Source organism: Puma concolor, chromosome B1 (assembly GCF_028749965.1).
Source record: "Puma concolor isolate L17-30 chromosome B1, mPumCon1.1.hap2, whole genome shotgun sequence".
Classification (NCBI taxonomy): Eukaryota; Metazoa; Chordata; class Mammalia; order Carnivora; family Felidae; genus Puma; species Puma concolor.
In genome coordinates this window covers 36,241,504-36,313,592 of record NC_141670.1, presented here as the reverse complement: position 1 = coordinate 36,313,592, position 72,089 = coordinate 36,241,504, and the positions used below count along the sequence as shown (strand labels likewise).

General features: G+C 39.5%; 1 protein-coding gene and 2 long non-coding RNA genes across 3 annotated transcripts; 2 read left to right on the top strand and 1 right to left on the bottom strand.

Moving 5' to 3' along the window:
- Positions 1–13,792: 13,792 nt before the first annotated feature.
- LOC147581578 (uncharacterized) lies at positions 13,793–18,117 on the top strand. Its single transcript, XR_015250048.1, has 2 exons — positions 13,793–17,496; positions 17,740–18,117. It is a non-coding gene; the product is annotated as an uncharacterized LOC147581578 (long non-coding RNA).
- Positions 18,118–29,461: 11,344 nt separating this feature from the next.
- Positions 29,462–70,162, top strand: XPO7 (exportin 7). The gene is made up of 28 exons (XM_086703505.1): positions 29,462–29,801; positions 30,331–30,477; positions 32,522–32,615; positions 33,202–33,368; positions 34,646–34,738; positions 37,420–37,524; positions 38,905–39,070; positions 39,650–39,723; positions 41,391–41,510; positions 44,678–44,824; positions 46,001–46,173; positions 48,145–48,338; positions 49,027–49,132; positions 52,008–52,143; positions 52,657–52,730; positions 53,868–53,951; positions 54,869–54,929; positions 55,337–55,445; positions 56,421–56,527; positions 59,072–59,160; positions 59,869–59,976; positions 62,339–62,421; positions 62,647–62,861; positions 63,104–63,242; positions 65,131–65,291; positions 66,411–66,509; positions 67,177–67,304; positions 68,559–70,162. The coding sequence occupies exons 1-28, from the start codon at positions 29,781–29,783 to the stop codon at positions 68,650–68,652; spliced, it is 3,294 nt and encodes a 1,097-aa protein (XP_086559631.1). The 5' UTR covers positions 29,462–29,780; the 3' UTR covers positions 68,653–70,162.
- Positions 50,713–51,647, bottom strand: LOC147581577 (uncharacterized). The gene is made up of 2 exons (XR_015250049.1): positions 51,524–51,647; positions 50,713–50,880 (listed from the first exon to the last, which is right to left on the bottom strand). It is a non-coding gene; the product is annotated as an uncharacterized LOC147581577 (long non-coding RNA).
- Positions 70,163–72,089: the final 1,927 nt, after the last annotated feature.

Genomic DNA, 72,089 nt, shown 5'->3' with positions numbered 1-72,089 from the left:
TTCAGAGGTCTTAGAGTAGTTTATAAAGAAGAGATAAAATTTGTATTAAGTTCCCATTTTTGTTAAACTGTTTTATTACTAAAGTTTCAGAGAAAAAGGATGTGGATCATGTTTATGAATCTTTCATAACATTTTCTCAAAATTTCCTACTGTATAGTCTGTCTTAAAAGGGCAAATGGTATGTCACAAATTCCCAACATGGAATTAAATTATTTTGGTTTTAATGTAAGAGATGTTAACAACCATAAAACTAGGCATAAATTCCTCAGGGCTATCACTCTTATGCAACAATAAATGAGTCAAAAATTTGAAACAAACCACAAGATCAATTATATTCCAGTTGGCAACATAACATTTAATATGCTAAGTGATGATGTCTGTAATACTGATTGCTGTGTTCTGTGTTCTTTCTTTTTTATTGATGTAAAATTCATATAACATAAATTCACTATTTAAAAATATATAATTCACTGTTGTACAAACATGAGTAATGTGTAATTCCAAAACATTGTCCTCACCCCAAAAAGTAACCCTATACCCATTAAGAAGTTTCTATAAGTCCTCTTTTGAGTTCAGCATGCCAGTACAGCTGTGTGCCATGTAACCCAATTCTCCCACCATTTTCCTGTATTCAAGGAGTAGGAAACTTTCATTTATTCCATAACTTGACCTTTACTTTTTTTTTTTTAATTTTTTTTTTTAACGTTTATTTATTTTTGAGACAGAGAGAGACAGAGCATGAACAGGGGAGGGGCAGAGAGAGAGGGAGACACAGAATCTGAAGCAGGCTCCAGGCTCTGAGCTGTCAGCACAGAGCCCGACGCGGGGCTCGAACTCACGGACCGTGAGATCATGACCTGAGCTGAAGTCGGACGCTTAACCGACCAAGCCACCCAGGCGCCCTTGACCTTTACTTTGTAGAACACCTTGTTTACATATTAAGTCTACCTCTGCACCTTTTTAATTAGCCCTCAATTATTAAAGTATAACTGCTTGGCACTAGTCAACCCTAAGCAGGTATGTGAGCAACAAAACCATAAGACTGTACTTGGTATTAAGGTGACCAACCAAATGATTCAAAATATGCTTATATTATTTTTTTACAATATAAATAATCAATAAATAAACAGTCATAAAAATGGAAAGACATCATTATAAAATTCTTGTTGAGAACTCATGGAACACTAAGACTGTTTCTGAAATCTTGTTGAGGTCTGTGTGTACTTCATGAGAATGAGGAGCATGGGCATTTTAAATCTCTTCTGCTTTAAAATTTTTACAATAATTGCCCTGGAGCATGGAAGATATCTTTTTGGGAAAATCTCATTCCTATCTCATTTTAGATATTTGTTTACATATTCTTTTTTCCACTGGGAACATGATACTACTCCTTTTTGGAAACTTCATATTGATAATAAAGTGGAATAGCTTCATTTCTAGCTCTTTTATTCTCACTTTGTTCCTTATATATCTTTGTAACTTAAAAATAGATGGATATAGGCTTTGTCTATAGAATGTGCCCATGATTTTTAAGCAATAACTTATTTTTGGATTTTTAAGATTACTTGAGAGTAATTAATTATTTCCAACAGTTGAGTCATGGTGTTTTTTTTTTCCTTTAATGCCAAAGTTAATTGAGTCACATTCTTATAAAAGTAATTGTAATATGAACTGTGTTTAGATATATATGGATAATTTTTAAAACCTATCAGGAAAACATCAGCAAAGCAATTTTTTTTATTTATATTACCAAAAAAGATGAAAGGGTTAGTGGAACAGAGTGGAGATGAGCCCAGAGACCAAATGGTGATGTGCTTTATCAGCTGAGCTAAAGAGATTTCATTGTATTCTGAAAATCAAGGGGAAGTCACTGAAGAATTTTTAAAAATATAATTAGGAAACACTTCTCAGACTTTTTAATTTTATCTGAACTTATCTTCATGAAAGTGTTAAGAAAATCATATTTTTTAATCTACCCTGAATTTTTTCATTTAAGAAGTAATTAGTTGTCAGCCCTTTCCATAACTAAAATGCCTTTGCTTATGGAAAGGTATGTTTTGAGGTGTGAAGCTGATCTTTGCACAGCTAAAATCTAATGTATAAATCTAGCTCTTCATGGCCCAAATGTGCTATTTGAAAATTTGGCAGCAAGATTAATCAAAGGTGTTTAAATCTATTAATTCATAATGATATTTAAAAGTAATAAGGGAAATGATTGGTCATCTTCAGAGGATGATAGGAAACCAATTCATTATCTTGAAATCTTACAAGGGAAAAGAATCCAGTGTTTCCCATTTTTTCTATATTAATTGAACATGTAGGTAACCAAGTAGTAGCTGAGGAGAGAATCATTTTATAAATATATTCCAGTTAATAAATGAAAAGAAATTATAAAATTAAAGAATCACCATTTTACAGTCTCCCACCAACTGAATAGATACAGGCAGCGAGCATCAGTGGCTCCCAAGATTGCAAAAAGACCAAATTGGGCATTAAGTGTCTCCTATAGTCTTGTCAAAGAGGCAACAGGACCTGAGTGTAATCCACTTTCTGGATTCATCTGTCAATTTTTAGGTTATACTAAAACAAGAAACATGCTGAACTGCACCAAGATGAGGCAGTCAACAAAATCCAAACCTGGGGAACTCTATAGGTGAAATAGCCTGGGTCCTTCACTAGATAAATTATAGGGAAGTGAAGGACATACTGGCTCTCCTATGGGTTAAAAGAGACCTTATAAGACACCAAAATTTTTTCACCTGGGCAAAACAAAACTGCAGTGTCAAGGGAAGCATACAATAAAAAAATGTCAAGGAGGTGATTAATATAAAAGTCAGGTTACTTACAGCAAGAGTGAGAAGGTGTTATGATTGGGATGGAGCAACATAGAAAGGGCTTCTGGGGTGTTTGGCAAAATTCTATTTCTGGACTTGACTGGTGTTCACCTTATAATAATTTATTAGGTCCTGCATCACAATATTGGAGAAGATATGCAGGTAGCAAATAGTATTCTGAAGTATTTCTTGCTAAGTAAGAAAAATCAGTTTGTAAGTCCTGCTGTGTGTAAAGTGGAACAGGGTTCACCAAAGTGACGTTTTTCATTAACTACAGCAGTTGTCAAACTTCTTGGTCTCAGGACCCCTTTATACTCTTTAACGTTATTGAGGATCCCAAAGAGCTTTTGTTAACGTGATTCAATCTAGTTACAGTATTTGCTTTATCAGAAATTAAAACAAAATTTTTAGAATATGTTCATTAATTCATTTAAAATAACAATCATAACCCATTATAAACATTTTTATGAAAAAATGTTCTAAGACAAAACAAAAATTTAGTAATAGCATCATTTTGTATTTTTTTTTTAACTCTCTTTAATATCTGGTTTAATAGAGTAGAACTGGATTCTGATACTTCTGCATTCAGTCCATTACCATCCATTGTTTGGGTTGAAGTGTATGAACAAAATCCAGCCTCACACAAATATGTAGTTGGAAAAAGGAGGAATATATAGAATCCAGATAATAATGGATAGTCTTCAGGGGCGCCTGGGTGGCGCAGTCGGTTAAGCGTCCGACTTCAGCCAGGTCAAGATCTCGCGGTCCGTGAGTTCGAGCCCCGCGTCGGGCTCTGGGCTGATGGCTCAGAGCCTGGAGCCTGTTTCCGATTCTGTGTCTCCCTCTCTCTCTGCCCCTCCCCCGTTCATGCTCTGTCTCTCTCTGTCCCAAAAATAAATAAATGTTAAAAAAAAAAAATAATAATGGATAGTCTTCAATACCTCTTTGACAAGGAATGGTTTTGTGAAGGTTAGCTGCAATATGGACTCTGAAACCATATCTGAACTGTACTTATTACATGAAAACTCATTGGTATGCAGAAGTTTTTGTGCATGCTTCCTATTTGTCAGAGTATTAAAAAGATACATCCTCAAGGTTGAGATTTAATAAAAATATTTTTTCTGCTTCCTTTATCAAGGAATTCTTAAGTGAAAACTGGCCTTTCTAAAAAATAAGTATATGGCAATGAAGACTACAGTGGTTGCTAGTACACTTTGATGCCTCTGTCTTGGTTTGTGCCAAGGCACCAGTGATTTTACCCAGCACTGCCTTTGTGCCATTGGTGCACTATTGGTGCAAATGCCAATACAGTGAAAGGGGTGAATAACATCTTAGTATTATTTTGAAAATAGCTTGGATCTTAAACCTGAAAGAATCTCAGTAACTCCCAGGGGTCCATGGACCATGCTTTGAGAACCACTGAAGTAGAGAACTCCATGGTTTCTCACTAGCTGTTCTATTCAGCTTGGTTATTTTTTGAGAAGGATATGAAATAACTTCTTATATTTTTAAGGAATTGGCATACAGTGTGGCTTTCCCAGGCTTGTCACAAATTAAGAACTTGATCGTTTATGGAAGTTCCTTTTGGGTGTCATCAAATAAAATATTTAAGGCTGTAGTGTTAGTATGCTATAGTGATTGACAATGTATTTCAAAATACTCTGTTTCACACCATCTGAGGCTCCTTCTATGGATTGCTTTAACAATACATCTCTCTCACAAGTGTTTGTTGCTCTACTTTGTTTAAAGAAATAAGATTTCTATTTCCTGTTTCTTCCCTTCTGTTTTCCCTAGTGAGGGTGGGACTAGAGATGAAATTTCTCATTTTCTCCCCAAATATCATACATTTAAAAGACATTCTGGGGCGCCTGGGTGGCGCAGTCGGTTAAGCATCCGACTTCAGCCAGGTCACGATCTCACCGTCTGTGAGTTCGAGCCCCGCGTCGGGCTCTGGGCTGATGGCTCAGAGCCTGGAGCCTGTTTCCGATTCTGTGTCTCCCTCTCTCTCTGCCCCTCCCCCGTTCATGCTCTGTCTCTCTCTGTCCCAAAAATAAATAAACGTTGAAAAAAAAAAAATTTAAAAGACATTCTGCTGTAGGAAAGCAGTTATTTATTGATTGATTGCTGTTTGTTCAATACTGTGTTAAATGTCACGGTCCCAGACCCTAAACAGCTTTTGAGGAATGCAGGGAGCACTCAGCATCACTCTGTTGTATTGGTACAGTTTATCACTGCGCTAGATTAGAGGGATTCTGTGTCACCCTTCAAATGTAAGGTATATTTATGTGTGGATATGGGAACAAATCACCCATTTGTGTTATTAATTTAGGAAGACAAAGTCTAAAACTAAATACAGTAAGTTCCTGTTAGTGTAAGAACATATTTTCTGTGTGTAGAAACAGGTGTTTGTAGGGGCGCCTGGGTGGCGCAGTCGGTTAAGCATCCGACTTCAGCCAGGTCACGATCTCGCGGTCCGTGAGTTCGAGCCCTGCGTCGGGCTCTGGGCTGATGGCTCAGAGCCTGGAGCCTGTTTCCGATTCTGTGTCTCCCTCTTTCTCTGCCCCTCCCCTGTTCATGCTCTGTCTCTCTCTGTCCCAAAAATAAATAAACGTTGAAAAAAAAAATTAAAAAAAAAAAAAGAAACAGGTGTTTGTGTCTGTGGGCACACACACATAGCTATGCAGGTATAAAGAAAAGTTCAGTGAAGATAAAAACAACTTTTACAGTGGTTGACGCTAGAAGAAGAAACAAAGGATTAGGGTAGAGGGAAGATACTCTTTTAAAATCCTTTTTTACTGTATGAATTTTTAAATCACATGCATAGAATTCTTTTAAAATAGTTTTAAAATAGCAAAAAAAATGTCATGGGAAGATAATTTATAAACTCATTAAATAGTAAGGCAAAAAAATAGTAAGGCAGCATATAAAGTGTAAAAATGTGTGTTGCTGAGTTCAAAGTTGTACTAAAGAGCTCAGTTTGATCTGAATATTCAAAAAGGCTTCATGAAAGATTTAAGATGAGTTGATAAGGCTAGTAGAAAAGGGAAATGCTGTAGACAGAATGTGTCTGGATGTCAGCAGAGCATTTGATAATATCTCTCAGAACATTGTCATAGACCTTAGATAATTGGCTGAAATGTGAAATTTAATACAGTTTCAGATATTTGTTGAATCTTTGAGTTGAATAACTAGTTGCATGACCATAACAAAGAGTGCTAATTAATGGACCATTGATAGCTAGGTACCAGGCCTGTCTTAAGGTTCAGGGCTCTGACCATGGGCCTATCGTGTTTAATATTTTTACCAGTAACTTAGTTAAGGACATTCAGTGTGCATTTATTGAATACCTCCTAGGTTCAAAAATCAAAAGTAATTAAGGGGCTGCTGGGTGGCTCAGTTGGTTAAGCGTTGTACTCTTAATCTCAGCTCAGGTCTTGATCTCAGTCAGGGTCCTGAGTTCAGGCCCCACATTGGGCTCCACTCTGGGCATGAAGCCTACTTTAAAAAAAAACAAAAACAAAAAAGTAATTAAGATAGTTCCTATTTTTTAATCTGAAGGGGTAATAAAATGATCATGTAAACAAATAACTGCTGGAATATAAATTTAATAGGCTGTTTATATACAGGGTGAAGGGATGTATTGTTTGATAATAAGAACTAGAAAGATCTCAGTATATTGACTAGAAAAATTCTCCAAATCTAACAAGATAAAATTTTATACAAGTAAATGTAATTTATTTATACAAATTTATACAAACATTTCTACAAATAAATGTTTCTATATCTACATGTAGATATAGAAAAACTACATGGGTATAACTTGGGAGCGATCTAGCATAACATGTTTGGGGGGAAAAACAGGACTTCTGAAATTTCTAGCAGAATGGCAGGGTACATTACTTAACATTCTTCTACACGACACTCAAAAATGCTTAGTAAAATGTTAAAATAATTCTTTTTAAATACATAGTATTTACTTACTTTACATACTTACACCAAAAAAGTAAGGAAAATCCCTTGGGAGCAAAAATGAGTAGGAAGATAGTGTGCCCTTTCCTGTTGTATGGCAAACTAATTTTTCTGAAGTACCCTGTCACTATCACATAAGTAGATCTGTTAGAATTTGAATAAGCATTAACAGGCTTCCAAGGAGTAAGGGGAATCTCCCAAGTCCCCCCAGCCCTATTAATTAATTTTGATGAACCCACTCAAACTGGAGTGTTGGGAGTGAGTGTTGATGTGAAAGTCACTCTAGAGTCAAATGCCAAAACCAAACAACTCTTCCTACTGCAAAATGAAGAAACTAACACTGAAATTTCTGCGTTAAATCCAGGACCCTAGGAAACAGCTAGAGTTGTTAGCAGTCCCTGGCCACTACTAGCAGAAACAAGGAAACATAGGTACTCAAAATTTCCATAGATTTACATCGACCAATTATGAATTTATATTATCCCACACACAGAAAAGTCCCCTGTAAGTAAGCTTGAGCAGAAACTAGAAGCAGCAGTTTTTGATTACTCTGTCCTCCCCTCCCTACCCCTAGATACTTCACAGATACTGCAAATCATCAGACAGAAAATTAAAACAAACTACATATGAAATACTTAACAAAGCAATAAATTTTTTTGAGTTTATCTATTTTGGGAAAGGGAGAGAGTGTGCGCACATGAGTTGGGGAGGAGCAGAGATAGAGGGAAAGAATCCCAAGCAAGCTCCGTGCTGTCAGTGCACAGCAACATGGGGCTTGATCCCTTGAACTATGAGATTATGACCTGAGCCAAAACCCAAGAGTCAGACGCTTAACCAGCTGAGCCACCCAGGCACCCCTGAAGTAATGAAATTTTTTTTTTTAATGTTTATTTATTTTGAGAGGAAAGGGTGCGTGCAGGCTCCAGCAGGGGAGGGGCACAGGGGGAGAGAGAGAATTCCAAGCAGGCTCCACACTGTCAGCACAGAGCCCAACATGGGGCTTGATCCCACAAACCATGCGATAATGACCTGAGCCAAAATCAAGAGTCAGATCCTTAACCGACTCAGCCACTCAGGTGCCTCAACAAAGTAATGAATTTTTTTTTAATGAAGCAAAGAGTGATCATCAAAAATGACAAGATGTATTTGACAAAAAAATCAAGTAGAGTATAAGTTTAAACATGTAACCGTTGACATTTTAAACCCAGTGAATAGATTAGTATATTAGACACAGTGAGGAAGAGAGAGAACTGGAAGATCTGAAGGTATTATTCAGAAAACAGCACAGGGAGACAAGTACCGGAAAAATATGAACGGTTAAGGGACATGGAGGACAGAATATCTAATATCTACAAGGAGAGAATGGAAGAGAGACATCTCAACTGCAACCAGGAAGCCAAAAGATAGTACAGAGAGAAATAAATGTCACCTTAGAATTGTATCCCCAAGAAAAGAATCTTTCAAGAATGAAGGTGTGGTCAGTCATGTTTAGATAAACAGAAACTGAGTTTACCATCAGTAAGTCTTTACTTTAAAAACTTCTACAAAGGACCATTAAGAAAGAAAATATACGGGGCGCCTGGGTGGCGCAGTCGGTTAAGCGTCTGACTTCAGCCAGGTCACGATCTCGCGGTCCGTGAGTTCGAGCCCCCGCATCAGGCTCTGGGCTGATGGCTCGGAGCCTGGAGCCTGTTTCCGATTCTGTGTCTCCCTCTCTCTCTGCCCCTCCCCCATTCATGCTCGGTCTCTCTCTGTCCCAAAAATAAATTTAAAAAAAGTTGAAAAAAAAATTAAAAAAAAAAAAAAGAAAGAAAGAAAATATACGATAAGAAGAATTTGTTTATGTGAGAAGTAAAGGTCAGCAAAGAAATTGGTAAATATAAGTAAATCTGTACAAGCATATGAAATGATAGTAATCTAATTTTTAGGACTAAAAAGACAAAACCAAAATAATGAACAATAATAAATATAGAAGAGAACTGATCATAGTTCGTGTTCTAAGGCAGTGTGTTATTCAGGAGGAGGGATGAATTATTGCCTAACTTTGGACTTTTTAAGAGTGAGATAACTGGTATTGAGAAAAATAGATTTCAGAAACTAGCAAAACAAAAAAAAAAAATTAATCCAAAAAAAAGGAAAGAAAAAGCAGAAAAGTAGGACAAAATAAAGTCGAAAGGAAGAATGAATCCAGGGTACATTAGTAGTCACAAGTACTAAGTAATCTCAGTTAAAATCTGATTGTTCGAGTGGATTAAAAGTTATAAGGGGGCCTTGGGTGGCTCAGTCAGTTAAGTGTGTAACTCTTGGTTTTGGCTCAGGTCGTGGTCTCAGGGTTTGTGCGTTGGAGCCCTGCACTGGGCTCTGTGCTGACAGTGTGGAGCCTGCTTAGGATTCTCTCTCTCCCTCTCTCTGCCCCTTCCCTGCTGACTCAGTCTCTCTCAAGATAAACATTTTTAAAATAATAGTAATATAAAGAAGTAAAGCTTGACCACCACTCCCACAACATACTTCCAATGGCTTTTAGATCTAAAAGTGAAAGTAAAAGAAACAAAACTTTTAAAAAAAATAGTATAAAAGAATAGGTTTGTGATCTTAGCATAGGAAAAGATTTGTTAAACAGGGCAAGCAAAATATTAACCATAAAGGAAAATAATGATAAAATGGGCTGTATTAAGAACTTCTCTTGATCAAAGACACCATCAACAGTAAATCTACAAAGTAGCAGGAGAAACTTGTAACAATAACTGGTTAAAAAAAAAAGCCATTGGAAATCAAAAAGTCACTAAATAACAAGATTCAGCTCCTGTACTTGTACGCACCTAATGAAATAGCTTCAGAACATATAAAGTAAAAACTAATAAAAGTATAGGGCAAAATTCTAAATCTATTATCATAGTAAAAAGTCACTCAGTCATTGATAGGGCAAGAAGCCAAAAAGAATAAAGCTACAGAAGATATGAGCACAAGTTAACAGGTTGGATTTGATGGACATACACAAACACATTTTTCTCAAGCACACATGGAATATCTGCAGAAATGAACAAGAATCGGGGCACCTGGCTGGCTCAGTCCATAGAGCATGGGCCTCTTGATCTCAGGATTGTGAGTTTGAGCCTCACACTGGGTGTAGATTACTTTAAAATAAAATCTTTAAAAAATAAGAAGAAGAAAAAGAAAAAGAAATGAACGAGCATAAAACTGGAGTGGTAAGCAGGCCCTGTAAGCCCAGAAGAATGAGCATGATGGATGTGAAAACCAGAGACCAGGGGTTTGTTTCGAATAGTGAAAATAGTTTTAGAATAAGTAGATTTCAAGTCAGATTTGTTTACCAACTTTGTAATTGCACTCACCCTAATATATTGATCTAAAATTGAAATCAAGAGGCCCCTGACTGGCTCAGTTGGAAGAGTATACAACTCTTGATTTCAGGGTTGTGAGTTCAAGCCCCACATTGGGTGTAGAGATTACTTCAAAATAAATAAAAATTTAAAAAAATAAAATTGAAACCCAGCCCTTAATTAGAAACAGAACACCAATTTCAAAGTGCTCTTTGAAGGTTTTGTTTTGTTTTGTTTTGTTTTTTGAAGGCATTTTAAAGTATTATTTTTATATACTGGGTTGAACCACATAAAACTGCCATTTTTCCAGGAATGATTTGGCATTTTCACATGGCTCAGGCTAATACAAGGTGAGGAAATGAGCTTTTCTGGGTTTGTTTTGGGTTTTTTTTATTCATCTCTTCCAGAAAAAAATGAGTATTTGTAAGCCAGAATTCAACATCCTATCAAAAGCATCTGTGCCAAAATCTTCCTGAATTTTAATATTTTATATTTCAGAAGATGTCTCAGGCTCTGGTAATGACATGTTCTCAGACTGGAAGGATATGGTGGGATTATTTAAAAGAAAACATCTGACTCCTCCAGGGATCCTTTAAAAAGCCAGTACCCTAGAGAGTATAGGTACTGAATGTGTGATCTCATATGTAATTGTTTGAGTCATCACAAGGAAATAACCTGGGCCTGGGGACTTCTGGCAACAATAGCAAATGAAGGGTCCTGAGATAGGAACAGGGTTCCAAAAGTTCCCACAATTCAAAATAATTCTCCCAAGTTTTGCTAATCTCTGTGTTCCAAACTCAAGGTGCCCCCTGCTTCTGATTTCTATTTAACTGTTGAATTACACTTTTCAGAAAATCTCATACATTGACACACTAGTTCCAGAAATTAACATTCTAAGCAAAATGAGTATGTTATTCTCACTCTGTGAAGTTTAATTTCCACATTTATAATTAAGTGGAAGACTTTTCTTCCTTATGTAACACAGGCTTTCCTGGCTTAACCAACTTTTGTTCTTGGGGATTTAGTTGTTGCTCCAGTAATTATAAAAGGCTGACCCGGACATTATCCTTAGGTCATTGCCTGTCATTGCCTTTCTCCAAAGCCTACATATTGAATAACATGAAACTGACAAACAACTATGACATTCTTGCTGTATGCTGTACTTATGAAAGTTATATTTGCGCATTCATTATGCCAAAGTAGTTACAGACAGGTTTGGCGTTTGCGATTTAATTGGTTAAAAGCAATGTGATGGGGACAGGGACAGGGATGGGGGAAGCAGTGTGGTATAAAAAGTAGTGTTAACTGTGGCTTTAAAGGCTTCAGGACTTCCTTTCCCCCTGTGACAGCTAAGGTGTCTCAGCTGCTGCTCTTAACTCTGCCAGGAGTCCCATAAAGCTTATTCATGCCAAGGGCAGGGTTCTTTAAAAGCTTTCCACCTCAGTCTTTGAGTCTCACTGTCATTTATTGTTTAGTCCTAAACTTTACTGAGCACTGTTGATTATTTTTGGTAGGGAAATGCAGACAGAACTTTCATTTATTACAGTTTGGAAAGTCTTAACTTTCTGAAAATGTACAGTTAAGGAGCACTTTGCTTTAAACCTAATTACCAAAGTAGGAACAGAGATTTAAGTTCCAGAAGGTAATTTTAAGGTCATTCTTACTGGGATTTAAGTTTGGCTTGGCTTGGTTTAGAATTTAAACAAACAAACAAAAAGCATACATATTAGATGGGTTTGCTTTTTGCCTTTTGCTTATTAACTCCTAAAATATTTCTGTTTCCTGTTGGGCTGACTGGATTCAAAGTCATTTCACATCCTTAGAAGTAGTTTCTTTAATCTCATTTGTTTCACAGGCTCTTATGGACATTTTCAAAGAAACACTTACCTTGAGATTTAATTAGCATTAGTACCATTCTGTGAAGAAATATTTCATGTTCCTAAACTACAGGAGTTGATTTTTGTTCTTCTAAAAGGAAGAGTAAACTGTTCTCCCCATCAAATAAGAAATGTTGGTGAGGTTATGTTGAGAGGCTTAGGTTACATCATGTCTGTTTCTGGGATTACTACTGTTTTTAATTTCAGCTGCTAGATTGTCAGCTTGGTTTCAGGTTATCTTTACCAGCCTACAAATGTTACATGGACTTTCTTTGGAAGTATCTTGCAATAGGCCCTTGTTAATTTCCAAAAACAAAAAAACACAGCATTTGTTGGATGAATTATGCATGCTTACAGTATATACATACATATTCCTATTTCTTTTTTGGTAACCTTTAAATTAACTCATGTAAAGTTTATATTTGCCTTTACTTTTAAAAAAATGAGAATAACTACCAACAGGATTTTAATATCCTAACTTTGTATAGAAAATGAGACATGTATAAGTACATAGCACAAGGATTAACACACATTTGATAGGTACCCAGCCAAGGGATAGTGTTTCCCTTTTGAGGTCCTCATGTGTGTTGTCTTATCCATAGGGAATCCTTATTAGGAGTTGTGAGTAGATGTGCTTACCTCGTTGGTTAACTCACTTTCTAAACATTTGGATCATTTTTTCACGTCTCTATGAAGCCCACCTTAACTACCCTACTGAACTCTGTAACCTTGCACCTCTTATACCTCCATCCCATGTATACTCTCTTCATCCTCCTTTCCTTGCTTCATTTTTTTCCATAGTATTTATCACCTTCTAACATACCCTATAGTTAATGTATTACGTTTATTATGATTTGTCTTTCCTCACTGTAGTGTCACCTCCAAGAGTGCAGAGGTCTTTGTTCACTGATGTATCTCAGGCATTTAGAATAGTGCTTGGCCCATAGCAGGCACTCACATATTTGTCACTGAATGAATGGAGCCTGTTTTCTCTGTGATCAAATAGAGGTATCAAGTTGGGGAACTTCCCCTATCACATAAATAGTCCTAAAGCAGAGCTGCCCATGAAACCTCCAGTTAAAACCCTCCTTTCCTGACTTTCAAATTCAGTGTTCTTTTCTTTAGTCTGCCATTCTGCTCATGTAGTTAAAATATTGGTGCAGTCCTCCAGCATTTGATCACATTTGGAAAAGCCAGTAGCCATATAGATGTGTTATCAACTGTTTTGTTTCTGTCTCCAGCTACTCCTAATGGTTTTTCAGAGCTTCGTGTTCTCATCCCAGTATTTTTGGAAAATTACTTTTGAAGAGTATTTATGGTATTTATGGTACTGGAACTTACATTAAGATCTTATGTTAATTATGAGTATATAAAGTGTACAGTTAACTGTGAGTCCTGTGTTGACTGTGAAAGAGAAGATCCTGATGCTGTTTGAACAATGAGAATCCTTAAAGGTGACAGACACAACAATCAAGATAGGAGTGACTGGCAATAACCCAACCCATTCTTAACAAATTTAAATAGAAATTGTTCAGTATCATCCCCCCAGTGTTAGAGTTCCTCCTCGGTATTAGTAACCTGTTTAGCAAATGTCACTTGTCTTCTTTTCTAGGATATCAAATGCCTTTCGCCCGCCTATTTCTTTTGAGAATTTAGCTCAGAAAACACATACCAATTTAGGATGTCAGAGGTGGTAAAATACCACTAGTTGTTTCCTGCAACAAGTTTGTGATGAAGACATCAGGGCTGTCCAAAAATAAGTTTATTGGTATGTTGCACACATTACTTTTTTTTTTAGTTGCACATTTTGTTGTTTACATGTGACAAATCCGTGAAAATTCACAATAACCTTGGTTGTTCAGGTGAAGCGAGTATTGTTTTGGTTTTTTAAAAACTGAGACAAATGGGTGATTAAGCTGCAGAAATTTACAGAGAAAATATTTTCAGTTGTTGAAATGTACCAGAATTGTATTCAGAATTTTGAAAGGAGGACAGAAAATGCTATAGAAAATAGAAGACCCATAAGACAAACCAAGATATATTTTGCTGATCTTTTCTATATGTATATAATATTTTGGTGGTAGGGGGTAATAAAGGAAAGTAAGTGTGCACACAAGTGGGGCAGGGGCAGAGAGGGAGAATCCCAAGCAGGCACTGATAGTGCAGTGCCCCGATGCAGGGCTCAAACTCACAAACCATGAGATCATGACCTGAGCCGAAGTCAGCCACTTAACTGACTGAGCCACCCTAGGCGCCCCACAGTAAGTGATTTTAAGTGAGCATTCCTTTGAAATGATCTTATAAATCTAACTTTTAAAGAGTTTTCCTACATAGATCCTCTAGCAGAGAATATTTTTTTACAGATAGGTACAGTATGGATTCTAATTTAGATCTGTAGAGGGGTGCCTGACTGGCACAGTTGGTAGAGCATGTGACTCTTGATATAGGGGTCATGAGTCTGAGCCCCATGTTGAATATAGAGCTTACCTAAAAAAAATATTTTTAGGGGCACCTGGTTGGCTTAGTATGTTGAGCATCCAACTCTTGATTTCAACTCAGCTCATGATCCCAGTGTCATGGAACTGAGCCCCACATCAGGCTCTACACTGAGTTTAGAACCTGCTTAAGATTCTCTCCCTCCCTCTCCCTCTCCCTCTCCCTCTCCCTCTCCCTCTCCCTCTCCCTCTGCCCTTCTCCCCAGCTCTCTCGCTAAAAAAAATAATAAAAAATTTAAAAATTTTTTAATTAATAAATTAGTTTAGAGCTGTCAACTACATTGTCGTTGAACATGAATAGTGGTGTTATAATGTCTGTGTATTAAACTAGAGAATTTTAACCATTTTATTGCTCTGTCAGATGAAGAGGGTGAAAGCTAGGATATAAAATGTCATGTTTTATTACAGAACATTGGTTAGTAAACCAGACAATATTAAAATAAAATTTGAGGAGGGAAAGTAGCACTTTTTAAACTGTCAAATTAGATTTATTTTTAATAGACTGTATATTTTAACATACTTTGTAGAGTATTTTTAGGTTTACAGAACAATTGAGGGGAAAGTGGTTCCCACATACCTTCTTATCCTTTCCTACACAGTTTATCTTATTAACATCTTGCATTACGATTGATGAGCCAGTACTGATACATAATGATTAAAGTCCACTGTGTTGTACATTCTGTAGGTTTTCACAAACATACAGTGACATGCATCCATCATTACTGTATCATACAGGGTAGTTTTGCACTCTAATAATTCCCTGGGCTCCCCGTATTCTTCGTCCCTCTCTACCCCCCAAACTCTTGGCTGCCACTGCTCTTTTTACTGTTTCTATAGTTTTGCCTTTTTCTGAATGTCATCTACTTGGAATGGTACAGATGTAGCCCTTTCAGATTGGCTTCTTTCACATAGTAATATGCATTTAGGTTCTTCCATGTCTTTTTGTAGCATGAAAGCTCATTTCTTTTTATCCCTGAATAATGTTCTACTGTCTAGATGTACCACAGTTTATTTATCCTTTCACCTATTGAAGGACATCTCAGTTGCTTCCAAGTGTTGGCACTTCTCACGTACAGGTTTTTGTGTAGACATAAGTATTCAACTCCTTTGGGTAAATACCAAGGAGTGCAATTTCTGGATTGTATGGTAAGAGTATGTTTAGTATTATAGGAAACTGCCAAACTTTCTTCCAAAGAGGCTGTACCATTTTGCATTCCCACCAGCAATGAACGCGAGTTCCCATTGCTCTACATGAACGCGAGTTCCCATTGCTCTACATCCTTGCCAGCATTTGGGGTTTTCAGTGGTTTGGATTTTAGCACTCTAATAGATATGTAGCAGTTTGTCATTGTTGTTTTAATTTGCATTTCCCTGATAACATATAATGTGGAGCATCGTTTCATATGCTTATTTGCCATCTGTATATCTTCTTGGTGAGGTATCTGTTCAGGTCTTTTGCCAAATTTTTAATTGGGCTGTTATTGTCAAGTTTTAAGAATTCTTTGTATATTTTGGATACCAGTCTTCTCAGATATATGTTTTGCAAAGATACTTCCCAGTCTGTTTCATTCTTTTAAGCAAAATAGATTCTGTCTGTAAATGCAGTTCCTCTTAGCCATGGAAATTCTAAAAACTAGCAATATAAAAAGAAGGGGGAAAGCCATAAGACTCCTGAAGTTCCCTGAATACCAAGCCAGTCACATTTATTTGGATAGCCTGTTAAGAAAACTAAGTGTAAATGCTTTAATCTAAAATCACTTTTTATTTAGTCATTGTAATGTTTTACAGTAAACAAATAAAGTTTGGTGACCTGGTGGCCTAAGATATTTGGTGATTCTGTGTTTGATCCCTTTCTTTGCTTTATTATATACAATTCAGCGTTGTTTTTTTTTAATAAGTTTATTTAGAGAGAGAGCGGGCAGAGGAGCAGAGAGAATTCCAAGTTTTTATAAGTTTATTTAGAGAGCAGGGGAAGGAGCAGCAGAGAGAGAGAATTACAAGTTTTTGTAAGTTTATTTAGAGAGAGCAGGGGGAGGGACAGAGAGAGTGAATTCCAAGCAGGCTCCACACTGTCAGCACGGAGCCTGACTCAGGGCTCAAATGCACAAACTGTGAGATCTTGACCTGAGTTGCAATCAAGAGACACTTAACTGACTGAGCCACCAGGTGCCCCTACCATCAGTGTTTAAATGGCACTTTTAATATTTTTTTTTATTTTTATGTTTTGTTTTTTACTTATTTTTTTAGTAGGCTGTATCCAACATGGGTCTTGAACTCACAACCCCAAGATCAAGAGTCATATATTCTACCTACAGAGCCAGCCAGGCACCCCACTTTTAATATTTTTAAATGATTCTGTACAAAATATTCCCAGTACTCTAAAGTTTGAATCTTATACCAAATTGATATTAAGAACACAAAACTAGAGGCACCTGGGTGGCTCAATTGGCTGAGATCTGACGTCAGTTCAGGTCATGATCTTGCAGTTCATTGGTTAGAGCCCCATGTCAGGCTCACTGCTGTCAGCTTATCGGTGCAAAGTCCACTTCAGATCCTCTGTTCCTCTCTTTCTGCCCCTCCCCTATCCTCTCGTGCTCTCTCTTTCTCTCAAAAAATAAATAAAACATTTTTAAAAAGAACACAAAACTAAAATAATAAATGTACACTGGCCAAACAGCATGCTTCTATAGTATAACTTAATAAAGAACTCAAAAACAAATCACTCTTGGAAACCAGGACTAAATAAAGTGAAATTCTGTACAACTTTCATAGTTTGGCTCCTTTAACCAACAGGCTATCTTGTTTGAACATGCTTGCTATATGGTAAAAATCATTATTAAATTTATAAGGAAAAAATCTGATGATATCAGGAGACATTATTATTCCAACTTAAATTGTTAGAGACGTGGTTTAACACTCTGAACAAGAGTACTGAACTATTATAGGATTGTTCTCCCTGTGTAGATGTGCTCTTAAAAATGAGGTTTTAGGGGCGCCTGGGTGGCGCAGTCGGTTGGGCGTCCGACTTCAGCCAGGTCACGATCTCGCGGTCCGTGAGTTCGAGCCCCGCGTCAGGCTCTGGGCTGATGGCTCGGAGCCTGGAGCCTGTTTCCAATTCTGTGTCTCCCTCTCTCTCTGCCCCTCCCCCGTTCATGCTCTGTCTCTCTCTGTCTCAAAAATAAAAATAAAAAACGTTGAAAAAAAAATTTTTAAAAAAAAAAATGAGGTTTTAGGGGCGCCTAGGTGGTTCGGTCGGTTGAGCATCTGACTCTTGATGTTGGCTCAGGTCATGATCCCAGGGTCACGGGATCAAGGCCCATATCAGGCTCCATACCAAGTGTGGAGCCTGCTTGGGATTCTCTATCCCTCCCTCTAACTCTCCCCCCCTCAGGCTCTCTCTCTCTAAAATTAAAAAAAAAAAAAAAGGGGGTGTTTGGGTGGCTCAATCGGTTAAGCATCTGACTCTTGATTTCAGCTCAGGTCATGATCTCACGATTTGGGGGTTTGAGCCCTGCATCAGGCTCTGCGTTGTCAGTATGGAGCCTGCTTGGGGTTTTCTCTCTCTCACTCTCTCTCTGCCCCTCCCCTGGCTCTCTCTCTCTCTCTCAAAATAAATAAACTTTAAAAAAAATTTTTTTTTTTTTAATGAGGTTTGAGAGGTGCCTGGTTGGCAACTCTTGATCTAGGGGGTTGTGTGTTCAGGCACCACATTGGGCATAGAGCCCACTGGGAAAAAAAAAAAGAGGTTTTAGGGAGATGGTAATATAGCAAAAAAGCTAATTTAAAGGTATGTTGTTTTATACTGTAGATTTGGGTTCCCACATGGCTGGGGTGTTGGCCTCCCTTCGTAAGGTGATCTGCTTGGCCTACATAGTCTACTCTCTTAGCCATTTTCATAGCAAAGTACATTGTTTTGGTCTTTCAATACTGTCAGCATGACAGAATCAAGTTCCATAAAAGGCATTTGAAAGACAAACAACTTTATGTATAAAGAAATTGAAGGTGGCAAAAACCAAGTATATTGTTCCTTTTTTTTCTTATCGTAACTCCATTTATAAATCATAGGGTGCAAAATGTTTATGCCTAAAGCCTATTACAGATTTTTTAAATGCTGTGAGTAACCATACAATGCAGTATTAATTTCAAAGCCATCCTTTAATGTTGCACAACTGCGTTAGTTCTTAGAATGTTAGTTTAAAATGATTACATAGCTCTATAGAAAAACTTTCCTAAGTTTAATAGAGAGTTGTTACTTTGTCAGTGGAGGGCTTTTCCAGTTCAGTGTGGATTAAGGTGAAATCTTAGCATAAGAATCCTTACCCAGGTATTCTCAAGGGATCTTAGTGATGTCTTCTTGAAGAAGACGTGTTCCTTGAGCCACTTTGCTTGAATAAGGCCTGGTTGCTTGGATGGACACCACAGTTTTCCTAGGATCTCCCTTCCCCATCCCTCCAGGGATTTCTTTGATGTCTCTGCAGCTTTGGGAGTTCCCATTTTCTGCATTCCATGCTTGCCTTTATATATGGGATTAGTCTTATTTTGATATGAAACACTTTCTTTCCATAGAAGCACCGGTGATAGGTTGTTGGGGCTTACATGTTTGAAATAGCTTTGTTCCACCCTCACCCTTGATTATTTGTTTGGGGTAGGTTTGAGGTTCTGTGTTGATCGTTTCCCTTCGGAATCTTGCAGATGTTGTTCTGTTGGCTTGTTTCTAGTGTTGCTTTTGTGATACGCAGAGTCATCTGATTCCTGATGATTTGTATGTGACCTGGCTTGGGTTTTGTTTTTGTTTTCATTTTTTGACCCACCGACTCGTATCCCCCTCACCCCCTGGGCAGCTTGTAGAATCTTCTTTTCGACCTCAGGTTTCTGAAGCTTCACAGCAATGTGCCTTGGCTTGATTTTCACCTGTGATGCTGGGCATTTGGTAGGCCCTTTCCTTCTGGCAGCTGATGTTCTTCAGTTCTAAGAAGTTAACTTGAATTATTTTGTTGATAATTTTCTCTCCTTTACTATCCACTCCTGTTACTTGGATGTTGGACCTCCAGAACCTGGTCTCTGATTTTATCTGTCTCTCTTATTTTCCATCTCTGTCCTTTTATTCTACTTTCTAAGAGACTTTAACTTAATTTCCCAACCCTCTGATAGAATATTTTCTCTGCTATCATATTTTTAATTTCTGAGATCTCTTTTTAGGCTCTTTGAATGTTTCTTTTTTAGAGCATCCTGTTTTTATTCCATAGTTGCAATATATTTTCTTATCTCTTTGGTGAGCTTAATATTTTTTCTACCCCCCGCCCCCATCTCTTTTTTTTCTTTTTCTTCAAGTTTCCTTCTCCCTGCACAGCTTCCATTTGTTCTATTGGCTTTTTGTTTGCTTGTTTAGATCACTGGTGTTAAAAGATAAACTGAGGCATCTTAAAACTTGCAAGAGTTTATTTGGGCAAAAATTAGTTCAAATTGAGCAGCATCCAATCTAGAAGACAGAAAGGAGCTCCCAGTTACTGCACAAAATAAAAGACTTCGAGGTAAGAAGGAAGTGGGAACAAGGAAGTCAATAGTAGGCCAAAAAAGTGGATTGGTTATTGCAAAGTTACTTCCTTTAGGGGATGGCAGGGGTCTATCAGGCAGATTACCTGACTAGTGCTGATCAGATGATTTCCTGATTGACTGGTTTAAAATTCCATTCCTGGGAGAGTCAACCTGTAATTAAGTCTCAGTTTGGTGACATGAGACTTAGCATAAACGACTGCATTTTGGGCCTATTGTCTTGTTTTAAATACTGTCGTCCATGTTAAAGGCCTTCTTTAGGTTTTTAGTAATTTTTGATTATTTGCTCATAATCAAGGTTAAGAGACTACAAAGCTAATTGGAAATTCTGAGTGTGGGAGTGAGGCTTGTTTGCTTGAAGCATCACGGGGAGGATCTGACTGTGCCATTTGTTGGGTAATCCCTATATCGTTTAAGTATTGCCTTTCTTGGGGAAAATCTTCCCAGTTCCTGCCTAGAGAGTATTGTCTGGATGCTGGCATTTCTGGGTTGAAGAAACCCAGGAGAGGAAGATTCCATAGCATTCTGTGTCCTTGTGGCTGTATAATTGACCTCTTAGCTACATGGTGCCCATATCCTCAGATATGCTTTTGACTGGCTTGCTGTCTTCCATTCCAGAGAGAGAGGGTCAGTCATTTAGAGGCATGGGGTGAATGAAAGTGTCTGGAATCAAAAATACTAAGACCCCAGTAGTGTTGTTTTAGTTGGGCTTTGGGATGGAACAAAATTAGATGTGTGGTCAATCTGCCATTTTAACCCAAAGTCCCTTTAGAAGCTTTTAAAAATTAGGCTTAACCATTTATACAAGACATTTTTATGAAGCTCCGATTATGTGCCAGACACTTATGCACACTATCGTCTTTTCCATCAAGTGTGTTCATTACTGCTCATTAACTAAAATCACAATGCATAAATAATATAAAGGCAGTTTCAGCAAACATTTGAGTCAACTGTGCAAGAATTCAAGTTTTATAGACATTAATATGGAAGCTATGTAAATTAAGAAATGTCTCTGTTTGATACAAATGCCTATAACAGTGACAATATAGTTTTCTTTCTATGGGGAAACATGTACTGACTACTACCTAATGTGCCAGAAATACCGTTGGTCCTCATTATTCATGGTGGTTCTATTGTCTGAGTCACCAAGAACACTGAATTCGCAAATATTGGAACATTGCTCCCAGAGGATATACAGTGTTAGGTTTCTGCTGACCTCTGGTCACAGTATTTTCATCAGCCAATCAACCTATAACCTCATTTTATTAATGTTTCTAGTTTGTTTTGTTTTTTTCTCTTTCTGTTTAAAGACACCATATTTAATATGTCTGAGTAAGCTTATCTAACATGCATTTTCACACAGCCTTCTTGGGCTTAGGAACATTAGACCGCACTTTAGCACTATGCTTGAGAGCCATTTTAAAGAACAAAATCAAATATGTTACCTATACTTTAATTAAAAATTTTTAAATAATAGGGGCGCCTTGGTAGCTCAGTCAGACTCTTGGTTTTGGCTCAGTTTATGACCTCATAGCTTGCCAGATCAAGCCCCACACCAGGCTGTATGCTGGCAGCACAGAGCCTGCTTGGAATTCTCTGCCCTTCCCCCTCTTGCATGCTCACGCACTCTCTCACTGTTTCTCAAATAAATAAATAAATAAACATTTCAAAAATTGTAAATAATAAAATACTGTTCTCAAAAGAAAAATAAATGGCAAAAATAAATAACAAAAAGCACAAAACTGTAAAAAGCACATAAAAAGCAAAAAACAAATCACAAAAAGGATGCTGTGTCAAGTGACTCACATTTTTCACAATTCTGTGTATGTCCGTGAATGACCGCAAAATTGCCACAAGTATTGATTTTGGGATTACAAATAAATTTTAGCAAGTGGACAGATTCACAGATAAGGAATCCACAAATCAGCGCTTATTGCCAACACCCTAGTTACTCTTACTGGGAAAGGCATTTATGACTCCTCTAGAAGAAATAGTGCAGTTTTTATATGCATTTATGCATGAGCTTTTATTTTTTTAATGTTTATTTATTTTGAAAGAGAGAATGAGCTGGGGGCAGAGAGAGAATCCCATGCATGCTTTGTGCTGTCGGCACAGAGCCCAGCACAGCACTCCATCTCATCAACTGTGAGATCATGACCTAAGCCAGAATCAAGAGTCAGACACTTAACTGACTGAGCCACCCAGGCATCCCTGTGCATGTGCTTTTAAAATGTTCTTATTTATTTTTAAGTAATCTCTACACCCAACATGAGGGTTGAACTTACAACCCCAAAATCAAGAGTCACATGCTCTACTGTCTGAGCCAGCCAGGTGCCCCCATTGTTTTTAGTAGCTAGTATAATTGATAATAGCCAGTAATAAACTCAGTCATTAACAGTTAATTTACTGACTTTTACAGCCTTGTGAAGTAAATATTTCTATTTAAAAGAAATGAAAACTAATTTGAAAGATCTGAGTAACTTATTCATACTCCCATAGCTAGTAAATAGCTATGTATAGTAAATAGAGGAGTGGGGTTTTGTCTGGCATCTAAGGTCTTAATCATTACACTGTACTGAACCTCCCCTCCAAAAGGATCCTTGTTCTGCTAGGTCATTGAAGTGGTTTCTGAGTAAAGCTCCCATGCTGTCATGAGAGGGATGTGCAGGAGTGTTACCAGATTGATTTTTTAAAGTGTAATTCTCTCTTTTAGATAATTTGCCCTGTTTTCATGATTAAATTAATTTTAATATTCGCTTACTTTTAAATCTGATTTACTTATATAACTAAAAGAGGAAGAATAGTATATTACAATCACAGAATTTTAGAACTGGGAGTGTCTTTTTAAAATAATATAATAAAATCCACCTATTTTACACATGAGCAGACTGAAGCTTCAGGAGATTAACTTGCCCACACAGTTAATTACGAAGGCCATTATCCAGATTGCTTAAACTCTCAATCTAACTTCTGTAAGTTTTATGTCGTTCCTTGTACTCAAAAGATTGTTTTAACCAGATTCAGCAAAGAGTAACCAGAGTTAAGCCAAAATCAACTGCCATATATGCTCACTACTTTTTAACCTTGACATCCTGTACTGAGCCACTGATATGAGACAAATCTACATTAGAGCAGGGGGAGGAGGCACTCAAAGACACTCAGGCACCTTGGTGAAGGAAAGAGAGCCTGCCTGAGACAAATGTCATCTGATTAGTGACACTTGAAAATGCAGGCCCAGTGTTATCAGATCCTTGAATTTTTCATTGGAAGCTCGAAAAACAGATATTATTATGAAATATTGGCAACTATGTCAAACTTTAAAACCACACTGTAAGACAAAAAGCAAATATGTCCATGGGCCGGTTTGAGGCCACCAGCAGTTTGAGACCTGTACTTAAGAGGATTCAGCTTACACTGCAACTTGCATTCCTGTGCACAGTGAGTGACTATGAGAAGGAACCAAAACCAGAGTTTACTGACAGGCTAAATGAAAATGCTTGAGTCAAGTTTATAAGTCAATAAACCATTAAGTGACCAAGCACAGTTAATCTGTCTGTTTACTTCTTGAAATAGCTTGTTTACATGTGTTTTGGCTGCCTGTTACCCACAGTGCAGAGATCTTCCATGTTTGTTACAAGTTCAAATTGATTAGTATTTTGAGGCTAAGTAGAATTTTGCAGTCTCATATGTTAGCAGACTTGCTGTCCTTATCTAATGCCTGCAAGCCTCTGACGTAGTATTATCACTTGCTGGAAATTCATATTTTATCTTGTTTCACAGCAGTAGACATTACACAGCATCTGCAACCAAAGTTTTACTCAGTAAAACTTAGTACTTAGTACTCTCTTAGTACTCTCAGACATAGAATGTCCCCCAGATGCATCCAGAAGTCTTAGCTTATTTCTTTCTTTTTTTTTTTATTTTTTTTTTAACGTTTATTTTTGAGACAGAGACAGAGCATGAACGGGGGGACGGTCAGAGAGAGAGGGAGACACAGAATCCGAAACAGGCTCCAGGCTCTGAGCGGTCAGCACAGAGCCCGACGCAGGGCTCGAACTCATGGACCGCGAGATCACAACCTGAGCTGAAGTCGGACGCTTAGCCGACTGAGCCACCCAGGCGCCCCTTAGCTTATTTATTTCTTGAGAAAATGATGGAAGTTACGGTTCTAAAAGCATGAATTGGTATAAAAGTACAGCATTCTAATCTAAAGTGTAGCCGTCGGTTATGATAAATTTCTGTTCCATTAATATCAGAAAGAAATAGATGAGAGTAAATACCTGGAAAATTATGGGAAAACTGTGGCATTCATTCGTCTTTGTTTTAAAGCTACTCATTGAAGTAGAACACACATACAGAAAATTATACAAATTGCACAGTTCAGTGGATTTTCTCAAAATGAACGTGCCTGTGTAACCAGAACCCAGATTAAGAAATGAAATATTTATACTATTGTTGATGGACATTTGGCTTTCCATTTAGGAGTGATTACATTTAGTGCTGCCATGAACATTCTTTTACATGGTTTTTTTTGTTTTGTCTGAGGTGAATTTAGCACACATCTCTGTTAATTATATACACAGGAGTAGAATAGCTAGGTCATAGAGTATACATATTTTGAGCTTTAATAGATAGTGGCCAATTTGCCAGTATGTTTGAACTAGTTCAGACTTCACAATTGTGTATGAGTTCTTGTTTCACATCCTAACCAATGCTAGATCTTGGCTCTTCCATTATAAATCATTCTGATGGATGTCTCATGTGGTTTGAATTTACATTTCCTGATAATTGAGATTGAGCACCATTTCTTTTGCTTATTGGCCATTTGGATATTTGTAAAGTGCACTGGCTTTGTAAATTTTTTTCTTTAACTTTTTTTTACATAAAGTTTATTTATTTATTTATTTTGAGAGCAAGAACCAGTGGGGGAGGGGCCGGGGCGGGGCAGAGAATCCAAAGTGGGTTCTGTGCTGACAGCAGAGAGCCCAATGTAGGGCTCGAACTCATGAACCGAACCCTGAAATCATGACCTGGGCTGTAGTCAAATGCGTAACCAACTGAGCCACCCAGACACCCCTCTTTAACTTTTAAAAATAAGTAGTTTGCATATATAAACATTCTCATTCGAGCTAGCTCCTTTCCCTCCATTGACTCCACTGCAATGTATAACATCTTAGAGATCTGCTGATATATGTGTAAAACCAGAATGGCTTTGGCCCACAAGATTGCCTTCTAGATAACTTTATAAACAAGAGGAAACTTTGTGTGGAATTTTTTAGGCCATTTAAACTACCAGCATTTGAACTTACAGCATTTCTTGGTAAGAAAGAGTAAAATAAAAGTAATAAATAGAGACATACTTTTTAAAAATTTCATTTTTGGAATAGCCATTTGCCTTTTTGGTTTTTTTAGTTGGTTTTATGAATTCTGATGGTAAACAGAATCAGCTGTTAATTAGTAATATGTTCCTAATTAGAAGAGTTAATTTAGAAAGAATGTAGCTCAAATTTGCCCTTTTAAAAAATATTTATATAGTTGTTGGGGAGGGGGGTGCCTGCTTACAAGTAATACATGGTCATAGTCAAAACTTCAAAAGTTACAGAAATACATAACATAGAAATTGACAGTTTCGCATAATCTCATATTCCAGATCATTGGTTGATTTGTATGCATCCAGATTTCCTTCTGTGAATTTGCTAACATATATCACAAATGATATACCCTACATACAGCTTTGTCACTTGCTTTTTAACCTAACAACTACATGTTACTGCATCTTTAGGAGTTTAAAAGATATCTGTGATAATTGGGTACTCATTATTGATAATAAGAATGACTTATTGAAACGATAAATAATAAATTAGTATATTAATTTTATTAACCTTACTTATAGATGCTTAAAATGGTTCACCTACCAGTTTCAGTACGCATTTTTTAAAATATTTATTCATTTTTGAGAGCGCGAGCAGGGGAGGGGCAGAGAGAGACAGAGACAACAGAATCCAAAGCAGGCTCCAGGCTCCCAACTGTCAGCCCAGAGCCTGACCTGGGGCTTGAACCGACAAACCGTGAGATCACGACCTGAGCCGAAGATGCTCAACCGACTGAGCCACCCAGGTGCCCTTCAGTATGCATTTTTAATTTACTTAGCACAGTGTTTTCCTAGTACACAGAAAAATTCCAACTAAAGAAGATCTAAATTAATGTAGTTTATGAGCAGTTGAAAGTGGCTTGATTTTTTTTTTCAGCAGCTTTTTAAAATATATTTAAGACATCCTAATCAGAATCCAGATGCTGAATTGGTGAATCTACTGTTTTTTATGAGAAATTCACTGGATTGAGCCTGTACTTCACACTTTGTAATAAAATGGTAGTTTCTCATCATTTCAAGTGGTACTGGTGGCTGTCAGATTAAGAATGTGCTCTGCAGAAAACCTGGAAATCTGACTAGTCATCCAAGGGTTATGTTTGTTTTCTAGTTCAGTACTCAGCACTATTGGGAATGTCATCAAATCCTTCCTAAAAGTGAGTTATCCTAGTCTCTGGAAATCTCCAAGTGAATTCTTTTTAAGCAGTGAGGCTTAAATTTAAAAGTATTTACTGTTAGGCTTTATAAAAAGCAATATTTTACAAATTAAATAAGTTCCAAGGTATTCTGCTTTGTATCTGATGTACAGTCTTCACTTTCCTCTAATCTAAAGGAAACTCTTCAGGTAAATCATTGTATTCTGAGCGTTCTAGTCTCAATTGGTTGCACCTTCTTTTGAAATGAGAATAACAGGCACCTGGGTGGCCCAGGCAGGTAAGTGTCCACTCTTGGCTTCAGCTCAGGTAGTGATCTCACAGTTTGTGAGTTCCAACCCCATGTCAGGCTCTACAGTGGTAGTGTGGAGCCTGCTTGGGATTCTCTTTCTCCCTCTCTCTCTGCCCCTCCCCTGCTCATGCTCTCCCTCTCCAAATAAACTTTTAAAAAGTGAGAATAAATGAGCTGCATTTTCTCTATTCAAGTTTGAAAGGCTATATAAAATAATACTGTTGCTAAATATTAATGAAGATATATTCTTTGAGTACCTTCATCTTAACCATGTGGTCTAGGTTTGGGAGTTTGCCTCGCGTTTCTAGTACTTTGCTAGTGGAAGAACCCTTCCAGTCTTGTGAAGTATTTTACCCATGTTTGCTTTTCTGTTCCAATGGGACCAGATGGAAGTTTCTTTGTGGATTATACATTTGGCAAACTCAGGAATAGAAAATAGGCATTCTTCTCTGGAGGCTTTTCTGTGACTGAACTGGCGTCATGTAATAGATGTCCTCAGTAAAGCTGGTGGGTGGGAGAAGGTTTAATACAGCTGTTACTGTGCAGAGGGAAAAAATGCTGTGATGTGTTGTTGCTATCCAAAATGTGAAATTTAATAGCTGATCAGATAATTGCAGGATAAATTGTTTTATTCAGGGTCCCAAAAAAGATGATTCAAAAGACTTAGATTTGCTTTGGAAACATTAGGATCCAAAAGAGCATAAAGATAAATGTCTCATTCTCCTCTCCTTCCATGGGTAAAATGGGTTAGCCCAAATAAAATGACTCTTAACCCTGTGGGTTTTAGATGTTTTCACTAATTGGGAAAACAAAATTGTTTCCCATTTGTTCTTCTGGAGACACAGAAATAGAGCTATAGTTCTTCAAACTGTTTGTGTAAATGGTCAAATTACTTTTTTGGTTTTTAAACAGACTTGTTTCCTGAGCTGAGAACTCATTAGCAGACTTACCCTGCAGTATGTTTTTGTCTCCTGAATTAAAGCAGATCAAAACAAAACAACAACCAAGAAGGCCCACCATAACCTGCATGTAGGTTTTTAGCAATAAGGAACTACCCGTGACAGATGCCTAGCCATTGTCATGTGAACAACTTTGTTATAGTAAACATAAACAAGAGATGCACTGGGGGAGCTACCAGAACTGCTTGATCAGACTTTAAGGAGAGTCATTATACCTTAAGCAGCATGACTGTTTAGGGAGTATCCTGTTCAGGATTTTGGAAAGCTCCAAGTGTGTGATGGCTGTGGACTTATGAGGCTGCTGATGGTTTCTGTGTTACCTGTTTCTAAAATAAATTTTCCCTTTTTAAATGAATCATTTTATTCTATTTTATTTTTTTAATGTTTATTTATTTTAGAGCAAGAGATAGAACATGAGTGGGGGAGGGGCAGAGAGAGAGAGGGAGACACAGAGTCTGAAGCAGGCTCCAGGCTCTAAGCTGTCAGCACAGAGCCTGACATGGGGCTTGAACTCACAGACCACAAGATCATGACCTGAGCCGAAGTCAGATGCCCATCTGACTGAGCCACCCCAGGCACCCCTAAATGAATCATTTCATGGGGGGGGGGGGGGGGGGCTGAAACAAAATCTTGTGAACTTGGGGATTTAAAATTAAACTGATTTGGGGCACCTGGGTGGTTCAGCCGGTTAAGCATCAGATTCTTGATTTCAGCTCAGGTCATCTTCTCGTGATTCGTGTGATTCGTGTGATTCGTGGGATGGAGCCCCATGTTGGGCTCTGCACTGATGCACTGAGCCTGCTTGGGATTCTCTCTCTCCCTCTCTGCTCACTGTCTCTCAAAAATAAATAAAAATTTAAAATTAAACTAATATATTTGTCAGTAGGGTTGTGGGCCAATATTGCAACCATATTGCTTTCACATGTGTTTATGGACTATATGTAATTAATTAGTCTTATACTTTATTCTTTGTGTTTATAAGCTTGTGAAAAAATCAGGTACTTATGGAGGAACTTCATCGAGATCTGACTTTGCAAGTGCAGTTTTGTCTGTGCTTTTAAGTTCAAAAAGTTATTAAGTGAGACTCCTGGAGGTCAGAGAGGGACAAATTAAATATAAGGCTAATCAGAGTCCCAAGATGTTTTGAAGGGTGGCTGGTTTGTTTTGTTTTGGAGTAGCAGTTGTGTTTGTTGTGCTCTCAGAAGCAAGACCCCTGATCTTAAGAGTGTCAGTACTTGTCTTTCTTGTTTTCTTTAGGTTAATGTTTGAAATTTCTTAATCAGGTTGAGTAAAATAGGTATCCTGCCCTAAGGGCTTTCCTGCTTAGTGGAAAAGCTGTGATTTATAAAGTTAACGCCATAATGAAATAAATTGGTGGTGAAAAGCCTTGAGCAGATTGCCTGTGTAATAAATTTTAGACTATTTACCCAGGTCAGTTTGTTGTTTATTATTATTATTATTATTATTATTATTATTTCTGTTCTTGCCAGAATTGTCATTTCTAATAGTAGGATCCCTCAAACTCTTTAAACCAAATCTTGCTTGCTATTGTAGAAAATAGGCTCAGATTTCTTCTTAAAGTCCAAACCATTTCTTTAAAGACTAACAGATGTTTGCCCTCCTCTTCAGTCAGTGAGAGGTGACAGTTAAGTGCACTCTTACAGGTTTCTTTCCTCTTTGCTTCTCAACACTTCCACGTTCAGTGGAAGTAGACTTGCATCCCTTTGGGTTTTGACTGAAGCACACACCCATCCCCTTCCTGCCTCCCTGGAACTGTTTCAAGATTTGAAGAGAAGGGTTTGTTTGGGGGCGTTTCCCTCGTCTTATCTCCGTCTGAGCATATGCTAGGGTTGAATGTATTTTGACCCTTCCACTTTAAATTTGGAGCTGAAACACAAGTTTAAAGTACAACAGGAGAAGAGAGTCTGCTGAACTTTAAACATGAGGGATCCAGGGAGGAAGGTGCGTACATGCATTCTGAAGCTTTCCCAGAGAGGTTGTCCATCTTTATTTATTCAGACACAGAACTGTAAGCTAATAACTACTAGGCAAAGGGAAAATATTTAAAACTATATAAAGATGTGTGACACATTGTGTGTTTATGTGCTTAATTTTACAGGAATGCCTCTAGTATTGAGTTTTGAAATTGATGGGAGAGCAAGTAAATTCTGAATTTTTATTTGAAAGCCTTTTGGAAAAGCTTAGGAGGATGGGTATTTGCAAGGAAAAATGTATTGTTTGTGATTGATCTTTAAGGCAATGACTAAAAAAGTATAGATAGACATTTTAGGTATTTTATCATTTTGTCTTCTAAAGCATAAAATTTTTAAAAAGCTATAAATAGTTATTATGAGATAAAGGTCGCCCAGATTCTCCTCAGAGTTGAAAAGCAAGTCTCTCTCCATTGATTATTACTTATCTTTGTCTAGTGGCTTTGAGGACAGTACATTGTGTGTATAGACTGATTTCTTTCTTGACTGATCTTTTCCAGAGCCTGGCCCAACTCGAGAATCTGTGCAAACAGCTCTATGAGACAACAGACACAACCACTCGACTGCAGGCAGAGAAAGCCTTGGTTGAATTCACCAACAGCCCTGATTGCCTGAGCAAGTGCCAGCTGCTCCTCGAAAGAGGAAGTGTACGTAAGGCTTGAAAAATCCTGTAGGATCAGAAAGGTTGAGGAAAATACATTCTAAGTTTAAGGGTGGACTGGGATAAGTTTTGTTCCTTAATTCTTCTAGGTACCTCTGCCTCCTTAATTTCACCTTTAAAAAGCACCATAGCCAGCTGCCTGGTCGACAACAAAAGGACACACAGCCCCATCAGGAAAATCTCACTGAAATATATCTTGTTCTCTCATTTTTCATCTTGAATCATATTTCTGGGACTTTTTTTTTCCTGTTTCTCACACTTAAGTACCACCTCATATCCTTTACAAAGAAGACAGACCTTTCTTACCCACATAGCCCGTGTCACACAACGTACAAGCTTCCTGGTCACCTCTGTTCTTCCTCCTCTGTACCAGAGCCACTGCTTACTGCCTCAGAGGGGTTGGGGAAAATCTTGACAACGAAAACTACAAGAAGTTACAGTTTTTAAAAAGGGAATCAGAGCTCCTTCCAGCTTAAAAATGGCAGTGTGGTGATCAATATAATACTGTTAATGAGACATAATTTGATTAAGTTAACATTTTAGGCAAGATGGAGATCTTAGGAAGGGAAGGGTAAGAATCCAACCAGGGTATCATGAAAGGGCACCGAGAATCAGAATCCCGACTAGCAGCAAATATCTGAAGGTTACAGAGACCCGGGTCAGAGGTTGTAGAGTGCTCTGCTCTGCTTCTGCATGTACTGTTTTGTATATTGCTTTCCAGTCACTCAGTCTTAGGATTGGCCCACTTAGATTTGTATATTTGTGCTATGGGAGATGCACAACCAGCTCTTACAGGTGACTCCCACTGGGGCCCCACCCTATCATATCTGACATCGTTAACTCCGGATCCTCATGTTGACAGTCAGTAAGTAAAACAGGCTGGAATAAATTGGTGCAATACTAAACACAATTATAGTGGATGCTTCCTTCTAATCTCTATTGACTTCTTAGAGTGACCTAGCAGATTTATTGGAATTATGTGTGAAAACCATTTAGATGTTATATATTGTATAGTTACATTTATATGCTCTATTCTGCAGTTAGAGTAACCTCTCTTGCGTTATTAGTAATTTGACACACCTGCTGTAATCAGTTAACCCATGTTCAGGGCTGTTGAGTAAAAGTCACATGTCAAGTGATTTTTTTATAGATTTTTTTTTTCTTAAGCATAAAGTTTTTTATAACTGGTGGCATTATGCAGTGCCTATGGATAGCCTGCTGTCTTAAGGACTTTTAGTGTCGTGGGAAATTATCCTTAAACCTTAATTAAATTGTTTTAATAGTTCTGAGTCTGTCACTGTTATATGACACTATTATAATAGAGCCACATGGAAGAATTTGTACATGGCTCCCTTTTATACATTATGATCAGTTAGAATACTCTTGATTCTCCATAAGGTTAAAATTCATAAAATCCACATACGAGAATATGATAATGCTATTCCCTTGCACAGGGCATAATTTTTCTTTCTCATAAATAATTGTTATAAATTTACTTTAAAACTACCATATACATTCTGGAAAGCTGTATCTGATTGCTAGTTATGCTGCTGTGAAGATAAAAGTTTAGGATTAACTGTACAGCTTAATGTAATGACTTCCTGTAATGCTGCTTTTTTTTTTTTTAACTTTCTAATGGTATACTACAGGAATATTTTGAGTTGAAACTTTTTGAAGCATCATTATAACAAGGCTTTTGACAGAAGATTTCTCAGTTTAAATAAGAGATCTGTCTTCTTAATATCTTTCTGAAGTGACCCCCTCTAAGTGATGCAGAAGTGGCACTGGGTTCAGTTTGATCAGGCCATTCACTTCATACTGCCTTGTTCGTAACTGAAATCAGTTAAGTGAACACGTACTGTGTGTGGGACTCATTTTTCCTGAGGCCCTCTAAAATGCAGAGAAACGAAGAAAATAGCAAAACTGATTAATTTTTCTTGAATCTAAGCATAGATATCCAAATAAAAAGCCTCATGACTGACTAATTCAATAAAATTGAATTCTGAGTCTTTTCCCCCCTCTTTTCACAGTCCTCTTACTCCCAGTTACTGGCAGCTACATGCCTTACAAAGCTTGTATCACGCACAAACAACCCTCTACCATTGGAGCAACGCATAGATATTCGTAAGTAGAGAATTATCGGTTTTTCCTTCAAGAAATTAGTTTGTTTAATGATGTGCTAATAATAGTTAAATTCGTGTTGCTTGTTTGATAATGTTCTGAAATTGCTGAGCATAAAAAATATATAGAATCCAGTTTTTTTCCAGAATTAGGGGCCTTATATAATTATTTCTAGATAAGTCTAAGTCCTCCCTTTTGTCATCAGGGGGACAGTCCTGTCCTTTGTCATCAGACTGTTTTGTTCAGCCTTTACTGCCACTAATAACTAAGAAAAAACAATTGTTAAGGATTTTGAATTCTGTGCAGACAAGCTCAGTACATTCAAGCTCAAGTACATTCAGAATGGCCATACTCCAGGGTCTTCATTGTGACAACTATAAAATCCTGAATTGGAAATCCTAGTAATCTTAAATTCAAAGGGCCATTTTCTCAGTAGTATTAAGAATTAAGGGAATACAACAAAAACAAGAGTTACAGGAGGTTTAGGGGAAATAGTCTAAATTTACCATTCCTCAGACATTTCGTATATTTAAAGATGTTTGCCCTTCCCTGGCAGAGCTTGCTTTATGTGACTTTTTTTGTTTTGTAGGGAACTATGTGCTCAACTACCTTGCCACTCGGCCAAAGTTGGCGACTTTTGTGACGCAAGCGCTTATTCAGTTATATGCCAGGATCACAAAACTGGGCTGGTTTGACTGTCAGAAGGATGACTATGTCTTCAGAAATGCAATCACAGATGTCACAAGGTTTTTACAGGTAAGATGTATATATCTGATGTAATAAGAATGTGAGAAGCAGCTTGCATACGCATATGTAATAAACATTACACATTTAAACATTACACAAAGTGGTATTATCTTATACATTCTCTTCTGTGTCTTTTTCACCTTTAATATGCCTTAGCTTTGCATGTTTACACGTCAGCACAGACAAACTCCGTTCCAATCTTAAGATACCATAATTTAGTTAACTAATTTCTTATATAGGTGGGCATTTAGTTTAGTTTTCTATTTTGACTGTTATGTAAACACTTGAATGAATATCCTAGAATATATATACCTGTCATATTTGGAGTAAGTGTGTTTGAAGAGTGAATTCCTAGCCATGGAATTATACAATCAAAGGGCTATGTGCATTTTTGGCTGTCAAAGATACTTCCAAATTATCCTCAAAAAAAGTTGTTTCCTACAGCAATTAAAGAGTGTCTGCCTTTCTCCCGTACCTTCACCCTGGGAGCTCAGCTTTTTAATTTTTCCAATTTAATAGCTAAAAAGAATTAGTATCTCAGCATTTGAGTTATAAATGAGACAAAACAAAATTTTCATTTGTTAATTTACTACCTATTTTTTTCTGTGAACTTCCTGTTTTATATCTTATGTACATTTTAAAAGTCTGGTTCTTTGTCTTTTTCTTATTGTATGTAGTCTCTTTGTAAATTATGTTATGCATTCATTTGTCACTTATCTTAAATGTATTTTGCCAGTTTCTCTTTGTATAATGGGTATGAGGTAATACGAGTATTTTTAAAGTACAAAAGGCCTCAATGTTGATAAAGGCAGATTTAGCAGTCTCCCTGCATGACTGCTAGGTTTTGTGTGCTGCAAAGCAATAGTTTTACGTTATGTTATGTTATGTTATGTTATGTTATGTTATGTTATGTTTATTTACTTTTTCAGAGAAAGAGAGAGACAGAGGCATGAGCAGGGGAGGGGCATAGAGAGGCAGACACAGGATCCCTAGCAGGCTGCAGGCTCTGAGCTGTCAGCACAGAGCCCAGCACGGGGCTTAAACTCAAAAACCATGAGATCGTGACCTGAGCTGAAGTCAGACACTCAACCAACTGAGTCAGCCAGGCGCCCCAGCAAAGCAACAGTTTTAAACTGCAATTCCTTGCTACCTTATCCAGGCAGTTTTGATAGCAACACAGGATTGTGCCATTTCAAAATTGTGAGTGCACTGCCATTGCTGAAATCAAGCTGCACATCCCAACTTCTACCTTATGTTTTTGTTTTTGTTTTTGTTTTTTTTTCCAGGATAGTGTTGAATACTGCATCATTGGCGTCACAATTTTATCTCAGCTAACCAATGAAATTAATCAAGTAAGTGCTACAGCCTTCCTCATTGAAGTAAGTGCCATATTTTTTCTCAGTATTGGTGTTTTCTGCTATGTGTGGGATGATCTTTTTTGGCAGTTGTGTGCTTTTGCGGTAAGTGATTAATGCCCTTTGAAACAATAGTTCCATTGGGTTTTCCTCTGTAAGTGCAGCCTTCCTCATTCTTAATGTCCTGGTCCTCTTCTGTCTCCAGAACATTTGATCCTCCCATCAGCTAGCTATCCTTGCTGGAATTAAGGTTCATTGTGAGAGATGGGAGGAACAGTCCTAAGTCAAAACGTTAATGAAACAATTGTTAAATGAGTCCAAAAAAGGGACCACAAAAGTGGAACCAGAATATTTGTGTGCCACTTCTGTATACATTAGTATGTGTTTATAGTCATTTAAAACTCAGTTCCCATGTGCTATTAAAGATTTGTGGGGGGATCTTTTTAGAATGCATAAAACATTGTGCTAAATACCAAATAATTATTTGAGTATCCATTGACGTTATAGATTACTACAGAGGAAACACCAGTGGCTTTCTTTCGCTCTGGCTATTATTTTGGTAGTCATTTACTTTTATATCCGGCTAAAATTTTATAATTATTGAACAGGCCAGTATTAATATTAATTGTGACATCTCACCCTTCGGTTGTCAGCTGTTAATTACATTGGCATCACTGTTGCTCTGGTGCATATTTATGCAGACATTTTTATTAACCCTGAGAAATTTTAACTGTGAGTTAGTACTACTATAAATGCATCAGCTTACAGCCATTTAAAACCTGGAGTCCATATTATATTCTATGTCACATGCGATCCCCACTGTGGTCAATCATTATCAAAATAATAATAGCTTATACTTTTGAGTGATTACTATGTGACAGGCACTCTTCTAAAGACTTCACTTATATTAACTAATTTTATTCTCACAGTAGTCCTGTGAGGTAGGTACTATGGTTGTCCCGTTTTCTATATAAGGAAACTGAAGCACATAAAGGTAAATAATTTGCCTAAGATGTCGCAGTCAGCAAGCAAAAGTATCTGAATTTGAACCCACATAGTCTTATTCCAGAACCAATGTTCTTAACAACTAACTTATTAATGTAACTGCTATTACTTTTGTGGTAGTAGTAAAGCATGCATTAACTAAATACAGAGATTGCGGAGTTAATGTTCTCCTTTTTGGGGGTGACTGGGTGGCTCAGTCAGTTAAGCATCCAACTTTGGCTCAGGTCATGATCTCATGGTTCATAGGTTTGAGCCCTGCGTTGGGCTCTGTGCTGACAGCTCAGAGCCTGGAGCCTGCTTTGGCTTCTGTGTCTTCCTCTCTCTCTAATCCTCCCCCACTTGTTCTCTGTCTCTCTCTCAAAAATAAATAATAAACATTAAAAAAATTTTTTTTTAATATTCTCTTCTTTGAAGCTTAGCCCCACAAAATACATTAAAGTTAATATTTTTAAAAAAGAAAACTTCAAACTTTTGTCTGTCTTAATGGAAATGTGTGTAATGTACTTAATGTAAGTATTCTCTATTATGATCAGCATAACTGATTATACTTGGAATATGGTACATAATCTAGCAATGGAATAATATTCAAGACATTTATGATGACACAGTGACAGTGAAGCTAGAATTGGGGAATATTTTGAACCTCTATAAAATTCAATTTTCTGTTGGGTTTGTGTTTTTTGGGGGGAGGGGATTGTCAGATTTAAATCAGCATTTTTCTGTTACCATTCGTGTTTGAACTTAGAAATAAAATCAAGGGAGGGGTGCCTGGCTTGTTCAGTAGGAGGAGCATGTGACTCTTGATCTCATGGTCATGAGTTTGAGCCCCACACTGGGTGTAGAGATTACTTATAGATAAAGCGTTAAAACAAAAAAAAGAGAATCAAAGGGAGTGCTGCATTACTCTTTAATGAGCCCCCTCTTGAATGAGTTGATTGGTCTATAGAAGAGATTTAAGCTTTCAGTAGGTGGTTGGACTAAAAATTCCCTTGGTAACCTTGAAATCCCTTTGTTCCCTTACTGAAGTGTCTGTGTGTCAGAAATAGAGGGCATACTAAAGAAGCCAGCAATGGAGTCCTTAACCACAGAAACCTTTAAAGTTTGGCTGAAAAGAGAAGAACAGAGGAAAAAAATGAGAGACCAATACAACCATTCAATTTAAGTGCTCACTTCTGGGATAGAGACTACATGTTGAAATAGGTTAGAGAAGGCAGAGAATGTTGTGGGCTATTGTCAGTTATCCTAAGTTCATGGTTGTTAGTTAATTAATGACTGTTGTAGAAATTCTATGGTAACTTTAGCCCTGAGCAGATTGTTTACCAAACCCAAGCCTTGCCACTGTCTGTTTCTGAGACTAAGCCACAATACAACATGCTAGTAATTATTAGCAATATCTACCAGCAGTTTGTTAAATTTTACCCCCATGTGCAGAGGAAATTAAAACTTTGGAGTGGAGATACTCATCTCTCTTTCCGTCTTCCATCTGTAAGCAATAGACAGATCCTGGCTAGCTGTTAGCCGCTTATTGTCCTTTGCATCCTCTTATTATACATAAGTTAATGGTGATTTAAACATTAAAAATGTATTTTGTATATACAAGTTGGTTTTATTGGAAATCCTAGTTTATTTGAAGTCTGCATGAAAGTTTTTTTTTCTTTGCAATTAATTCTAAAACTTGGATTGGTTTATTTTTTGCACAGGCAGACACCACCCATCCTTTAACCAAGCACAGAAAAATAGCCTCCTCTTTCCGAGATTCATCGTTATTTGATATCTTCACACTTTCCTGCAATTTACTAAAACAGGTAAGATTGTAGGTTGGGTCCTCCTTCCCAGGCCTCTTTGAAAGGATGAGAATGAGTGGGGACCTGTTAGGGGTCAGCTCCAAGCCAACCCCTTGAGAGTTGGTGCAGCCCTTTAACCATCACCATCTCTCCTACGACACCTGCCTCTGAGATGCAGAAGAAAGTGGCACGCTGACCACTGACATTAGGAAAAGGATTGGAATTGCCCTATTTCAGAGCTGTTCCCCTAAGCAAAGCACAGTAAATGAACACATATCCCAAGGAATCTAGTATAGCACAGAATTTGGGACTTGCTGTTGGCTTTTTTTATACGCACATAAAATCTTCCTTCATGGAGTAAAGGCATGTTAGCTTTATGGTGTTTGGATTCTTAGTGCTCTGAAAGTAGGTTCAGGCTGCATTGTTAGCATACTGAAACAGGCCAGCTCCCCTGCCCCCTGCTGAGTTACAGGCAGCAAATAAACAAGCAACATCTGTAAGGAAAAGTAGATTTTGAATTTTTAACATCCATTTAGATTTCATATCCTGAAGGGGTAGACAGTTATCATATAAGGAAATTACCTGTTTTAAAGCAGAAAATTGGTGTTGTGGTTCATTTGTGGATAGAGTTGAACTAAGAAAACAATGCTCACCTATGAGTTCTACACATTTGTAACAACGTGTAAGGAAGCTTCTCTCTGTAGAAAGCTAAATGGGATTAGCCTCTGGCTGTTTGTTTTTGTTTTGTTGTGGGGGGTTTTGGGGAGTTGGGTTTTTGTTTTTGTTTTGTTTTTGTTTTTAGTCTCTTTTTCCATTATGTCTCAACTTTTAGAAGCAAGTTTGGATTCTTTCTCTTGCTCCATTTAATGATGTTCATCTTCCTCAATTACTTCATTCTACCTCAGAATTCCCAAACATTCCTCAGGTTGGGCAAGCTGCCTGGCAAAAGCTGTTGTACCCCCTGGAGGGGAAAAGCTTTGGAGAAAACTGAGGATTGACTCCTCCCCACTGATACTGTCAAAAACAGTTAGCCAGCCCGTCACTGAGTTCACAGACGCTATCTAGAAATTATTAGGATCTCATAGCAAATGGAACAACCACACATCCCATATTGCTTCAGAATCCCTTGTGGTCACTGTGTCTACAACATGTAAAGGATAAGTGTCCAAAGAGGGATGTCTTTAAATACCAGTTTCATGTTTTTATGGTAAATAAGGATCTAGGATTTTCATAGTGACATTAAGGTGATGGAAGTACAGTGTCTTTTGCAGGGGAAAACTTGCTTTATTGAGTTGAAATACTGCCCTCCTTATCTGGCTTAACAGCTTTCTCAGGAGTCTGGCAGCAAGCTGGGAAGAGAGGAGTGATTGTTTGGGGCTCATTATGTGGTCACTTTTACAGGCTTCAGGAAAGAATCTAAACTTGAATGATGAAAGTCAGCATGGCTTGCTCATGCAACTGCTCAAACTCACTCATAACTGCCTAAACTTTGATTTCATCGGCACTTCTACTGACGAGTCCTCAGATGACCTGTGCACAGTACAGATCCCCACCAGCTGGAGATCAGGTAACAGAATTTTACCACCTGGGACAGACTGCTGCTGCTCAGACCTGCACAGCGTCTGTGGGATGACAACCCTTTGCTTGTTGTTAGAGACGATTTAGAAGGTCAGCATCTGCCTTGATAAAGTGAGGAAGAGGTTGTTGGAGGAATCTTACAGATCCCTCAGCCTCAGAGCCTTTTTTTAGTTACTGGGTTACTAACGAATGTAACTTTGACCTTCCTACATTAATCACCTAGAGACCTCTGTGATCTTACTCATTTGACATAATTTCTAGCTTTAAAAATGAAATAAAAGAACTTGTTCTTATTCTGTGTTCTTTAGGATAAAACTTGAACACAGTCCTGATTGGTTTAAGTTCTCTGAGAGTCAGAAAAATGAATCTGTGTCTTAGAGGAGCTAAAACCTAGTTCTCTAAAAACAACAGCGAGGGAAACAAAAAGCCCCTCTTACCTTGTCACTTTGAAAGGAGGTAAACACTGGGAGATAGGAAAGCAGGGAGATGTCCACTGATACATAGTCCCATGTGTACCACTGGCAATGAGCAGACATACTCAGTAACGCACTCCTTTGTCTTTTTCCAGCATTCTTAGATTCTTCAACTCTGCAGCTGTTTTTTGACCTGTATCATTCCATCCCTCCTTCATTTTCACCTCTGGTGAGTCAGGACCACAGTTTCTAAAACAAACCTACTTCTAGAAAGTAGCAATGGTGAATGAGCCTTATGCTTGTTCATTTTGTTGTATAAAATCCTAGAAGCAAGGCATAGAAATAGTGGGGGTAGTTATCTAGCCTTTTGTGGTAAAGCTTGTACCCTAAAGGTTCTTGCAGTAAAGTCTTAACTTAATTCTCTCTAAATTATTCCTGTCTAATGACAAATTGCTGCAGATGTCAAGCTCTTTTGGTCTCATCTTGAATCTGACTTTATACTACACCTCAAATCACAGGCTGGAGTGGGAGGGTTCACCTTGTATTGTCTAAATGAAGATGATCCTGCCCAAGAAAAGTTTTTAAAATCCTCAGGCACATGTTACATAGGTGATAAATGGAAGCTGTAAGGGGAAGACAAATTTGTATACTATCCTGGACAACATTTGAGGGCTCTTGGAAGTAATGCATTTCTTCTTTAAAGCAGAATAATTACCCTCCTCAAATCTCAAAATTATCCAGGTCCTAAGAGATACTGGTCTTGTATTTCAAATTGTTTGGTGTAAAATGCTACTGTACGAAACACAAATAAAACAGGAAAGTAATGGATGTTTTGCATAGTTTTTCTACAGTAGACTGTTTTCCTGATTATTATGGTACTTTTCCAAATGTAGACCTTTGCTTTAGTAGAAACATGAATACATTGCTGTTTGTATCTTTATGTTTACTTCAGGAAAAGGTAGCTCACTCAAGAGGGGTAGTTAGTGAAAGGACTATTTGTAAAGATATGTGGGCAACGTTAAGGGAATCCAACAAGGGGTGGTGAGGTGCCATACACCCTTAAGGGAGTGCAATAGTGGGGAGCCCATGGGGGCAAGAGGAGGAAACCCTGGAAAGAGCTGAAGCTGTGGCTTAGGGGAGGGCTGGACAGCAGAAGTAGGGACACTGCCAATCATGGCCCAGCCAGGAGTTGAGAGGGGGTGCCTCTCTCTTCCTGCCCTTAATCTCCTGCTAGAACTTTCCAGTGGTTGAGGCCTACTAGAGGCAAGAGGGCAGTGGAGCTTGGCTCTGCTTAGTTAACAGAAGTCAGCTTCTGAAGGAGTAGAGCAGTGTGGAGAAGGATAGAAGATATAGATCTGGAGGGGCAAACAGTGTAAATATCTAACATAGTGGGGAAAGAGAAGTGTTTTCAGTATAAAGCCTGGGTTTTTTTAGGACACAGATATAACTTGGTTATTTCATTATAGCACTACATAGCAAAGCCTGATGAGCCAAAAGTCTTCATGAAACAGAGAAAACCAAATCTAAAACTTTACTTAAACTATGAATTGAATGATATTTTAAAACCTTAAATACATATCTTAACAAGAATCAAAGAAGCCGGTAGGTGGTCAAAGAATAATACCTAAGTGAATTTCTAAACTCTGGATTTAACTAGTTGTTATGGTAACTTGGATCTAATGGGGTTGTTTTTCTTGTAATAAAGCTGTTTCCAATATCCTAAGTTGCATCTTCCTCAACTTTTTCTACATCATTGAAATGGTAGCAGGGGTTGAAAGAAAAGAATTAATGGCATATGTAAGAAGAATATTATAGGAGGGGAAGGAGGGAAAAGATAATATGGAATAGCCATATCATCTTTTTAATCAATTGTGTTTGGATTGCATCTGCTTTTAGGTATTATCCTGCTTAGTACAGATTGCCTCAGTCAGAAGATCCCTGTTTAATAATGCAGAGAGGGCCAAGTTTCTCTCTCATCTTGTTGATGGTGTTAAACGAATACTGGAAAACCCACAGGTAAGATTTTTGAGAATTTATTTTTATTTGAATAAATACATACATATATATGCTGTTGTGGGGGTGGGGGTGATTAGTATATGCCTATCTGTTAGGAGTCAGAAGGAAATCCACCTAGAGGCCACACTTAGCAGAAATCCTAGAGAGCAGTTGGGTGTGTCATTCTTCAGAAGGTTTAAGTGAATCTGTATCTGTGGGCAGTTTCTTGATCCCAAACGAGGGATTTGTATGCTCTCGCTTCAAGAATGCAGGACTTATACAGGAAAAATAGGGAGAGAGCTAGTCATTTTCCCTCAAGAAATGTGGTTTTTGTTTTTGTTTCTTTTTTTTTTAATATACATTATTTACCTAAGTGTATAGGGCTGCTTTTAGGTGGGAAGAGAGATAAAGTGCTTTTTCTAATATATACATTCTGTAACTCGATTGCCCTTTTTGTCTTTTTCAGTCCCAGAGATTCAGCCAACACCTACTTTTCTTAAAGTACCACTTCTCTATACTAGGAAATACCATACAAGCATTTCATTTTTAAATACTTAGTCCTGTCCCTCTGTTTAAAAAAATAAAAAAAAATTTTTTTTTGAAGTTGAAGTATAGTTGTCTCAGAATGTTACATTAGTTTCAGATGTACAACGTAGTGAAACAACTCTTTATGTTATGGTATTCTTACCTCAAGTGTAGCTACCATCTGTCACCACACAACACTACTACAATACCGTTGATTATATTCCCTGTGCTGTACCCTTTTATCCCTGTGACTTATTGACTCCATAGCTAGGAGTCTGTATTCCCACTCCCCCTTCACCCATTTTTGGTCATCCCCACAAACCTTCCCCTCTGGCAACCATCAGTTTGTTCTCTGTATGTATAGGTCTGTCTCTGCTTTTTTTTGTCTGTTCATTTGTTTTGTTTTTTAGATTCCACATATAAATGAAATCATATGGTATTTGTCTTTCTCTGTCTGCCTCTCTATATATATGCACACACATACACACACACACACACACCACTTTTCTTTATCCATTCATCTGTCAGTGGACACTTACGTTGCTTCCATGTCTTGGTTATTGTGTTGTATATGCTGCAGTACACATAGGGGTGCATATATCTTTTCAGGTTAGTGTTTTTGTTTTCTTTGAGTAAATAAATACCCAGTAGTGGAATTACTATATCATATGGTATTTCTGTTTTTACTTTTTTGAGGAACCTCCATACTGTTTTCCACAGTGACTACACCAATTTACATTCCTCCCAACAGTGCATGGGAGTTTGTTCTTCACCATATCCTCACCACCATTTGTTATTTTTTGTCTTTTTGGGTCAAGATTTTTTGTTTGGTTTAAAGTAAGCTCTACAGGGCGCCTGGGTGGCTTGGTCGGTTAATCGTCCGACTTCGGCTCAGGTCATGATCTCACGGTCCGTGAGTTCGAGCCCCATGTCGGGCTCTGTGCTGACAGCTCAGAGCCTGGAGCCTGTTTCAGATTCTGTGTCTTCCTCTCTCTCTGCTCCTCCCCTGTTCATGCTCTGTCTCTCTCTGTCTCAAAAATAAATAAACGTTAAAAAAAAAAAAATTTTAAGTAAGCTCTACACCCATTGTGGGGTTTGAACTCATAACTCTGAGATCAGGAGTAGCATGCTCTAATGACTTAGCCAGCCACGTGCCCCAGTATTTCTTGTCTTTTTTTAACTAGCTATTCTGACAAGTGTAAAGTGGTAGTATCTTATTGTGGTTTTGAGGATTAATGATACTGAGCATCTTTTCATGTGTCTGTTGGACATCTACATGTCTTCAGAAAAATGTCTATTCAGATCCTCTGCCCATTTTCTAATCAGGTTGTTTTTTGGTGTTGAGTTGTAGGAGTTCTTTATATATATTGGATGTTAACTCTGTATTTATATCATTTGCAAATATCTTCTCCCATTCAGTGGGTTGGTCGTTTTTTCATTTTGTTGATGGTTTCCTTCACTATGCAAAACCATTTTATTTTGGTATAGCCCCAGCACTTTATTTTTGCTTTTGTTTCTCTTGTCTGAGGACACATATCTAAAGAAATGTTGCTGTAGCCAATGTCAAGAAGTTGACTGCCTACATTTCCTTCTAAGAGTAAAATGGCTTCAGATCTCACATTTAAGTCTATAGTCCATTTTGAGTTTATTTTTTGTGTATGATATAAGAAACTGGTCCAGTTTCTTTTTTTTTTTTTTTTGCATGTAGCTGTCCAATTTTCTCAGCAGCATTTATTGAAGACTGTTAAAAATGCATTTATACATTTAACAAATACACAGATCACCTACTATGTGCCAAGGATGTGTTGGTGAACAAAACAAAGTATGCTAATAGAGGAAGACCTGTGTAAGAAAACAGATATGTTTGTCTAATATGCAAGCAAATCCAAAGTGTTTGATATAAGTATGAAGTAAAACACATAAACATACTAATATAGGACTAAATTTATTATAACAATGGTGATATAATGTAAATAAACTAAACATTTGTGTAACTTTGCCACTGAAGTGTTAGTCTTATTTAATGATCTGACAGATGTGAGAATGAAAATTTCATAATTTTTTTATCAGTATAAGACCAGTCATATCTTAGAATGTGCTCCTTTTATGCTATTTAATAGCTGCTTTAGGCAATTAATGTGATCCTTCTGGGCTTCTATTTCAGACTCTTTATTGATGCTAGAAATTTTATCTCACAGGATGATTTTTATGAACACATGAAATAATAGATGCGACCGTCCCTTTTTAAAAACAACTTTTAAAAAAAATTGTTTTTAAACATCCTAACAGAAGTTTCATTCTTTTTTTTTTATTATTATTAATTTTTTTTTTAACATTCATTTTGGAGAGACACAGCACAAGTGGGGGAGGGGCAGAGAGAGAGGGAGACACAGAATCCGAAGCAGGCTCCAGGCTCTGAGCTGTCAGCAAAAAACCATGACTCAGGGCTCGAACTCACGAACCGCAAGATCATGACCTGAGCCAAAGCTGGGCGCTTAACCAACTGAGCCAACCAGACACCCCGAGATGTGTCATTCTAAGGGAGGACCTGTAGCTCAGAAGTTAAAGTAGATTCTCCTTTCCCCTCATGCCATCCCAAATGTCATTCTGGAAGTATAGTGAATCACATTTTACATTTCATTTTCCTTCTGTGCTGTCACCAGAGTTTATCAGACCCAAACAATTACCATGAGTTTTGCAGACTACTGGCCCGATTGAAGAGTAACTATCAACTGGGAGAATTAGTAAAGGTGGAAAACTACCCTGAGGTCATCCGATTGATAGCTAACTTCACAGTGACCAGCCTACAGGTTTGTCTTTGATTGCTTGTCTCTCTCTTACCTACACATAGGAACCTTTTCTCTGGCTCATTGGTTTTAAACTTCTAAGAATACAGGCAGACCTCGTTTTCTTGCACTTCACTTTATTGCGCTTCACAGATACTGCATTTCTGACAAAGTGAACGTTTATGGCACCCCTGCGTCGAGCAAGTCTTCTGTCTGTGCCATTTTTCAGCACCATTTGTTCACTTCATGTCTCTGTGTCACATTTTGGTAATTCTCCCAATATTTCATGCTTTCTCATGTGTATTACAGTGATCTGTGATCAGTGATTACAGCTTCCTGAAATCTCAGATGATGGTTAGCATTTTTAGCAATAAAGCATTTTTTAATTAAGATATGTACATTGTCTTTTTAGACATAATGCTATTGCACACTTAATATACTACAGTATAGTGCAAACATAACTTTCTTATGTGCACTGGGAAACAAAAAATTCATTTGACTCACTACTGTAGTGGTCTGGAATCAAACCCGTGGGTGTGCCTGTATTCCCTTTTTTCCCTCAAGCCAAAGTGAATAGAAGTGTAGGGTAACTCTGCAGAGTAGTTCTTGCAGCCTACTCATTTGCATTTAAAAAAGTGCAAGGATTTGGTTAGAGGAATTTGTAGGAATTGCAGGGATAATATTTAGATTATCACTCTGAAAAAGGCAAGATTGGAACAGGGAGCTAGACAGAAGAGGGAAGAGTTAGTGACATCTTTTTCTTAGTCACGTAGTATAGGGCAGTGGTTCTCAAATTTTATGGCTTGATTCAAAATCCTCTGGAGTTTGATGAAAAATGCAAGTGCTTGTCTTACCTCCATAATTTCTGCTTCAGTAGGTCCAGGGTGGAGCCTAAGTGTCTCTGTGTCCAACAAGTTCTCCCGGTGATCCTCATGGATACTAATGTTTGAGAACCACTTACGCAAGGCTTTCCTTGTGGGAAGGTTTACACAACCAGGATAGAACAGCTCTTTTTATTAGATGGTTAATCTCTGAAATACTAATAAGTACATTGGATGAGTTGTCATGCACAGAACAAAGCCCATAAAAATCTGTCTTTTTTTTTCCCCAAGTCTTTATCCTTTGTGTCAAGTGGCATGGGACTAATGTATTGTGTACAGAAATGAGAAGTATACTTCCTACTCTTTTGGCTTTCCTTAGCACTGGGAATTTGCCCCGAATAGCGTGCACTATCTCCTGAGCCTATGGCAGCGGTTGGCAGCCTCTGTGCCATACGTGAAAGCCACAGAGCCCCACATGCTGGAAACTTATACTCCTGAGGTCACCAAAGCCTATATCACATCCCGTTTGGAATCTGTGCACATCATACTGAGGTAAGGAACCTGGGACAGGGTTCTGTATTCTCTCCCCAGTTGCCTGGTGTTGGACTTGCCAGAGATTAGACACCCACTTGGCAAAGGCATTCTTGACATGATTCTCTTTTGGAGCTAATGCTGTTAATGGCCATTTTTTCATGTCAGCAGAATAGCAGATGAGAGCATAAAATCTGAAAGAATAGTCTTTCTCTTTAACATACTTATTATGTCCCTCTTTTTTGCCATCCTTAGTAATATCTTTGACTACTAGGTATATCAGTATACTGTTTGTCCTTGCCACTGATTTCCTTTAAACATGAGAGGAACATTTATAAGCTATAGATGATAAGAATTATGTGTAAGCTATAGGTGCTTTATTTTCCCGAAGAAATAAATGGATAAATAAGATGACACAATCCAGAGCTTACTAGGAGATGATCCTAGGCAGTGGATAGCCGATTGTATTATAGGAACACATGGTTTCTGTCTACCTTGACTGTTAACTAGACCAGAAATCTATAGCTAAAGAAATGTTAGACCCTTTCAAAAATGACCTGTATAAAGTGAAGTTATTCTTTGTTTAGGGACCTTTCTTGTAGATTTTTTTGTTAGCTGCTTTTCAGGGTAGTTTACTTGGATTCTGAAGGTCTGAGGTATTTTTAAAATCAGATCTTAATTGGCTCAGAGTCAAGTACATTTAATTGCCATGAGTGATAGTCTCAACTGTTAATGACTTGAATCATTTCAAAATCCAAGTATTTGTGAAGCCCACTAGAAAGCATCATTCTCTCTCTTTTTTTTTTTTTTAACATTTATTTATTTTTAGAGAGAGCACAAACAGGAGAGGGTCAGAGAGAGACGGAGACAGAGAATCCCATGGAGGCTCCGCGATATCATTGCAGAGCCCGATGTGGGGCTGGATCTCACAAACCATGAGATCGTGACCAGAGCTAAAATCAAGAGTCAGACACTTAACTGACTGAGCCCTCAGGAGCCCCGAAAGCATCATTCTCTTAGTGACATAGTTTCTGTTCCTGAGGATTCAGCTGGTTTCATTGAGGCAGTGTTGAGGAGTGGTTAGACGTGCAGGCTGTGTGCCCAGGGAAGCCAGTTAATAGCTGTATGCTCTTGGGCAAGGTTATTCGAAGGATCACACAGCTATGTCCTGGCCAAGTGTGTGGACCATGGTGCACCCACAACTGTGAACTCTAGCTGTAATGGGTGCAGTGTTGCAGCCGCTGGGGTGTCACACTACAATGTAGCAATAGACAAAGAGCTTGCAGTATGACAAGATTTTTAAATCTAGGAGCAGTAGGTAAGGTAGGACCTGGTATAGATCCACAGCGCCTCAACTGCAATTCTGAAATCCAAGATCTAGAACCAAATTATCTCATCAGTTTGGAATGAAAATGCATTTGGTGGCAAAACTTGGCATGTGCTAGTATGAGCCCATTTATAGTTTTTTCTAAAACTTATGTTTTTTGTGACTATTCATAATATTGATACATTTTGCTACAGGAATGTTGTATTTGATACCCCAGAGAGTCCATTGAGGGTTCATATTATATGGTAGAAGCATTCATATTGCTTCATTAAAATCTGGAGATTTCTGGAGATTGGGCCACAAAGACCGCACACGAGGACAGGATATTTGTAGTCCCAAAGGTTATTATAGTCAAGGACCAAGAGCCCCTGGGGTGAGAAGCATAAGATAGAGAGGGTTGAGGCAGACGAATGTTAAAGGAGCAGTTGTTCAGATCAAAAGACTGGACACGAACACACAGAATCTATCTAAAGAAGACGCATGCTAGGGTGACGACACTGGTCTTCCCACTTTTTATATATGTTCCTTCTGTGCAAAAGGGAGTGTGGGGATATGGGCCTCTACCATTGTAAGTGTTGGCTAAATGCAGAAGAACAAGAGCTGTCGTGGTAAGGAAATCAATGGCATATTTTAAGAGAGCCGCCTTCTTCTTCCCTCGGGAGCAGGGATGGACTGGAAGACCCTCTGGAGGACACAGGCCTGGTGCAGCAGCAGCTGGACCAACTGTCTACTATCGGACGTTGTGAATACGAGAAGACGTGTGCGCTCCTTGTGCAGTTGTTCGACCAGTCTGCCCAGTCCTATCAGGAGCTGCTACAGAGCGCCAGCGCAAGCCCCATGGACATCGCCGTGCAGGAGGGTGAGTGGGTGGGGGATACGGCCTGTTAGGCGGTGCTGCCGGTACCCCTTCACTCATTGCCACCTCTCTCTCTTTTTTTTTAATGTTTATTTTTGAGAGAGTGCAAGTCGGGGAGTGGGGGAGGGAGGGAGAGAGGCGAGACACAGACTCCCAAGCAGCCTCTGCACTGTCAACACAGAGCCAATCAGGGCTCCACGCAGGGCTCCTCCTACTCACGATTTTGACCTGGGCCGAAATCAAGAGTCAGATGCTCAGCCAACTGAGCCACCCAGGCGCCCCTTATCACCACCTCTCTTTCCTCCCTTTACCCCAAAATGACTCTTCCATCATTAGTTACCTCCATCTGCACGAAAGGCTATTATAAATAAATGCCACAGGTAGCTGGGGAAGAGTAACCAAAATCTTATCTACATGGATGTCTTTAACTTCAAGAAAGTACTGGACTCTAAAAGTAATGATCTTGTCTGATAGGAGAATGTCTGTTACCTAATGAATTTCCCCCTTGGCATCACCCTTAGCAGAGTGGGGTGATAGCTATACTCTGTAGGAAAAGTTAGGCATTATAGCTTTACCATAGTGTTCTTAAGATTACAGAAGCCCATAGTAAGAAATGAACCTCACTGTGAGGAAATTTCTTCAATGAAGTAACCACTGGAGTGGACACTAATAGATCTTCTTCCTGTTGCAGGAAGGCTGACATGGCTGGTTTACATCATTGGCGCAGTGATTGGTGGCCGGGTTTCATTTGCCAGCACTGATGAGCAAGATGCTATGGATGGCGAGCTTGTCTGTCGGTAAGTGGTCTCACAGAGGCTTTCTATTTCACTGCTGTGACTGCCACCGCTCCTTTTGGTGTTCTCAAACCACGGGAGCCTGGCCTGCTTCTGTTAGTGCTTTCCTCCCCATGTATAGAATGTAATCTCACAAACCTGATTGCCCATGAAAATGAAGATCCAACTGCAGACATTTTATAAATACATTTTATAAATATAGCAGGAATTCTACCTTCAGCTTTTACTGAGGAAACATCTGCAGTAATTCAGCAAGGAAATGATGGATACAGAATTAGGAAAATGACAGTAGGGAGTAGCTTTTAGTTTTAAGGACAGTATCTCAGAGTTAATGAAATGTGGACTACTTTTGCAATAGCAGAGTGAGACTAATAGGAAACTGTGGTTCTTCAAATATTTCCAAATATGGAATTGCAGTGTTTCTGCAGCCTTTCAAATCTCTTGACATAACTTTTCCACCCAGAGGATTTCAAGTTACTTTGTACCTGTGATTCTTATCCATCTTTCTAAAAAAACCTATAAATGAACATTTAATGATTTCTAAAATTTCACCTAACACAGAAATAAAAAGGCAGGATTTTTTAATACTCTATTGCAGAGGTTCTCAAACCTTTTCACCAAGACTGTTCATCCTCTTAAAAAGTATCAAGGATCTCGGGGCCCCTGGGTGACTCAGTCCATTGAGCATCCAGCTCCTGATTTTGGTTCAGGTCATGATTTCATAGTCATGAGATCGAGCCCCACATCAGGCTCTGTGCAGAGCATGGAGCCTACTTGGGATTCTCTCTCTCTTCCTCTTTTTGCCCCTCCCCTGCGCACATGCATGCTCTTCCCCTCTCTCCCTCTCTGTCTCTCTCTCAATAAATAAACTTTAAAAATAAATAAATAGTATTTGAGAATCTCAAAGAGCTTTTGTGTATAAGATATAGCTATCAAAAGGACACCCGGGTGGCTGAGTCACTTAAGCTTCCCACTCTCGGTTTCGGCTCAGGTCATGACCTCACGGTTTCATGAGTTTGAGCCCCGTATCATGCTCTGTGCTGGTAGTGTGGACCCTGTTTGAGATTCTCTCTCTCCCTCTCTCTGCCCCTCCCCTGCTCACACTGTCTCTGCTCTCTCAAATTAAATAAAATAAAACTTAAAAAGAAAATAAGATACAGCTATTGATATTTTTCGTATTAAAAAGTAAAACTGGGGTGCATGGCTGGCTCAGTAGAGCATGCAACTCTTGATGTCGGTGTTATGAGTTTGAGCCCCACGTTGTGTGTAGAGATTACTGAAAATCTTTTTTAGGGGCGCCTGGGTGGCTCAGTAGGTTGAGTGTCTGACTTTGGCTCAGGTCATGATCTCACAGTTAATGGGTTCGAGCCCCGTGTCAAGCTGTGTGCTAACAGCTCAGAGCCTGGAGCCTACTTCAGATTCTGTGTCTCCCTCTCTCTGTCTGTCCTTCCCCCACTCATGCTCTGTCTATCTCTCAAAAATAAATAACATTCCAAAAAAAATCTTTTTTAAAAAATAAAAATAAGTAAAACTGAGAAAGTTTAAATTTATTCATTTAAAAATAACAATAAGCCCAAAACATGTCAACAGAAATAATGTTTTTTTAAATATTTTTCAAAAAAATTAATGAGAAAAGTGTCTTTGTTTTAATGTGTGGCCCAGAAGTCAGCTGGATTCTCAGATCTGTGTCCGCATTCAGTCTGTCATGATGTCATGCGTCTGGTAGCCACTGGACACCCCAGTGCACCCTCCTGTCAGAATGCAAGTAGAAGAGCAGGTCATGTTTCAGTATTGTGTGACCTTGGGGAACCGCCACCCTGAAGGTTTCTGAACTTTGAGATGCTCTCCTTAGAGATAAGCACATTTTAACATGATGCCTTAGAATATATTGGTTCCCAGACATTTCAATCTGTAATTCCTATTCTGAAAATTCCCATTTGTCTGTTATCAGATGCCGTATGCCCTTAGGTGCCTTAATCCTGACAAAAGTCTCCACGGCATGTCACACTGGCATTTTTTGAAGAGCCGACCAAAGATTTGATAAGGATGAAAGCAAATAAGCTTTCTGATTCAGCAGCTTGGTGTGACACTGTGTGTGTGTCCTAATATAAATTGAAGACAGTGTCTTGTATCCTCGTTTCTCACACTGAGTGTTACAGCATCAGGCCTGAGTCTGATTCACTCATGATGTGTCAGAAATAGTTTATCACCTGTTCTCATGTCATCAAAATGTCAGATGACTTGCTTGTAATAACACTCATTCAGTACTTATATGCTTGCATTCCAGCATTCTTTCGCCAGGAAAAGGCTCGGGGAAAAGAGACAAGGTCACAGTAGCACAGGGATGAGGTCACGGTGGTATATCTGCTCTTGGTTCCTGGAGCTTTTACCTACCTGTGGGCATTGTCCTTCATGGGTCCATTCCCTTCATGGCTCTGTGGGAAAAAAGATTGAGGACCATGGGCTTAGTCCAGTCTCCCTCATTTTATGGGTGAGGAATTGGGACTCAGAAAATAAATTGCTTTACTCAAGGTCTCACAGAAGTTTCAGGAAGACCAATACCCCAATACTGGTCGGGGGCGGGTGGGGTCCACTATTTTTAAGCTAATTATGAGTTCTGATTCAGCCTACGGTCTCAATGGACTAGAAGTTTTAAACATCCAACCGGACATTCATATTCATTCTCTGGCTATGGTTCCTATGGGGGCAGAAATAGAGAATTTTGTTCTCTCAGCAGAGCATAGAGCCTGTAGAGAATGCCTTTTAGATAGGATGGGTAAGGAGAGGAGACACATATGACCATTGGAGGGTAGGTTGGATTTTCTAAAGTGACCAGGATATCCTGCTGTTGAGAGAATCATTGCTCTTCTTCCTCTAGGGTGCTCCAGCTGATGAACCTGACAGATTCTCGCTTGGCTCAAGCGGGTAACGAGAAGCTAGAATTGGCCATGCTGAGCTTTTTTGAACAGTTTCGTAAGATCTACATTGGGGACCAGGTGCAAAAATCCTCTAAGGTAACAGACTCTCAGTTGGCTCTACTTCTTTCTCACTTGGGCTTGCGGAATTGCTAACTAAGAAACATCTGATAACAATTCAGACACGGGTTTTAGTATCAGGATAGTCCACATGTCTCTTCTTCATCTGTAGAATTTTGAGAGATTCATCAAAGAATTGGGTCCGTCTCTCTAATGCTCCCTATGCTTAACAAATGGCCAGTCAAAACATCTGTTGGTCTCAACACTGGCAATTCTCAGTTTCTGTACATGAATTGATACTGAGAACAGCAGAAGGTTTTGATAGTCTTTATAATCTCAGGGTCGAAGGGGACTGGTAAGATAGCTCAGCATCTATCCAGTGTCAAGTAATACTTCGAAACTAGCTTAATCCCTTCAACAAAGACTTCCCCTACAGTTTCGTCCATTTTCTTCCCGCATCTTACCCCTGAATAAGGACAAACGCAGTACTGAGATGTGATTTTTCTAATCCATATTTTCTGATTACTTTCTCTTCCCTTAACACAACACCAGCTGTACCGCCGACTCTCAGAAGTTCTGGGCTTGAATGATGAGACCATGGTCCTAAGCGTCTTCATAGGAAAAATGTAAGTGTTTGGCTTGCCATCAGCAAGAGTCCCTTGCAACTGTAAAATGTGATCTTGGCATTATGCTGCCAGTGCCTTGGTATTCCAGCATTGATCGTTTGCGTCAGAAAATTGTGCATTTGAGTGTGTGACAAGCTGTGCTTAGAGATATGGCCCGGCCCCAGAGCATTCCAGGCTTGTACAGGCAAGGATTTAATTTTGTTCATGTGGAATCTCCTCTATAGCCTCTGGAATCACCGGTGAAACCCTGTCATGGCATTAGCAAAATGGACATCCCTCCCCAGAGGTGCTCAGCCTCTCACCCAATCACCCTGCTGCCAGAGATGCCCAGAGTAGGCATTCGTTTTCTGGTGCTGATTTCCACTAGGTGTGCCCCCCCCCCCCAGGAGGAGAGCCCCACTTTAAAACAGGCTATTCCTCTCAAGAACTATCACACTCTTGAAGAGTCTTGAATCTGCAAAATCTAGTGCTATTTGAACTGTCTTCAAAGTTGGAGCTCCTAATTGGCCCTTTTTTTGTTTGTTTGCTTTTTTTTTAAGTTTTGCCCCCTTTGTTTACATTTTCCCCTTTTTAGGAGCTCAGTATCTCAAAGCACACAACTAGGAGCTAAATATTTTACCCAGGGCTGTGTGCAAAGTGACATTTTTCCCCTTCCAGCCATCCCAATCCTAAACACCCATATTCATGAGCTGGTTAATAATTTGATGCAAAAAGCAAAGGGGGTCTAAAGGACTCTGCCAGCCAAGAACCCGGAAGCAAGGGCTACTAGAATTCTGCAGCTGACAGTGGATGGCGCAGGTGCAGAATTGCATACGTCTGCATGTTATCACTGCCGCAGAAATCTCTTACCCTTGCTGCAGAAATCAGCCCTGGAGTGCCCCAGAATTCCAAGGGCCTGGGTATGGGCCAGTGTAGCTTTGGAACCAAGTAGTGAAGATTATCTGAAGGATAATTTTTCTAGTCAACCAAATGTAAGTACGGAGATTTTATACCCATTTTTTGTGGTTGTGATGTCTGTGAATTGGTGATGCAGATGTGTGGTGACTCTTGGTGGATGATTTTCTTCTTCTTCCAACCCTCAAGGAAACCAGGCAAATCAAAAGTATCTCCTGCTTTTTTTTTCTTTTTGTCCTCCAGCATCACCAACCTGAAGTACTGGGGCCGCTGTGAACCAATCACTTCCAAGACACTACAGCTTCTCAATGATCTCTCCATTGGATATCCTTTTCTAAGCCGGTTTCTGTGCACAGCAGGAACTGTGGCTTGCCACAGTCTTAGAAATCATGGCCTCCTGCTGCTTCCACTTTAATTTAGCTTTATGTGTGCTCAGGTATTCTCCATTCTCCTAGGAGCCAAAGCCAATACCCACACAGAATCCAGGGAGAATTCCAGACTCCAAATAGGAGCCACCCCATAAGCTAACAGTTTCTACAGATTTATGCCTGGTTATCTCTAAGATCCAGAAATACATAGCAGAGCTGTCTGATCAGTATGCACTCTGTGGCCATGATTTTTGCATCCCCAGTGATGACAGAGTCCACCTTGATTGTCAGCCTATTGCTAGAAGCAGCCTGATTCCAGGCCCTGCAGTAAAAGTAGTGGCTGTATTCCCTCTTGGCCTGGACCAAGTCTACTATAAAGTTTGAATTGCTCTTGAGGCAGGCTTCCACAATCAGGGGTCTACAAGAGACTAAACCCTATAAAAATTAGTGACTTTTAAGATTGTACGTAACTAGTGCCATTCTAAATGCATAAGAGAGAACCTAATTCACCACACACCGTGGATGCCTTAGGCAGGGATTTAGGGCTTAATTTGCTCTTAGAAGCCTCAGTGAGAAAAGCTGTCCTAGGATATTCATGATTCTTGGGGGGGAACTGCTGGGTTTTATCTCTTTTCTTACAGATAGGAGTTTGGTATGGGTATTCTGTCATCAATCAGTTAAATACTGCTTAGAAGAAAATACATTTTCCCCCCGTTTGGCAGGTGTTATATTCAAGTGCTTAAGGAAAATAAGATAATCTGGGTATGGAATTCATAGCCAAGAAAGAAACTACTTTATCCTAGAAAGTTGCATTCTGCATTAAAGATTCTTCATTTGCACACACTTTCCTTGACCTTCTTTCTTTGTCTTCACATACAGTAGTGTAAGGAAACTAGTGAAGCTTAGTGCGGTACAGTTCATGCTGAACAATCACACGGTGAGTGATTTAGCACCTCTTCCCGGTTCTCCTCTCCAGCCAGCCACCCACACTTCCTCAGCCATATAAGGGGGATGTTTCAATTGAGGTCCGTAGTGCCCCCACAGCCAGAGACTGCTCCCTGACTCCCTTCACACTGCCAGATCACACTTACTCTCATTTGAGCTGCTCTTTGGAATCCAAATTATCTGAATTATGGTGAAGCTGCCTACTATTATTCATAGAAAGATAAATTAGTTGTAGATAACAACAATCATTAAAAAAATTTTTAATCCCACTCATACCCTTAAGGAATGACGATGTGGCCATTAGCTTGAAACGGCTCCTTAATTCTGAAATTCCTGGCTTGCCTTCCGCCTGTGACCCATGTCTTTATCTTTTTAACTTGTCTTCCTTTTTTTTAATAGAGCGAGCACTTTTCATTTCTGGGTATTAACAATCAGTCCAATCTGACAGACATGAGGTGTCGGACTACGTTCTACACGGCACTTGGGCGTCTCCTCATGGTGGATTTAGGTACTGCAACAAATCCTAGAGGCTCGCGTAGTAGTCTGGCATTGTTCTAAATTCTTACTTGAGCATGGAAAACTAGATGTGGGGGAGGTCTTTCCTGTTGTTTCATCAGTAACAAAACTGTCTGAAATAACGATCTGATTTCACCAAGAACAGATCATGCTATAATGGTCCCTATAACTGGAAGAGAAGAACTATATGTGCCAAAAGTTTTCATCTGATGTGCAGTGATTTTTAAAACCTATTTCATACTTGTCCTCAGAAAGTTAAGAGAATTGAGGCCTAAATGCATGTTGTTGGCCAGATAACCCTCTACCCCACATGAAGGTGCAACCCACTCAAGACAGTCAACACAACTTTTCATGCCCCCCTCCCCCCCCTCTCCCCCCCCCCCCCCCCCCCAGTTCACTAGCACATGTGAACCCACAAGGCTTAAGAGCCTTTGTAGCTGCCATGTGATATTAGCAGTTTGGGGTCAACTAATGACTGAAACGCAGCACTGTCTTCATTCTGAGCTATTTAAGTTCAATCCTACTATATAACATTACAGAACCTTCCAGGTTTATGGAAGATTAGTGAAAAGAGAGAAGTGTGAAGAGAGCCTCCACAGGCACCTGACTCCAGTACGAGTCTCATCAGGTTCTCATACACCAGACTCGGTCCTTTCTTAACTGACTGTCAGCTGTCACTTAAGGAGAAGTAAATAAAAACATAGTACCTCATACACATAGGAACCTCTGGTATTGTCAAACACAATGTGGACATCCCTGGACTGGATGACTTCCGGCCATTTTCTAGTTTAAAAATTCTCTCTGTATATTTTATTCTGAAATTAGTACTCATACCCGTGGGGATGATAAAGGGGCTCCCTTGAATTATCCTCTGGTCTGCTCATCTTTCATACTATCTTATTTTCCTTGCATGCATAGCTTTGAATTTTTTATATTGGAGTCACACCCTGGGTTGTTTACCTTTCAGGAGAGGATGAAGATCAGTATGAGCAATTCATGCTGCCACTCACAGCCGCATTTGAGGCTGTGGCCCAGATGTTTAGCACTAATAGTTTCAACGAGCAAGAGGCAAAGGTGAGTCCTTCACCCACTGATTGACCAGTTTCTGCTTTTGGGCAGCCCCTGACAGAAACTAGATTAGCTATTACTACAGAAAATAGTGCTCATCCATACATTTCCCACTGATTTCACTTCTATTTAATCTCTTGGGCTCCTGGGATTTTGAAATCGACAAACCAGTAGAGATTTATAAAGTCTTTTGTTTTTATGTTAAAGTGTTTTCTTATGTAATACTTACGATTTTTGTCTACATTTTCAAATGTAGTAGCATAAAGTTATTTTGTGTGTTTTCCTATTGTTTTTTGATCTCTGGTTGTATCTTTAGTTATGTGTCGCCTCTCAGTTTTAATACTGCATATTTGTGCTTTCTCTTTCCTGGATCAGTCTTGCCAGGAATGTGTCAACTTTATTAGTCTTTGCAAAAACAAAACAAAACCCTGTTATATCTTTGTTTTCTACTTCATTCAGTCTGCTCTTTATGTTTATTTTCATATGTTTTTCTTGGGGTTTTTCCATTCTAACTTTTCAGCCCTCCTTCTTTCCTAATGTAATCATTTAAAGCTATAACTGTCCCTCTAGGCATATTATTCCACATGTTGGTTTACATAATGTAAAATTTACCAGCTTAACCGTTTTTTAGGTGTACAGTTGAATAGCATTAAATATATTAACACTGTCATGAAATAGGCCTCCAGAATCTATAGTTTTTGTATGTAACATTTTCATTTTCATTCAATTCTTTGGATTTTCTAATTTCCATTAAGATTTCTTCTTTGACAGGAGTCATTTAGAAGGGTGTATGAATTTCCACATATATGGAATTTTAAAGTTACCTTTAGTTATTGATTTCTGGCTCTCAGAATTATCATTTCTTGATTTTTGCTCTCCTCATCTTCACACATACCTGCTCTCTTTGTCTATAGATCTCTGGACCAAAACCAGAAGATACTAGGCTATTAATATTTGTAGGACGTAGGACTTTTTTGCAGTGTTCATAATGATGCTGAAGCTGAATTATAGTCACCAAATAGCCAGAAGTATTGCCCCAAGATGCCAGGCTTTACCTAATATTCTAAAATTCTGTTTTCTTCTCTAGAAAGCCTCTTAGTTTTCTGTCTCTAAATCATCAGGGAAGTCACAGAGCAACACCACTTTGCCCGGCTGTCTCCCCTCTTTCTACCAGTGTTTTGAGATAGGTACTATTCAGAGCTGAGTTTAGTGTGGAGCATGTCAGTAACTTGAGCTGGAGTACTAACCAGTACCAAGGATAATTGAGGGATATCCCTGAATAGCAGCCCTTTTCCCCATCACTTTAGTTCCATACCAAAGCAGGTGAAATTAATGAAAAGAACCATTTTGGCCACGAATTGCAAGCATTTTCCACATCTTTGTCACACCTCATGTAATAAGTTTTTTAAAGTTGCTGTGTCTTAGATTTGAAGACAAGTTATGGTATCAGTTTAGGAAGAGAATTGTCTGCTTAAAGCAGGCTGTTAGAAGTACAGTCAGTTTTGTTTTGTTTATTTAGAGAGAGTGTGTGAGTGGGGGAGGGGCAGAGGGGGAGAGAGAGGGAGAGAGGGAGGGAGGGAGGGAGGGAGGGAGGGAGGGAGGGAGGGAGGGATGAAAAGAGAGAGAGAGAGAATCCCAAGCAGGGCTGTCAGTGCAGAGCCCGACACAGGGCTCGATCTTACGAACTGCAAGATCATGACCTGAGCCAGAATCAAGAGTCAGACATTAACTGCCTAAGCCACCCAGGCGCCCCAGAAGTACAGTCATTTTTGGCAAATGAGTCAGGACACCCAAATGTGCCCGTGTCCTTGAGCCTGTTGATTATCAGCTTTTAAAAGCAGTCTTCCTGCTGTTCAGGGCCCACGGGACAAGTAAAAGTCCTACTGAGAAACAGAGGATTTGGAGTCTCAATGGTATGAGTCTTAACCCTGGCCCTCATGCCACCTAGCAGCATGATGGCACAGTATCTGCCTCTTAGGCCTCCATCTCTTTCACTGTGAAAGTGTACTTTACCCTCCAACATTTACACATCAGTCTTATTTCCAGGGCCTCCAACCAGGGCTGGTAAGATGGAGGCTGCTGTGTTTCCTCCCTGCAGGATCTGCATTTGATTTCCTGTGGTGCTGATGCCTTTGTAACTAGGTGTGGTACCAGACCTTTCAGATATGTGGTCCCTCTGCCTCTTCTTGTGTGGACTTTTTGGCCATTTTTATCCTCTTTTTTCCTAACTCTTCTTCAATCAAGCTTTTTTGCTCTTCTCCTTTTTACTTAGAACTTAACCATATTAGTGTCTTAAAACTTTATCAGCTTCTGTTTTTGCTGTGATGGATCAGGAACCATTGCTTTTTCTTAGTAGATAACAGGCTTACAAAACTAATTTTCTAAGTGAAAAGATTCCATTCTAGTAGGGAAGAGATCAGTTCGGAATATCTGGGAAGGAGTATTTGTTGAATGGTGGAAGAATTTGATTACACATTTGTGAAATCCCCATCAAGTAGTTCTAGGTTTGGTTTTTCTTCCATTTTAACCTACTTTTGCCTTCTACTACAGCGAACTCTGGTTGGCCTAGTAAGAGACCTGAGAGGGATAGCTTTCGCCTTCAATGCCAAGACCAGTTTCATGATGCTGTTTGAGTGGATGTATCCTAATACAGACCAGGAGCGTGCTACTGCAAGCCTTAACTGGAGAGTGGATGGGCGGTGTAGTCATGGGGGATGAGGGTGGGCAGGGTTAGGGAGGCAACGAAGGCAAGGAGTTGCCCCCAAAGGCAACTCGTAAGCTCCCATTCCATAGTGGTGTGATGGCATAGCGCCACCTGCTCCCGTGAGAGAGATGGGGAAATGAACGAAGTCGTTTCCTACCACTTTCTTTTCTGGGCCCCAGATATAAAATGCCTGTGGAGCTGCGGCATGTGAATTTTGCCACACTTAGAAAAAAGAGGCATTTCGATCTACTAAGAAAAGACAGCTTCCCTAGGAATTAGAAAGCCTAACCTTGGATTCATAACCTTGAACAAATCATTTCATATCTGACTGCCTGTTTCTCCAGTAGTTATATAACGGAAATAGCTGCTTCCCTGTCACAAAGGGATAAGAGGATAAATAACAATATGAAATATGTTATGCTCTTCAGAAGAAAATCATTATGTAAATTACAGCACATTATTAGATGCCTATGAAAACTTTAAGAACACACAGTCTGGTTAGAAAGACTGCAAGATTAACAAGCAGGAGGCAGGAAATTAGAGAACTTTAACTTGACAGTTTGTGCTTGGCCAATGCGGAGAGATTATTTTAAATTCTGTACCTTTCTGGATTCAGAATTTTTCCTTAGCTTTTCATTTACAGATATCCATCCTACATGCCAATTCTCCAGCGGGCAATTGAGCTATGGTACCATGATCCAGCCTGTACCACACCTGTGCTCAAGCTCATGGCTGAATTAGTTCATAATAGGTAAGCAAGAGGAAATTTTCAAAGGGCACAAGTGCCCTTTTACCCGAGAGAATTCTAGGAGAAATTATTTCATCTAATGTTTTGGGCAGATTGTGAAAGATAATAAGACTCACTGCTAATAGAATTTGCAAAAAATATCTATAAAAGTTCACGTATGTATATTTTTGTATGTTTGGAAAAAGGGTGCCCCAGCCACACAAAGCCACAGCTGCTTGCAGGAAATAAGTCACCTTGAAAAGAGTCCCAAGATACCCATTCTTACAAGAAGTCAATTTGGCAACCAACATTCTGATTTTGCCACCCACATATAAAAGTTAACACTTAGTAATCGTGCCATGCCTACCACATTTCAAAGTTCTCATTTCAGAAGGACTAATTGAGAATGATGCCGGGTGCATTAGAATACCGTTTTAAGAAAGGTATCTATTTGCGAGATTGCAGCTGGATTGGTAAAGATTTACTTAAGAAGAAAGTAAGAGAGACTTCCAAAATACCAAATTTTAGATTCGCCGAAAAATTTAGGGATGGAGGAAAACAGTAATCCGGCACATTGACTTCACTAGAATTTCAGGTCTGTGTATCTGCCTCTCATGGCACACCTGAGATAACTAATTTTTAAAACTGCCTTACTGAGGGGTGGCAGTAGCCTCCCGTCAGGCTTATAATCAAGAGTTACTCATTTACAAGATAAATATTTGAGAGCATCTAGTCTTTGCCAGCCACTTTCTTAGCTGTTGTGTCAGACAAAACCTCTCCTCTCTTAGATTTTACATTCAGGGGAAAGACAGTAAAACAAGCATGGAAAATCATTTCAAATAATGGTAAGTGCTATGAAAAAAAAGTTAATAAAATGGGAATTGAAGGAGAAGAGGGTCAGAGAAGGCCTTTCAGAGAAAGTGATATTTAGGCTGGGTTCTGAATGACAAGAAAGACTCTGGTAGCCCTGCAAAATGGGGAAAAAGCATTCTAGGGGCGCCTGAGTGGCTTGGTCAGTTAAGCATCCAACTTCGGCTCAGGTCATAATCTTACGGTCCGTAAGTTTGAGCCCCGCGTCGGGCTCTGTGCTGACAGCTCAGAGCCTGGAGCCTGTTTCAGATTCTGTGTCTCCCTCTGTCTGACCCTCCCCCGTTCATGCTCTGTCTCTCTCTGTCTCAAAAATAAATAAACGTTTAAAAAAAAAAAAGGCATTCTAAACAGTGAGAACAACTATAAAAACCCTAAGATGGGATGAGCTCATGGGGACTTGAGACAGAAAATACCACTGGCTGGAGCATGGTGAATGAGGGGAGGCCATAGTAGACAAGTCAAACAGGCCAGCAGAGACCCAGTCATATAGCAACTTAGGACAGCAGTAGTGAGGACGAGTGCATTCTCATTACAGCAGGAAGCTGCAGAAATCTTTTACGCATGGGATTAAAATGATCTCTTTTTACCTTATTTAAAGGTATCACTCTACTCTGAAGTAAGAGACTGTGGGGGAACAAGAGTGGGAGCAGAAGGACTGCACAGGAAGTAGATAGATTCAGGGCATACTGTAGAGCTAGATCTTGATGGATCCAGTGTGGGGAGGAAAGGAAAGAAGAATCAAGGAGGACTGTTAGGTATGAGGCCTTAACCAACTAGAGTCATTAAAAAGACCAACTAGAAGCTCATTTAAAAGGTGGAGCAAACCAAAGAAGAGGTGCTCTGGTCAAGAGAACAGTCAGGAACTCAGAACTCAAGTGTTTGTTTGTTTGTTTTTTCAAGTTTATTTATTTATCTGAGAGAGCATGAGTGGGGGAGGGGCAGAGAAGGAGAGAGACAATCCCAAGCAGGCTCCAAGATGCCAGCACAGAGCCCGATGCGGCTTGAAACCGTGAAACCGTGAGCCAAACCCAACTGGGCACCCCAGAACTCAAGTTGTTTAAAATGCTTGCCTCACCTACTTTGTCCTGTAGCATTCGCAGTCCCTTTGCCTCTCTTCTTTTATAAAGTGGTAATAGTGCTTGTACCCTCCCTTAGTTGCCACCAAAGCTATAAAGGTAAATGTAGATTAATGTCTGACGAGCTTTGAGTTAGTACTACCAAGAAATCACTGTTGTAGAAACTATACTTTAATCAAAATGGACAATTTTAAGAGTAATTTCATCTGCCTCACTTTTTTTCTTTTAAATGCTTTCACTTTGAGAAGCAGAACTTGAGTCTAGGTGTTAGTCTTTAAGATACAAGCTCTGTCACAGGTTAAATATCTTTAACTTGGTTATTCCATGTTAGGATAGGTAATCTGCACATCTTAGTGCAAAAAGAATCCCCCAAGCCTCAAGTATCCCAGTCTTCCAGCAACATACCCCTGACTTTTTCTCCTTCTGTGTTCTCTGCTCAGATCCCAGCGGCTCCAATTTGACGTCTCTTCCCCCAATGGCATTTTACTCTTCAGAGAAACAAGCAAGATGATAACAATGTATGGTAAGGGCTTTAGAGGAGCATAACCCTGGGAATGAATTCCAGCTCAGTCGCCCTAGTGTATGCAGTGTAGGTCTCAGCCTAGCCCTGGCAATAACCAGGACAGTATTACAATGCCAGCTGACACCAAGGGCCTTTGAGTAAGAGGGTTGAGTTGGTTACAGAAACTATCAGTTACAATGTGGTTGAATAAATAATATATTACCACATGTCTGTCTACTCACTCAGGCAATCGCATCCTGACACTAGGAGAGGTCCCAAAGGATCAGGTCTATGCACTGAAGCTCAAGGGCATCTCCATCTGCTTCTCCATGCTGAAGGCTGCCCTCAGTGGGAGTTATGTCAATTTTGGAGTCTTCCGTCTCTATGGAGACGATGCCCTGGACAATGCTCTACAGACCTTCATCAAGCTGCTCCTCTCTATTCCCCATAGTGACCTCCTGGTAAGCCTTAAGCATCATTGGCAAGATCTGAGCCCCTCATCTTGTTTGCGTGTTTTTGTTTGGGGGTTTTGTTTGTTATTTTGCCAACACTGATTGAATATTTCTCTGGAGAGCTTACGCTAGCTCCAGCTAGCTCTTCTGTCTTCCCATCTGAAGGGAACTGAGCTGTTTTATTTAAGATCTTGCTCCCTGCATATGGAGGTGCACAATGCTAACCTGATTTTTGTCCTCTTTTCCCACAGGATTACCCCAAGCTTAGCCAGTCTTACTATTCACTACTGGAAGTCCTGACCCAGGACCACATGAACTTTATTGCAAGCCTGGAACCTCATGTCATCATGTATATTCTCTCTTCCATTTCTGAAGGACTTACTGCACTTGGTGAGCGCCCGTGTCGGTTGGTTTTAACCACTTAACAGAAAAGGAGAATTTTGCCCCAGGATCCAAAAGGGTTACTGCTTTGGGGGAATTGGCCTTAACCACAGAGAGTATAAGATTCATGAGTACATTCTCATCCAGCAAATATTTACTGACCCTGTCCTGAGGACCAAGTACTGTGCTATACACTAAGGATACAGTAGTTAACAACACATAGTCCCTGTCCTTTAGGGGCTTTTTATCTGGTGGATGAGGCAGACACATAGACAACTGCTTATTTCCTACACTTTTCTGCTTACTACAGTGAGGATGGAGTGCTGAGAGAGCTGCCAGGAAGCATACCTAAACTAGTTTTGAGGAGGTGAGGTGGGGGTCAGACAAGGCCTGGCTGAAAGCATTCATATCAAAGCATAAACCAAAAAGGTGAATGGGCTGTATCAGGTTAGTGGGGAGGCTTCCCAGCATCAGGAACTGCAACTACTAGCACCTACAGCCCAGAAAGAATCAGAAAATTCAGATGGCAGGTACACTGGTGCAGAAGAGAAGGGGGGTGGGGGGAGTAGAGCTGGAAAGAGATGGCGGGGGGCAGGGGGGGCAGGAGGGCACAAAGGCACCCGTAGTATCTGGATGTCTGGATTCTAACCTACCGCAATTGGAGGCTGTGGAAGGTGTTCACACAGCCAGCTTCACAAGTTTTTCCCCCTACTCCCATCTGGTTCCTGTCAACCCTTTTGTTCCTGGGTACCTTCAAGCAGTCTTAATAGGTGTATATTAGGTGTGTATGTGTTCAAAGAAGAAAATACTTTTTTTTTTTTTTTTTTTTAGCATTTATCCATTTTTGAGCAGAGAGAAACAAAGCATGAGCTGGGGGGAGGGGCAGAGAGAGAGGGAGATACAGTCTGAAGCAGGCTCCAGGCTCTGAGCTGTCAGCACAGAGCCCAACACGGGGCTCGAACTCATGGACTATGAGATCGTGACCTGAGCCGAAGTCGGATGCTCAACTGACTGAGCCACCCAGGTGCCCCAAAAATACATTTTTTGTAGTACGCTGAGCAGAACGTAAATGGGAGGATTAAGTCAACTGCAAAATAATCACCATATATTGCAAATGCATATTGGATGACTTGGATTGCCTACATGGTGAGTCATCCACACCTCCATGCCACCCCTTTGATACACATTTACCTCCAGCAGGGTGCAGAGGCATATCTAGGACAGTCTAGCCAAGGGATCCAACCTGGCTTTGGAAGGCTGTTTTATAGCTCCTTAAAAATAGAGGGCCCTCTGTATAAACAGAAACAGAATGGTTGACTCGTTTAAGGGTTCATCCCTCAGTGCCCTGGCCTGTGCCTCACGTGGTCAGAGCGCTGTCTGCAAGCTCTGCTGCAGTGTCCCCTTTGTAAATTACACAGACGAGTCTGCAGCTCCCACAGGATGCCTCGGAAACCAAGAATACAGGTCCTCTGACAGACCAGGAATGTTGCTAGGAAGTGCGAAGCTGTGCCACCCCTGTAACTCAGAGCAGAGGCTTAACAACTCACACTTGGATTCTCCTCACGGCCAGTCCAGTTATTAGCAATATGATCTCTAGACTTTGAAGCAGAAGACCTACATCCATACCACCTGAGTCAATAATGTCAATATCAGTCATTTATATTGTCTATCACCATACACACACTCTCAGACTTAGGATCGGGCCTTGCTATCTGATGAGGGTGAGAGGCTAATGGGAAACACCCAGCACAAGGCGTTGACTGAAACGGGTGCAGTTCCCAGTCTGCCGGGGTACCTCTGCCTCTATGGGATCTTGGCTAAGGGCAACCCATGTTTGCCTGGGTCACCGTCAGCAGCTGCGTATCCCTGCTCTAATCCGCCCCTGCCCCTCTTCCAGACACCATGGTATGCACAGGCTGCTGCTCCTGTCTGGACCACATCGTGACATACCTCTTTAAGCAACTGTCACGGAGCACCAAGAAGAGGACGACACCTCTGAACCAGGAGAGTGACCGCTTTCTGCATATCATGCAGCAGCATCCAGAGATGATCCAGCAGGTAAGGAACATGAGCATTAGGAGGCATTGTGGGGTGTTCTACAGTGGAAGACCCTCTCTGGGGGAGAAGAAAGGCCAAGCAAGATGCAGAGTCTTATGTCTCAACCAGGATAATGCTGCCGAAGTGAAGTTTACACCTTAAAATTACAGTGGATTTTGAGTTTGCTGAGCAATCATCAGACAGAAACAATCTGAAAAAATCAGGTTCTGTCTGAGTTGTTCTTCCAAGTGTCACACCTACCCCTATGCCTTGGACCTGTCCTCCTCCTACAGCAATGACTGTTGCCATAAGCGGGGCACAAGTTAGCAGCACCCAGCTATAAAGCTTTTACTCCCATTTGCAAAGTGGGAACAGGAATGCAGGACAGAGGGAAATAACTGACCACACAGAGATCAAACCATATGTTTGCCATCGTTTTATTTGTATGCTGCATCTTTGCAAAAATAAGATTTGCAAAAATAGATAAAAATAGATAAGGAAAGGGGATCAATGGAATTATTTAGCTTTTAGCTACTAGTCTCACCTTTGTCTGTATTATTCTCTAAAGAAACTGAAATAATTCACATTCGTATCACATCCCCAAAATGTTATAAAAGCTGTCTCTGGGGCACCTGGGTGGCTCAGTCGGTTAAGCCTCTGACTTCAACTCTGGTCAGGATCTCACAGTTTGTGAGTTTGAGCCCCACATTGGGCTCATTGCTGTCAGTGTAGAGCCTGCTTGGGATCCTCTGTTGCTCTCTCTCAAAAATAAACATTTAAAAAAAACAACTTAAAAAAAAAAGGCTATCTCCTCTCAGACAAGTACCGGGGAGCTACAGTGCAAAGGGATTTTACCTAGTATGATCATTGTGTGACCCATCCCATTCCCCACAGAAAACAGGGTGAACTGGAAAGGTCCATTTTTAGAGGAAATATTAAACCAATTTAAAAAGCAGGAAAGGAAATACCTTAGAAAATTTACCTCATAATAGAAGATTAAAATGAAACTTCATAAACTATTTGCCTGGTTTACTCCAGACAGAAGAGGACTTCAACCCAATAAACTCTTCTGTTTGGAATCTATAATTCTATCTTGGGTAGCTACCCACTAGGTCACTGCCTCAGATTCTCCATTTCCAGATGCTGTCAACGGTGCTGAACATCATCATCTTTGAAGACTGTAGGAACCAGTGGTCTATGTCTCGGCCCCTACTTGGCTTGATACTACTTAATGAAAAGGTAAGAGAGCCAGAAGCATGGGCAGACACATTTAGCTATCATTTGCCAGGGCACTGTGGGGAACGTTATAGGAACACCCCATGATGGTAAAGCAGAGGGAAGATAGCCTGTCTTCTGAGCATGTTCTGTTCATGGTTTGACAAGTACATAATCACTTAACTGTTAGAAGTCACCATGTATAGCAATTCAGACAAAGGTAAAGGCTGAGGAAATGTTACCAGAAGGGAATATACCTGGAGATCAGACCACCTGTGACCTAAATTCTAGCTCAGCTCTACCACAAACAAATATAAGGAAGTCTAGAGATTCCTATAAAAGAAACCAAATCCGTGTCACCAGTCCGGCTCAGTTGGTGGAGCATGGAACTCTTGATCCCAGGGTTGTTGGTTCTAGCCCCACATTGGGTGTAGGGATTACTTAAAAGATAAGATAAAATCAAGAACCTGGATCAGATGACCCTTAGAGTGTTTACAAATTTAAAACTCTTGATTTTTAAGTAAGATGAAGATAAATTATCTGGCAAGTACTTGCTTGAATCAAAAAAGGTACCCAGTTTTGGTAGATAATTCTGTTTCTTGTTGGAGAAGAACATTCCTTCCACCCTGCAGAAGAGGGAAGGCTAATAAGCCTCATCTCTCCTTACCCTGTCTCACTCCTTGCCCCACAGTATTTTTCTGACCTAAGGAACAGTATCGTGAACAGCCAGCCACCAGAGAAGCAGCAGGCTATGCATCTGTGTTTTGAAAACCTGATGGAAGGCATCGAGCGAAATCTTCTTACGAAAAATAGAGACAGGTGAGTGTAGAGAGCCCTGCCGAAAAGTCATAGGCAGTTTCTCCAGTCCTCGAAACAGGACACTCCTTAACAGTCTTTTAGAGGCCATCTAAAGCAGTGCTGTCCAATAGAAAAGCAAGCCACATAAGTAACTCTAAATTTCCTAGTAGCCACATTAAAAGGGGATAAAAGGAAACAGACAAAATTCATTTTAATACATTGTATGTAACTTAACGTATGCAGAATATTATGTCAATGTGTAATCCAGACTTAAAAATTTAGAATTTTGACATTCTTTTTATTTTACTAAGTCTTCAAGATTCTGTATATTGTACATTTAACAGGGAATCTTAATTCAGATGCTGACTACTCGTTTGAAATGCTTGATTTGTATTTAGACTTCATAAAATTTACAGTTGACAAAGTAGATTCCCATATTCAAGTATACCGAACATACTTAGAAATTGTTGGAGGCGCCTGGGTGGCGCAGTCGGTTAAGCGTCCGACTTCAGCCAGGTCACGATCTCGCGGTCCGTGAGTTCGAGCCCCGCGTCAGGCTCTGGGCTGATGGCTCAGAGCCTGGAGCCTGTTTCCGATTCTGTGTCTCCCTCTCTCTCTGCCCCTCCCCCGTTCATGCTCTGTCTCTCTCTGTCCCAAAAAATAAATAAACGTTGAAAAAAAAAATTTAAAAAAAAAAAAAAAAAAAAAAAAAAAAAAGAAATTGTCCAGTAGTTACAGAATTGAATGTCAGGTTTCCCTGAATTCAAGTTTAAATTTGATTTCATTTTAAAAATGGCATTTTAATTTAAAACTAATTAAGATACAATTGGGGAACAGAATTTTAAATTTCCATGTAATTTGATTCAGTTCTTCTGTTGTACTGGGTACATTTCAAGTGTTCAGCAGCCATGTGAGGCTAGCAGCTACCATATTGACAGGTCTCCGGCATTAAGAAATAGCTTCATTTTCTTCACACCCTCACTGTGTGAGGGTTACTTCCCACCTCTGTCAGATTTTCCTGTTGTGCTGTCACGAGTTCAAGGCGGCCCTCAAAGCCCCAGATTTGACCAGATCTCCAAGTCTACCACAAGGTTGTCAGGTAGAAAGGGGTGCAAAACTAGCTCAACTTTCCCTTAAGGTCTTAAGACCAAGATTAACTGACCTTAGATTCATGCATTCTGCCTTTCAGTAGCCACTTCTCTGCCAGAAATGTTTTAGGCAAAGACCTTTCCCTTCCACCCTACTCCCTCAACCTACAATTCATCCTCTCTGCAGGTTCACCCAGAACCTGTCAGCATTCCGTCGAGAAGTCAACGACTCGATGAAGAATTCCACTTACGGCGTGAATAGCAATGATATGATGAGCTGACACCTCCTTGGACTCTACCTGTACAGAGCAGCGTCCCTTTGGTCTGGCCCAGAGGGGCAAACAATTACAAGGAAGAGGGCCTGGCTGATCCTGGCCCCTTCCACCAGGGGTGTGGGGAAAATGGCAAAGGTCAACTAGCTACTTCCCCAGGGAATAGGGATGTGCGTGCACTCAACTAGGGGGCAGGGCGCTGCTGGTTCCTGGGGGGATTGGGTGGGAAGGGTGGTGGGAGGAGATAGAGACACAAGTGTGCGAGACTCCAGCCCCTCCTCCTGGGGCCAACCCAGGGGGTAGGGGAGGAACCCCCAGTGTCCTGCCACAACCTGCCTTGTATAAACATGTACATTTTTTCATAACATTTTGAACAAGGTTTATATTGACTCAAGTTTAAAAACAAAAAGTGTGACTGAAAAATTTTTACAGAGTCTAGTGCACCAATGCTGATGTGAGGGGTTGTGTATGCGAGTGAGAAAAAAATGTGTATTCTGGTGGCCTGAAGCTTTACTGGACGAGGATGTGTGAACGTGCAGAGATATATTTAGTGACAGTGTAGAGAGGCAAAAAAAAAAAAAAAAGGTAAAAATTCCAAATGTATATTTTTTCTTATTGCCCTTTCCTTGCCCCCAAAATTATCACTTCCTGTTACTGTATTACCCTTGTTATTAGGAACTCTAAGCCATGTGGAGCACCATCCTTCCCCTTCAACCATAGATGCTGCCCTAGGTCCGTTGGCCTCTTGCAGTGACAGACAACTCCAGCTAAAAGTGTTTGGTGTTCTTAGCTTCATCCTTTTTCCCACTTTGCTTATCCTCATCCTCAGACAGATGCCTCTTGCTTTTATAAGTCAGATGTAACTCTATGATTTAGGGTTCTCAGTCTCTGTAAAGGTAGAGACCAGAGAGAAGGAATTGAGCCAGTTGCTCTCCTGTTGAGCGATTTGGATGAGTCCACCAGAGGCCTGATTGTATGGCCGGTAACTTTGAGTCTTCCCCAGCCCTTGAGGCAGTGTGTGTGGATGTGTGCGCGTGGATATTTATATATGTACCCTGCACTCGTGAATGTATGAACTGGAGGAAGTTACTACAGTGGAGGGGTTCTTAATAACAAGGTCTGCCTAGCATGAAGTATTTAACAATCTCCCACCCTTTAAAAATATACATTTTTATAAAATAAAAACCATAATAAATGTTTTGAATATTAAAAAAATTAACCTACAGAAGAAAATTAATGGAGAAAGCTATTTGCCTTGTACTTTTCCACAATTGCTGCTGCTAGTTGTACGCATCTCTAGTTCAGCTCTTGCCCATGGGACACTCATCAATTAGGTTTTATCTTTATTTCTCTCCTCTACCCCCAGAAACAAGCCTGTTAATTTTTTTTTCCTTCTCCTCTGGCGACTGTGTGGTGAATCCTTTCTTGCGTGATCAGGTTGCGGATAGACTTGTAAGGGTGTTTGCTGCATACAGTGTAAGCATTGTGACCGCCAATAAACTTCAATGGTTTCTACTGACCTGGCTTCAGCGATCAAGTCTAGTGTGTCTACAGGGACACATCTCACTCTAAACACACTAAGATGTTTGAAACACACATTCTTAAAAGCCAGTAAATGACAGGTTCGTCTCACCCTTGTAAAATTCGCTTGTTTCTCATTCAACTAAGTCTGACTCCATTTCTTTTAAAAGTATGATTGTTTTAGTTGATATATCTATGCAGATAGATATAAATATATATAGATACATACAGTGCTGATGTCCACAACTACAAGAGTGAAGCCACTCTACCTCTACTAGCAATCGGCGAAGAAGTAATGATTGCAGAAAGCCCAGTTTTGTTTACGTCCTGATCCCCGCTCCTCTTCTGTGAGCTGGGCTTCATTCATTAGACCCTGACAGGTTCAAGGGTAAGTTTTTCACTGTACTATGCAGGCTTCATGGGCCAGAATTATCAAATGAAGAACCCTATAGTTAATGAGGGCTATTTCTCATCCCCATACTATGTAGTACCTAGGTATAAGAGAACTTAATTACCAGAAACACTGTATCTTAATGGAGATTTACATCCAATGAATCACAGGCTCTAGAGTGCCACTCTTGTCTACCTTATCTAGATGTACTGCTACCTATGTTTGCTGTTTGAGTGTTCTGGGTGGTATCTTGGTCCTAAGTTATTTTGAAGGCAGAAATGTGTATTCTAATGACCAGAAGGCAAATAGAATGGATTTATCTTAGCCAAGTCTATCTCTAAGCCTAAGAGAAATATAAAATGGTCAGGCTTCATTAATATGCAAAACACACCAGTCACATGCCCCAGTGACCTGGAATTCTAATTCTAATTCTAATTTACTACAGTAAATGAAACAAAATAACTTTCTCACTGGTACTTGAAAAACCTCCTCTGCCCCAACTATCCTGAGATGTTGCTTGATCAGCAAAATGGCAGAGCCCTCCTTTCCCTTCCACAAAAACAATTTTAGAGGCAAGAGACTCACCAAACATGGTGATCTCCTCAGCGCAGCCCTAATGCTGTCCAGTCATGACAAACTGCCATAGTTAAAATCTTCTACAACCACATTAAACTATTTAAACAGTAAAGCTGTTCCTTTCTTGACAGTTCCAAGAGGGGGCACCCCCAAAAAAGCCAAATAAGATATTTTTTCTGGTCAAATTAGCAATTGAACATGACCCATCTTAATAAATGTGAAAGTCAGTCATCTTTAAACTTTGGTTTCCCCTCAAAGTCCTGTGCAGGTTTTATTCAGTTAAAAAGAGTTGTTTATTAGTTTCTAGGCTATCCTGGGGGACTATGGTTGTCAAGTCAGGTGTCTTTAGACAGTGTTTCCTTACACAAACTATACGTTGACAAAACACCTAAAGTCTTTACGGCAGATGACTAAATTGTTATTATGTATGTACATGTTTTTTTGTTGCCTCTGCCTAAATAAGGGTTATCTATTCCCACTAAAGTATAAATCAGATGAAGAAGGATTTGGCCCAGGGTCAAATTTTAAGTTTTGATATGACTTTAACCCAATGTCATGAAGTAACAGGAATTGAGTGTAAAGAACCAAAGCACCTCTCTGTATCCATTTGCCACCAGCCAACCCTTCTCCCACCCAAGATTTTTGGCTTGATCTACAAACACACCTAAGTTGCCTTCCAATGCTGCCAAAGTGCCAAGTGCCACGACAAAACAGGAAAGCAAAGAGAATACAGGGAACCTGCACAAGCCATAAATGTCTGTAAACATTTTAAAAGCCCTACTCTAGATATTTCAAAAGTAAATTTGAAAGGATAAAAATGTACACACCAACCACAATTAATACAACTACCAATTGAGTGCTAGGTAATGAATGCCTAAGAACTCTTGCCTCTGTAGCTTGTCTCCTGGGTCCATTACATCTATCTTGCAATTTCTTAGATACCCTGGAATTCACTGGT

What these genes read in the sequence shown, in the direction of transcription:
- XPO7 (XM_086703505.1), top strand. Translation starts at nt 29,781, where the DNA reads ATGAGGGATCCAGGGAGGAAG. An exon ending in AATGATCTCTCCATTGGATA is followed by an intron (nt 53,952 to 54,868) that starts TCCTTTTCTAAG and finishes TGTCTTCACATA; the next exon opens with CAGTAGTGTAAGGAAACTAG. An exon ending in ATCCAGAGATGATCCAGCAG is followed by an intron (nt 65,292 to 66,410) that starts GTAAGGAACATG and finishes CTCCATTTCCAG; the next exon opens with ATGCTGTCAACGGTGCTGAA.